Source organism: Amblyomma maculatum, chromosome 11, assembly GCF_055883805.1.
Source record: "Amblyomma maculatum isolate TAMU_Amacu chromosome 11, ASM5588380v1, whole genome shotgun sequence".
Classification (NCBI taxonomy): Eukaryota; Metazoa; Arthropoda; class Arachnida; order Ixodida; family Ixodidae; genus Amblyomma; species Amblyomma maculatum.
Genome location: NC_139354.1, coordinates 66,435,522 through 66,507,610, shown reverse-complemented (window position 1 = coordinate 66,507,610; position 72,089 = coordinate 66,435,522). Strand labels below are relative to the sequence as shown.

Genomic DNA, 72,089 nt, shown 5'->3' with positions numbered 1-72,089 from the left:
CGCGCAGCTGAGAATATAAGCCGCAGTACGTGCGCTCGTTAGATAGATGCGCAATGTATGAAGAGGCGGACGACGAGCGCAGGTACTGTGAATGTTATCAGCGGAGGCTACGCGAACAAGCGCGCCCGGACCCAGGAGCCATCGCATGGCGCGAGACCACCGCCAAAGTGCGAATCAAGCAAGGAAGGCTAAGTGAGCGTCGAAGACGCCTGAAGAGCGCCCAGAAAGTCTCGTTAAGTGGCGGTGCTAAATCTCGGATTTGCAAAGACGCAGAACCGCTGCCGAACTACAAGGAGAACCTCAGCGTTTGTCCAGTTCCTTTGTCCGTGTAAAACTAAGCAGGGCAGCATTTGTGAGAAGATGTTCCAACTAGCTCAATCTCAAGCACTTCTTACAAGGAGAAGACCGTCCGACCGTACAGCAAATAGTCGAAGCTCAGCGAATGTATGAAAGCGAAGTTCGACTTTATTTAAGTATCGCATCTTCATATTCAGATTACACAGCGGGAAAACGTCATTGATATTATGTACCACAGAAAGATCATCACGTCTACACGCCTAGATGCTGTGTACCTATGATTCTGACGGTGGCAAGCTACTTCAAAAACCACCGATCGGTCTTTGTATCTAAAAAAACGTACACTGAATAAACATGCGCTTTACACTCATCGAAAACCGCGACAGTTTCTGGCTTAGCTTAGCTAAGCCACTGCTATGCTTTTCACATGGACTAGAAGGATCGCGGTGTTTCATGCGCTTTTTTTTTCAGTCTCGAGGTCAACATGCCGCTCATTTTGGCTGATCCGCCACTTGCCTTTAACACATATGTCGTAAACCAATTAGCGCTACGCCATGTCAAATGGCCTTGTGACATTATCTTTTTATCAAAAAATGTGCAAATTTTGTGAGTAACCACGCCATTTCAGGGCGGAGCTGTCGGGGACGCAAAAATCTGTTTTCAGCTGTCGCGGCGCCTCGAGCGACCAGAGTGACAGTTTTAACAGCGCAAAAATTTTCGCTCTGCCTCTCGCCGCGGAGTTCGCTCAATCGCTTGCACGAGAACCAGCCTTTTTGCGGGGTACTGCCCGCTTGGAGGTGGCATAGATTGTTATTGAAGATGGAATCTGTCAACATGACAGCTGTAAAATAGGAACATGTGATGGGGAATCAAACTTGGGACTTTTGGATCTGCATTAGGGCATGTCACCCATTGGCAATGCAGGAGCGGTCGCACAGCTTGCCTAAAGCGAGGCTTTATATATGTGTCCTGTAATAGGGAGTTTTACCGCAGCGCGACCCCCGATCTCTCACCGTGACCCACTACTGAATGCCACCGATGCGTACTCGCTTATCGATCTCGACGCTACAGGTCTTACTCAGGTTCACGGGTCATTGGCCATGGTCAAGAAAAAATGACGTTTCCGGAGCGCTACGGCTCTCTTGTTCACAATGAGCAACTGGCTGGACGTCCTTGGCTTTTTGTAGCAGTTAGTATTGTTTTTAGAGATTTCGCATAGATAAGGTTCAATATTCCACCGGTATTCTTTATCTTGCTATGAGTTGTCCGGATAATGAGTGATTCGAGATTTCGGTGATGCTATCTCTGCTTCGTCCCAGTTAATTTCTTGTCCACTTTCCTTCACATGTTCCGCGATTGCGTTGATTGTCAGTTTTTGTTTACGTACGTCGAATGGACGATTCTTCAGGCGTGTCATGAAGAGGTCTGAGCGCCCACTTCCAGAATGTGGCGCCATATCTAGTGGCGTCAATGTGATCTGGGCAGGTGTAGAGGAAGGCACGGTGGCAGGTCATGATATCGAGTCTCTAATTTTGCTAAGCGGAAACTCTTTAATCTTTCAGATATTCTGGTAACTAATGACTCTATTTAAATATGTCTTAGAGAATTGGTGAGATGAGTATGTGTGATAAAACATTTACTACAAAGAGGGCAGAGATGAATTGAGCAGGAAAAGTCAATAACCGGAACGGGGGCGTGATAGGGGACCGATATACAGCAACGAAGGCAGCCACAAACGCGATCGCGTCATGCTGAATGGTAGAGCTTAAGTATCCCGAAAGTTGTTTCGCGGTAAAAATGTGTACTCCGAAACATTTTTCTGTAGTTAAGGGCGTTTCTAGTCTATCTATGGCGCCGTTCGTTCCACTCCTCATCCAGTGCAGTCTTTGGAGTGAAAGTTAACTGTTAGGAAAGGAAACAACACAGTAACTCTCTGCCTTCTATGAGCACACCTGTGCAGTGCTTTGAGAGAACGTCTAAAAGAGAGTGAAAGGTGAAGGAAAGATGGGCCTTGGTAAGATGTTCGGAAAAATTTCGACCATGCAAGCGTGATGTCATGTGACCACCGTATTATCAATTATGTTGTAACGAACTCCTCCACATTAACGTCTTGCTTGACACCATCAGCCTTTAAGCCGATAGCCGCTGCACAAGCGCGCACAACCTGGTTTATTTATAACGAACCCTGCGCCATCAGTATCTTTGGGAGCCGATTTTTGAGCGGGTAAGCCGAACAAGATATACTCAAGTGGCAATGACGGGCTCTAACTCCTCCGAACCAGATTAAGGTTGTTTAAAAAGATAAAGTTCTGCCTGTGTTACCCCGCTCAACGTGCCATTTTGCGAACTTTCTGCCCTAGCGTACCGAAAAAAAAAAAACAAAAAAAAACTTCATTTGCCAGGAACACAACTGAAAACACTTCACAAGTTGCAACGTTCCTATGTTAAAGAATGCTAGAGCACGGACACTAGCGTTGTATGTAAATGTTGTTTCGAAAACAAAAATTCTACATGAAGACAAAAACGACATTTCGAAATGGGAATGATCATATAACCGAATTCTTCAACAATATATACTTTTTGTATGGCTGATGTATGGCTACAGTGCCTAGAATATACCGCCTAGGGCGCCGACCAAGGACGCCGAGGTGCCCGAAGCGATGATTATCAGTGGCGGCTGCAAGGGGGCGCTGCTGGCGGTTAGTGTGTGGAAGGGTTTTACAGTGGCTTTAGGAGTGTATGTGTCTACCAGGAAGTAGGCCTATGAGCTCTCAATACAATCGAAAGGCACGCCTTCGGCATGTATGCGTCTTCTAACTGCCCGCTTAATACATTTACCTAATCTCAGAGTCGCACAGTGTCAGTTGAGGCCGTGAACAAGGACACATTTACACTGCATGAAAGAGATAGACTTCGGCACATTCATATTAAACATGCTCGTTCTTTGGAAGGCCACTTTACCTGGGCACTCCTGCGATGTGGCATTCTTGTGAATAATCACTGTCACAACTTGTAAGCGCACATTACGTAAGACACGGACTAGAAAAATGATATGCATCAACAAAATTACGCACTCATGCACACGACAATTCCAGCTGCGCAAGCGATGTTGTATGCTAAGAGAAAGCGTCTGCTAAACGAGGTCTTCTGCTGAGAGCTGAGGCCGATATGGCTGTTCTATATAGCGAAAAATGATAAATTTCTAAGTTTAAGAAATTGAAAACAAAATGAAAAATGAATAAAAATATCTTTTATACAAAATGTGTGTTGGTTTACAATGATGATGAGGATGACGATGATGCCTCAGCACACTTAATGTGTGCGGCGCCCCCAGTTGATGACTGGTGGCGGTCATTTCAAACGTCTATGGGGAAATGCCGCCGCGCGGCACACAAGCCAGTATATTCTAGACACTGTAGTATGACTTATTTTGTCACCTGGCATCTGAGGCAAAAAAAAAAAATAAATAAATTCTCCTTACGCTGTCATTGCAATCAAAAAATGATCCAGAAGCAGCTCTGAAAAAGTAACGTACAAGATTAGTAAACAGGATGGGAAGATATCCGCGCACATTATGTCTGTATGCAAGAGAACGCAACAGTAATTTTCGAATGACTGAAATTTACAGAACAGAATTTATTTCAAAGCTTCTTCTAAACGAGATGAAAGGGAAAGAAACTGCATACTATCGGATCTACTTTGAGACCTCAGATCCCTCTACGTGACCTCCAATTTCAATGTCCATGCGATTTTCGCGACCAATAGCTAAAACTGAACGTGACCTCTCATTCCAGGCAGGTTTCTTGCTTCTGCTTTGTCAGAACAGACAGCAAACAAGCACTCGGCACTCCTTGTGCCGAGAAGTGCAAAATATGCGGTAGACAATTCTATATTCGCACACAATTCATGTGCTTTTTTCCTAGAAAGCCTTCAAGCCCCAAGGTTTAATTTTGAGCGGTGCAATGGAGCATTAAAAGCACCCCATGAAGCAGAAAACGTATATGCAAGGTTCGAGCCTAATTGGCCTACGCTTCAAGGGTATCTGATATTTGCCCTATCTTGTACGCTTAGAAACATGCTGGCGATGCCCTAATGCTGTTCACAACGTAATGCGCGACAGTAGAATAAATTCATGTCGACTTCCACAGTTAAGAATCTTCTCTTATATGGTAAGGTCTTGGAGTTAGCAAATACTAGCAATCAAAAATTTCACTCACTTGGTGGTGACCATGAGGACCACAACAAGAAGGAGACAAACCGCGGTGGCCCTCATCTGGGTTGGTTGAGTTTTCTTTTCTAGAGGAGGAACTTCGAGTTTAGTGGACGAGGAGCTCTGTCAGTGTCGAATACAATTCAGCTATTTATACACATCAGAAAGGAAGCTATTCGTGTACGCACATTTTTTCTAGAGAATATTATTAGCGGCTGGAGGCATAAAAATAGTGTCGAACGGAATACATTTGCGTTTATTGCTAGACATGTCTTATAACGTCTTTTATCTCACTGTGCAAAGCACTAAAATCGGAACCAAACGTGCATCCTCAAATAGCTACTTGGAAAATTTCGCGACCGATTTGCAATTGCAATGTATATTTTTATTCATCTTGTTGCTCCATTGTGAAAAAAGCCGCCAATTATAAACTAGAACTGTTGTATAACTGTACCAACGCCGAGGAGATTGGAAATCAGCAAAAAGACGAAAATGAACGCGTCGTTCAGTTTCATATGTAGTTTAACAGGTGAAATTGTAATATAACAACGTATTCTTTCAAATTGCAGCCACTAACGTTCAAACATTAAAATAGACGGTTTTTAATGTCATGATGCTAACCATGCGCGTTACTTGTTCTTTCACTGCAGCATTATAATCCTGAAATTGAATATCATTCAAAAGTTTTTATTGAAAATCTTCAGTTATTCGTTGCACAAATCTGCCAAAAACCCAAACCGCCTGTAAGGTTGTGCCACGATTAGCACAACCTTACAGGACACGACTTTAAATCTATTAAACTTTTGAACTCCTTGCATTTGTATTCATGGGCTTATCACTGCGCCTATTTTATCTATACATCTGACAGGTCAGATGTAAGCGACCTCCAGGAAGCACTTTGATGAATGGATTTGAGGAACGCTTTTTGTAGATTTATATAGATTGAAGCTATTGACGAGAACGTGGGTTAAAATGATTAAGTTTCACTTGAAGGGCCTCGATTTCATATTCCATTTCCCTAACAGTACTGCGATAATTTATGCACTACTAAGAGGTTTTCAGAAAATAGCAAGGAGAGATCAGAATGCCTTCCTGAACATACAGTGCCAAGCAGTTCAGGACAACAGAAGAGGTGGCAGGAAGGGATAAAGAAGAGGTGGCAGGAATACACAGAAGAACTGTAATTCCATTTCCCTAACAGTACTGCGATAATTTATGCACTACTAAGAGGTTTTCAGAAAATAGCAAGGAGAGATCAGAATGCCTTCCTGAACATACAGTGCCAAGCAGTTCAGGACAACAGAAGAGGTGGCAGGAAGGGATAAAGAAGAGGTGGCAGGAATACACAGAAGAACTGTACAAGAAGGACCCGAATGTGCAAACACAACATAAGACGGTTGTGATTACTGATCTCGAGCCGGGCATCCTGAAGAGTGAAGTTGAATGGGCCTTAGCCAGCCTTGCTAAGAACAAAGCTAGCGGAATTGATGGCATTCCAGCTGAGTTGCTTCAAAACCTCAACCATGACGCTGTTAACATTCTGCATACATTATGTCAGAAGATTTGGACAACCCTGCAGTGGCCACAGGTTTGGAGGAGGTCAGTTTACATCCCCATTCCAAAGAAAGGCAGTGCCAAAGATAGTTCCAACTACCGCACGATCGCGCTTATTTCGCATGCTAGCAAGGTGATGTTGAAAATCCTCCAAGGAAGGCTGCAGCAGTATGTGGATCGGGAGCTTCCGAACGTGCAAGCTGGGTTTCGCAAGGGCTGAGGAACTAGAGACCAAATTGCCAATCTTCGCTGGATCATGGAAAAAGCAAGAGTTTCAGAAACCCATCTACTTCTGCTTTATTGATTATGCGAAAGCGTTTGACTGCGTAGATCCCAGCAGATTGTGGCAAGCTCTCCAAGAGATGGGAGTTCCAATTCACCTCATATGTCTCCTCAGGAACCTGTATGAATGACAAGAGGGCACAGTCAGAACTGGGCATGGTCTTACTGATTGGTTTCCGATTGAGAAAGGAGTGAGGCAAGGCTGCATACTGTCGCCCTGCCTATTTAACCTATATGCAGAGTGCATCATGAGGAAGGCTGGTCTGGACGAGTCTTCAGCTGGAGTGAAGATTGCTGGAAAACGTACCGACAACCTTAGATATGCGGATGATACCACTTTAATGGCAGAAATTGAAGTGGAACTCAAGAGACTTCTGATGCGCGTACAAGAAGAGAGTGAGAAGTTTGAGCTTAAACTGAACATTAAAGAGACAAAGATCATGGCGTCTTGCCCTATCAAGTCCTGGAGCATCAATGGACAAGAAGTGGAAGCTGTGACAGATTTTCTCTTCTTGGGCTCCAAGATTATCTCGGAAGGAGACTGCAGCCATGAAATTAGGAGACGCCTGCTTCTGGGAAAGAGAGCAATGGTTAGCTTTGACCGCCTAGTAAAGAGCAGAGACATTAGTCTGCCAACCAAGATCCGTATAACTCGTGCTATGGTCTTTCCAGTTGTGATGTATGGATGCGAGAGTTGGACTGTGAAAAAGGCTGACCGCCGAAGAATTGACGCGTTTGAATTGTGGTGCTGGCGAAGACTCTTGAGAGTTTCTTGGACTGCCAGAAGACCAAATCAGTCAATATTGTCGACCATGAACCCTGACTGCTCATTGAAGGGTCAAATTCTAAAGTTAAAGCTCAGCTACTTTGGCCATCTGATGAGAAGAGAGGAGTCGCTGGAGAAAGATTTGATGTTGAGAAAGGTTGAGGGTCGCCGGAGAAGGGGTAGGCAGCGAACGCGATGGTTAGATGGCATCCTCGAGGCACTGCAGATGAAGTTATGTGATGTTAAGAAGATAGTGAGAGACCGGAAAGCGTGGCGTGACATGGTCCATAGGGTCACGAAGAGTCGGACACGACTGAACGCCTGAACTGAACTGAACTGAGTTTAAAGCAGTAAAGATGCAGGGAGATGTAAACGGCTATTCATTAGCTCACCTCCTGATTAACGTCTGCTTGATAGAAATGGTAGAGTAACAATGGGCGACAAGCTGTGTACAAGGCTTTCCTTAAATAAAAAAAAAACGCAATTTGTTTGCATTTTTCATTCATCTCAGATATTATTTCATGATTGAAATCAATAAATTTGTGTTATACAAGACAGTCCCTTGCGGAAAGTGTGCTGATCTTTAAATATCATGCTTTTGTTTTAGAAATGATTCTTTATTTCCTTGTATACAATATTCTTTATATTTAAGAGAAGGGTTTTGAAGGCCGATAATTATTTACGTATTTTTTTAAACACCGTTACGGGGAAGAATAACATCTGCCATTTTCAAGTCATCCGGTAGCACCCCAGCCGACAATGTTTTGAAGCATATCAAATAAAGTTGAGAAGTCACTGGCGAGACTGGCAGAAATATAATTTGGACAGCCTTGGCTTGATCTACATTTTTGAAGAAAGCTTCGATAGCACTTGCACTAAATTCCGCGGGTGGCATCAAGAGCCCAGAATTCATACATAATTCGCCAAGTGTCATTTTCTCTAAAAACGAAAAATTAGATCTTCATTAATATAAGTTGCGTTAGCTGTATCATGGGACAATGATTTAATTTTTTGAAAAAAAAAAGTACATTTATTTGAAATAATTTAGATTCGAATTCTTTTAGTATTTCTAAAGAGTGTTCAGTTGATTTTCCAGTGTAATTTATTTGGCCGAAGTACAGACATTTTGAACTACGTACTTCTATTTTGTATTATTTATTTGCCTCGATTAACTAGCTCTTGAACTGACGATAACTTTGTGTTTTTTTTTAATAGAAGGTATAGTAATCTCTTCTTAAATGTTAGAAATTATTAGGCGTTGCCCATTGTTTTTTTCTCACTTGTTGAGCGTCACTGAATCATTATTCGGATTTTTCCTCCGTTATCTAATTTTTCACAAAGCGGCATCAGACACAATCTATAGAGCGGACAACGAGGCGCGAATAGCCCACCAGTAGTGTCTTTGTGTGTCAATCTCCTTTTTAGAGAAGACGGAGCAATTAGGATTCGAACACTGGCGAGGAAGATTCTCCCTAAAAGTCCGACCGCTTTTCGAACCAACGTCTTCTATCTTTGCACCTTGACCTACAGTTCCGATTTTCACATGCCTATCACGACGTGAAGAAGCTTTGCTGTATCGCTTGGGGCATGATGTTGCATTCACAAACAATTATTCTTTTGTTATCGGCAGGACTGATAAACCTGTGTGGGACATCTCTGATAGCGAGAAAAGAATTTCGCATATTCTTTGTGAGTGCCTGAATAAACTGCCGTAATACGATCTCTAAACCGAACACACCGATTTTAGACCCACGGTCACTGAAAGAGGAAAAGATCCATGGACAGTGCAGTGGCCTAGTGGTTAGAGCGCCCGTCTCGGCTGCGGGAGGTGGTCAGTTCGAAACCCACCGCCGGACACCCACCGGTAAAAATGGGTACAAGCGTCCCCCGGCCTGGTGCTCGGCTTTTACAGGGGTGTGCGTTTGGGAGAAGCTCCGTAAACCCCGCTGCGCGCCCCTCCTCCGCAGTGGGCGTTTTGTTTTTTTAGGACTGCTGCAGCTGAGGCTCTAAGGGAGCACTTCAGGTGAGGGTCAAAGGAAGTACCTTTGCAAGACAAACAGAACCACCTTTGCAGGCTGCGAGGTTCGAAACTGGGTTTGGGCCCACTGCGGAGGAGGGGCGCGCAGCGGGGTTTACGGAGCTTCTCCCAAACGCACACCCCTGTAAAAGCCGAGCACCAGGCCGGGGGACGCTTGTACCCATTTTTACCGGTGGGTGTCCGGCGGTGGGTTTCGAACTGCATTGAAGACCTGCCAGGCACTCCTCTGTCTCCTAACAAGGTCGGGTCTGCACGACAGGCTGTTAGATTACAGTTTATAATGACATCGCATCCCCTTTTACGCTCTTATCCACTTGACTTTTACACCCCTTCATTTCTTTTCCCAGTGCACTGTAGTGAACCGAAATTTTTAGCCAATTAATCTGCTCGCCTGTCCACCTTCTCCTCCTCCTCCTCCTTCCACAATATATCTTAGATTCCTTGAGAGCTCGTATGTTGTCATATGAAAAAGGAAACACTCAAAAACAAAATAGCCAAGATGCCACGCTCGTTTTGCAGAAAGCTGTTTAAGGGGAAGAAACAGAAATTCAGCATTTCGTTATATACTGAAGTTTTTCAGTAGAATAAGCAATTGTTAGAACGTTTCTCAACTGAGCCTAAATTATGAAGCCGAAACGAAATAACAGCCGATAAAACAATAACTTTGTTCAAAGTTCTCAGTTCTGTTTTCTATATCGAAGCAGCCATCTATGAAATAAAATTATTCGCACAAATGTTCATGTTTTTAGTTGCATCAAACTGAATGTTATTTTTTCTAGTTTTCCTTGCCTGATATAAATGCCGCAAAAATTATTACTTTTGCAAAATTTCCAGTCTTAAGCTCTCCCATCTCCAATAGCCTCACCGTCTTTCCTTCTTCTTTACCCGTTCTTCAAAGATAGATGACAGTTGTAGAAAGACATATTTGTTCTGCAAAGGCACTCGAAAACCGACAAATAAGCAAATGGCTCATTACATATAGGGCAATAATTACGTTGGTTTGTTTTATCTTATACCTAATGCTTAATGCTAACAAATCTAAAGTGTCATTCTAGCATGTAGATGCCCTTGGGTATTGAATGGAGCAGTGTGTCAAAGGTGTTTTTTATTCGTATTCTCTACAGTCTGCAATAGCTGTAAAGGTTCCATTAGACCAGTTCATGTCCGGTAGGTAGAAATTACCACTCGGTATTAATATGTCCCGATGTTGTAGATAATCTCAAACAGGCGCTGTAGAAAAGTCGCTTCATAGCTCGGTGGGCAACAAAATGCTCCTGCAATTACTGAAGTATCATCAGCAAGAATGATTACAACCAGTTCAACCCCCGGCCATCACTGCTTTTCAGTAAGAAAAAGCCACTCTCGGCCTATTTTCGAAGCCTTCACATGTTTGCCTCTAGATGTGCGCCTGCGTTGACCATAATATATACCTCCTGGTTTCAGATCCGGTGGGTGGGTTTTCTCGACGTGTTTCAAGATATAATTTGTCACTAAAGCTCAAACAACCGCCATCATGTGCCATAACAAACAAAATCCAATAGTATCGCTCGTCCAATACACTCTGACTGGATGTAGGGGCGATTCGGTTTCGAAAAAAAAAACAAAAAACCCAAAAAGTTTCAGCTTCTAGAGAAATTTGTGCACTTTGCGACGGCTGCGATAAAAAAGGAGGAAACGCAAGAGGAACATTAGATTTCCGCCGCACGGGCCTTCTATCAAGCTCGCCCTGATTTGTACATGTAAATGCAAATATTTCATTTGGAGATAGATCGTAATATATTGGAAGTATATCGTAAAAGTGTAACTACATCGACGAAAACAAATAGGCAGTACTCTAAGAGGCTACTGCGCACAGCTTTAAAGGATGTCTCGTATGTGTGAAGCCAAATAATTTCATTGTATTTCTCTTGTGACGACGCGCTCTCCGCCTCGGCGTCTGGCGAGTTAATTTCACATAGAAACACCGCCAATATTAAGTGCAGCCTGTCGTCCACATTTTGCAGAGTGTGCTATCAATCTCTTCCCGGTGTGCCTTTGCTGAAGAGCCTGCTTCTTCTGAATCCGGGAAAAACTTTTTTCAGTGTGCTGGGTGTTTAATTGCCCATGTTGAATACCAAGTTCGCAAAAGCATTAGACCTACACCGTGGACATGCTTGCCCACCGGGCTAGTCGCAGAAGCAAAGTCTACCAATCACCTTTCCCGAGTAGCCATACATCTACGATGATACCAAGCGAAACCTAAATTCCTAGAGTGACTATAATGACTTGCTGCTTCGAAACTCCCGCGTCTCATGAACGTTTCTGGTTGCACTTATTGAGAAGTGGCATACTTGTAGCCACACTAGGAGTAGTGTGCCGCATTTAAGCAGTGTGATTACTACGTCCTGCTAAGGAACGCCTAGTTTACTCTTGATAAAGGAGCTCGAACACGGTTCAAAAGCCCAAACCCCACTGCCTTCCTGGAGGTAGTTTAAGCACACTCTTGAAACTTACGACGGCCAGGATACTCTCGAGCGGGCAGATGGTGCTCTGCCATCCCTCGTCCAGCTGCCATCCTAGAATGTCTTAGGGTATACATGTGACGGATGAGGTTAAGAAGTTCGCAGGGGTCAAGTGGATGCAGCTAGCACAGAACTGGGTTAATTGGAAAAATATTAGAGAGGCCTTCGCCCTGCGGTGGGTATAGACAGGCTGATGATAATGATGATGATGATGATACATAAGACATGACGCGCCTCATCAGTCTAGTGGACGGCAGAATCTCTGAGAAAAAAGCTGCGGCGCCTCATACATACAGGCATGTCATAGGTGTACAAAGGTACATTAAAGCTGGCAAAAAATGTTTAAAATACATATTATAAAATATCAGTCATATTATTGTATTTACATCAATAGTTGAAAATGAAGCAGGAGATTAAAAAACAAGAGCTTTCCTTTTTTCGTGACAATTTCGATAAATATTACATAATGGTTTTTCTCCTGTCCGAAGAGCTGCGCAGCTCCTATTTTTCGGCAGGCTTTTAAGGAAAATGTTTCGAAATACGTTCTGCATGCTGCGAAATATTTCCGATAGACCATTCCGACTTAAGTCTCACTGGTATAGTGAGTGTCAGCACCACGCGTTGCAATTACAATGACGACGCATCAATAGGCGTTTTGCACGAGCGACAATACTTCAGTTGCCCCATAGAGTCATTTGTGTTCTCCCTGCTACCACCAGAAGGTCAGGCAGCCACAATTTTAAGATTTCCCTACTGACACTACGGTTATGTCGCACTGGGACGCCTCTACCATCGGTAGAATTCTTGATTTTGCTTCTCGCTGGTATCTTTGCTCTCTGATTGTGTGCCTCGGAAAGTGTTGTTGTTCATCCACTTCGAAGCATCTCCTGGCGATAGGCAACGGGCATTCGCTAGGAGCCGCCGCGATCGCCTAGCAAGCCAGCGCCACCCTTAGAGGAGCGTTGAGAGCATTGCAGGATCGCTCCGGCGCGCTTTCTGGGAGGCTGGGATAGCGTAGCGCGAAACCGGAGGCATCGCAAAGGAAGCGGGGGGTGAAATGGCTGTCCCGGCGGCGATTCATGCATTAGATGTTTTAATTGTCATTTCTTTTATTTTGCAGAGGCAATTTAAATGTGAGGCGTGCTGTTTTGAAGCAGGGCGCGCATAAAACGCGAAGGAGGTGACGTTTGGTTCCGCTGGAGATTAACATGGTAAACTGCACGCCTAAGACGATCAGCGCGCGCCCTTCCTCTTAAAAATACCTGTTTAATGGGCAAGGGTTTTTGCATGGCTAGTACGGCCGGCGTCGTAACGCGTGTCAGTTGTTATATCGTATGGCGGGACATAATTTCGATGTCTCATTGATGCGGGACCCGACCTCCCTATGCATGGTTGCCTGTAAACATTTTAAACAGAAATTTCGGCTAACATTTCTCTGAATGCAGCCTAAACTGTGCCCCTGTTCAGTCGGAAACTCTGTGATGGCCCCGTTGAGAAAATGGAATCATGCTGCGCCAGCTATCTGGTCGCAAAGCCGTCATGGCGTAGTTTTCAGCATATTATTAGCACGAGAATTCTAGGACTTTCTGAGGACACCCTAGTATGTTGCTGTCGGCACGCGAGGTAATCGGCTGCGCTGACAACTACCGGACTTGATATCAGCTTCCCACGAGAAATTATATTTTATTCGATTGCGCTCATTTCCGACAGGTTGTGCTCGGCATAGGCTTCACGCAAGATTTGTAATTAGAGTTGACCCGGCTAAGCCTAATATAGTGCACTAAAACTATGCGAATATGATGCAGCTGTCGCGCTACTCATTCAAGATACAAATTTTTGATGACGAACCAGACAAGACTGGTGTGTTTAGGCAGGTAAAGAAAATGTTTATCGAAGAAATTGTTGGTCATATACGGAGAATAGCATGCATATGAAAACAACAGCTGCTGGCTGAGGTGAAATGAAATATTTCAAGTTGGCGCACAGCTGGTCACAGGCTGACATAACGTTTGCCTCAAGATTAGCCACAATCAGATTACTAGTGTAAGCTGTCAAATAGGGTTCATGGAGAAATAATATGTTCATGCCTGTGGAATCGACGACGCAACAATCTATGTTTAAATTCGGCTGTCTCTGCCAAATGAGAATGCACCAACATCCTCGAAGCAAGCGGATTGCAGCCGTTACCCAGACGCTGCCGGCGAGCGTATCCTGCAACACGCGCGCTTCTCGCCGCGAACGGCGCTTCCATCGGCGCCGGAGTAAATGAAATTTGAAAATATTTTACAGAAGTTGATTGACTGGTGTTAAAATATTGCAAACGACGGAGCAACTACAACTTGGCTTCAGTGTTATATAAAGAATTCCCAATGAAATATTTTGCAGTTTATACTACTAAATATATCCAGAACCCAATGAGCTAGATGCCGTTCATACAATAATTGTTATGTTAAAAAAAAAAAGGCAGTGAACATTTAAAAATCAGGATATGCGGTATTTGAAGCTGGCGCTATTTTTAAGCGGCGTTGAGAGCTCCTTCGCTCTAACCACTGCGCTAGTTTGGTTCTCACATTGTGTACAATTGATCGGCACTGAAATACAAAAATGGCGATGTTATCTAGGCTATGCTTAGATTATTCAACTGCAGGAATGCGTGCGTGCTGCCCAATTGTCGGTTGGTATAAACAGTGTACAAACTGTGAGGAAAATTTGTTTTAATCACTTGTGTTGCTGTGCTGTCGCGCAGAACAGCGAGTAGGGGCATGCGATAACTGAACTACACGCAGTTAATCCTGTTACATTGACTTATCGTGCAACGATATATTCAATAGAAGATACACATCTAACGCCTTAGCAAAACAGGTGGCGGTTTTCGAGTGGGATACGCAAAAGGCAGAGTTATTATTCATACACGAGCATACAGCTACTTTTCGTACAAGTGCCACCGCCTTGCGGCATTATAGAGATATAAATGAAATTGCAGTGCGCATTAGCTACGCCAGGTAACGCCAGTTTGGCACCGGACTGGAAGTTTTTCAAGACTAACGGTTGTGTGCCACGTGATGCATTGCTGGATATAGCGAATTATAAAAAGACTGTTCTCAGTTTAAAACTTATTGATGTGCAATTATTTTGAAGTAACACTTTCTACAATACCACAAATGAGTTTCTAAATATACTCTGATAGTAACCGGCAGACGTTGCGAGTATGATTTGCCTGGGTGGATGAAAACGTGACCGACAATGGGAGCTGGATACGTGGCTGAAAAATGCATTCCTGCATTGAAAACGTTTCTGTTTAACATTTAAGCTACGTTTCTTAAAATATATCTTAAAAATAAGCGTTATGCTGTTTTCAAACCTGTCCTCGTGATCGCGATCGTACTCGTCTAGAGTGAAGGACCACACGTCCCGAACAGCGGGTTCGATGAATATAGAGATTGTTTTCACTCCGTGCGCTTCCTTTTGCATATTATTTATTGCGCTGCTGAAGTTTGCTCGTCTGAGTTTCGCGCAAGTTGAGTATTTTGTTCGTTTCAAGGAAAAAGAGCTGCAAGCCGTCCAACGTTTTAAAATAAGGTGCATCTGCATTGAACATCCCTACTGAAATAATTGTGTCGAAGCGCCGACTGGTGCCATGAAACAAATTAGGGCTTATTCTTGAACCTATCTGTGAGCTTATTAGGAAGGAACGCGCACACAATACATCAGGTATTGCCATAAGATATATTATTCTCCTCCTTCTTCTTTTGCCACCTTCGTTAGTAGCGTTAGAGAGTTGTTTCGCAGCGTCAATGTGTCATTACCTAAACGGTACTTTGTTAAAGCTGTTTTTTAAAATGTGATTCTAATCATTGGTTCCTTTGTTTGCTCTGGGAGCACAACCTGACATATCCCGTGCGTTTCGGTAAGATCGTAACATTCTTACTTGAAGCAATGCATAATTTTGTGCTTGGGTTTGAAGTTTGCGTGCTGCAAATAATATATTAGCGATTATGTGCGTCTTGGGGTAAAGTTTGCATGATTGCCAGAATATATTATTGCAAGCTTTGAGCAGTCATAATAATGAGCTGTGAAGTCTCGGCGTTTTATATGATCACTCATCCTAATCGTCATCGAGTGGTTCCGCGTTATATGTTTAATATCCATATAACCTTCACGCATGCCGTTCCAGGTCCTTGAATAAAGTGGGAAATGATGAAACATTAACGCTCAGAAAGGTTTTTTTCGTTTGATTAAGAACCATAGCGTGACATTGTTAGTTTTTTTGTGTATGCGATCGGCATACATCTTTTCCTAGTGCTCAGCTCATTGAATGTTTTTATCGGTTAGACGCAGGTAATACAATTGACGCCCTTCTAGGACCTTTAACGTAACGTACGCATATTTACCGGAACGATAGGAAGCTTGGACCTCTAGTGATACATAGCTAAAAAGCTCAATTATCTTAGGTGATCAGTTATTCAACCTATGTTTTAGATTGTGTGACATACGCACAATACCTTTATAAGCTAATCTTTTAACAAAGGAAGACCTAGCATCTGAAATATACAACATGGGTTTTCTAGTTGAGCATATAAAATATTTTGTGAGCAAAAGCATTATTCATTACAATAGGTTCAAGCCGCTCCAAATATATGCTCTGAAAGTGCATCGTTGTGTGCATATCTGCGTTTAATAGCAGCCACCAGGCTTCTCAGAATGAGTTAGCGATTTCATCCTGTCTTATACCTTGTTTTTTTACAAGATGTGCAAACATCTTTCCGCATTTTCATGGTAAAACCTACACACGTGGTGAGAAACGTTATTTGAGGGCGATTGCAAACTCTAACAAGCCTTACCATACGCACTTGAGAGCTTACGTAGCTTTATTTCCTACACTGTAGCCCTGCCCAAATTTGGCATAGTGAAAAATATTTCCATCACTGAAAGGCTGATTTGAATTACAGTGTGAAGTAAACATATTTCTGGTGCACCATGCTGTATCTCTCGTAGCTGCAGAGATAGACAACGCGCATGTTCGCCTGGATGCGTACTGCCCTACACGCTCTAAATTTAACTACCTTTTTTACTTGTGAATACGCCTGTTTCTGTGAATCTATACGTGGAAAAAGATGGTATGTGAGTTATTGTCATAGCTTTTTTCTTACGCTGAGCGTTGTTGAATTTCACGCGGCTGCTTTTGGTGCCGATAAAAGGCTTAGGTAACTGAGGTTGTCGGAAACTGTGTGGATCACTGAAATGAAGAAAGGAAGCGCAGCTGGGAGTGGCGAAATGTTAGGTGGGCAGATGAAATTAGGAGGTTTTTGGTTAACGAATAGATACAATTTGTACAGGACGTGGGTGATTGGAGGGACACGGATGATTCTTTTCCCTGGGGTAGGTCTAGTCAGGCTGTTGATGATAATCTATTTTTGGGAAACATAAAACACGGTTGGGTTTTGAGCTGATCAGCGGGTTCATAACTGGCCCTCTGTTCCCAGCCGAACATCTGTTCGGCTCTGGAAAACGCTGGCTAGTTTGTTAACTAGTTTCCTAATAATACAGAAAACTGTACCGGCAGCAACACGACTCTCCTGAACAAACGCAATAATTTGATTTCACACGCCTATTTCGCTCTTTTTCTTTGAATCTTCTTAACAATAAGCTTATACTGCTGGTATGTGCTTTTCTGTTTGCATGTTGGAGAAACAAACCGGCTTTATGGCCATGAAACAGAGTTTCTATGAATCATTATGCGAGAGTGAGAATCCGCTTCCTCCACGGAGGCTCATGGGCCTTATTTCGGCCAGCTATTCGCTCCAGGCGCAATGTCATAACAGCTTGCGATGAGGGGTTTGCTAAAAGAGCATCCGCATGTGCATAAAATCATGTGCCTCCCTCACATTTGATTCTCCTTAAACGTTTGTAAGCATGCAATTTGCCTGAATACTTTCTCGCAATCAGCTCAGCTGTCATAATGAGCTGCTCTCATGATGAGCTTTATCGCGTTAAAATGCTTTTAACTTTTCGTTCAACGTGTCACCTCGGTCTTTTACTTTCAAAGTATACGGTACGAAAATGAAAAAAATTACCGACGATTACGTTACTTCCTAATGCGAAATTTGAGCGCAGCAAATAAGCTGTTTCACCTTTTCGATAGATTGAGGCAAAGAAATCGAGCAACACATGTATGCGCTATCACAGAATTTTTTTATTATTTTTCACACGTATTCCTTTAACAAAGACTCCACTAACAGTTCTTGACAGTCATGAAGGAAGCTTTGTGGTCGGAGAAATAGACTGATATATGTTCGACTTGGTACACCAATGCTTGATTCTCAAAGACGAGATCTACACAAGTGCCTCGCGAGGTTGTCACAGCCGTGGTACGCGTTACGAGCGAGAGGAACGGGATGTTCTCCCGCATAAGTGTGAAGAAATTCCTGTTTGTCTTTATGTCAACATTCGTCTCGCTCATGGCTCAGAAAGAACTGGCAGATAATTTCGCAGTGGCGAACGGCAGCGGCAATTTCGGCTCGGGCGATGCACATATACAGATCCGCCGCCACCGATCTGGCTCTCTGATTGCCACCGCACAGGGGTTGCGCATTGGAGGAGAGCGAAGAAAGGAATTAAGTTAGAGCCGGCGCTTTGACAACCGGAAACTCGCAGGAAGAGGGGGAAGGGGGGCGGCGTGTACACCCAGCGGCAAACGATGGGGGCAGAAACGCGCGCAGCAAGCGGACAACGCGATAAAGGGAGGAGGGAAGAGATAGCAGCGACTGACTGATGCTGCTGACGCCGATAGCGAGTCAAACCCAGCTGCGGAGTTGGTTTCAGGGACAACGCCGCCGATGCCGACGCAAACAATATGATACCCTCGCTTCCGCAGCGCCAAGAACCAGGTCTAGCCGTGGGAAGGTGGTCACGTATTCGTCGACGTGCCGGGGCCTACGTGAAATAACCGGCGCGTCGGCAACTGAAGAGCACCCTATCCGCCACACAGGAACAGGGGGGGGGGACCCTCCCCTCCTCTTTCTGCATGGCGGCGACGGTGTTCTATGCAGTCACGTTATCTTGACTCTCTAGCGGCGTCAGCGGCATCAGTCGGTCGCTGCTAGCGCTGGGGGGATGAAAGGGGGGCGGAGCTGGTTACGAGGCCGACGACGATGCCGACGCCGACGCGAAACCCAGGAACGGACGCCAAAGAGCTGCGCTCTAAAACGGTAAGTTAATAGAGCGTTGCTGATGCTTTTTCTAGATCACTTCTTTTCCTATTGGTGTATATTAATCAGAGTAATTTGAACCAAAATAAACATCATCAAAGGCTGGCAGGGTACCAAAAACAAATTGTGCTTCTTACATAGGTTACTCGTAAGTTTACGAGCAAACAGGCCAGAAAAAACTCTAAAGGGTACTTTCTCATTTTAGTCACAGCTTTTGATTTTAGGCACCTGTACGATATACAGCATGACTATATGCATATGTTGAGCATGGTCGAAATGTCCAGTGTGTACCACCAAATTTTCCTAGTTTAATAGAGGCTGTTTCAACTTCTATGCAAGAGCAAGGGGCTTCGTTTTTGAAGTTTTGGCACGTATAGGTAATCTAAGACACTCTTGTTAGCATACTGTTATATACATAGTTAGCTTAGAATGTGGGGAAATTCTTTTCATTTTCCCGGCGCTCACAATCCGGGGTGATGCAGTGGTAAGACGCCCGACTACTCTGCCGGAGTTCCCGGGTTCGAACCCGACCACGGCGGCTGCGTTTCGACGGAGCCGAAACGAAGTGGTGTCCCTGTGCTGTGCGATGTCAGCGCATGTCAAGATCCCCAGGTGGTCGAAATTACTCCGTAGCCCTCCACTACGGCCCCCCTTTCTCTCTCTTTCCACTTTCACTCACACCTCCCTCCCTTCCCTTACGGCGCGGTTCAGGTGTCCACAGAGCAAGTGTGACAGATACAGCGTCTTTCCCAACCAACCAACCACAACCAACCACAACCAACCAACCAACCAACCAACCGACCGACCGACCGACCGACCGACCGACCGACCGACCGACCGACCGACCGACCGACCAAAAGTAATAAGCTGCCATAGAAAGTTAGCCGGGAGCGTGTTCGAAATCAAAACTGATTTTACTGATTTATTGTAGGAAGGGAAAGGCGCAGTAACTGTCTCACTTGTTTTCTGTGGACACCGCAACTGCGCTGTAAGGGAAGGGAGGAAGGTGGGAATGAAAATGGAAAGAGGGAAAAAGGAGCCGTAGTGGAGGGCTACGGAGTATTTCGACCACCTGGGGATCTTTAACGTGCGCTGACATTGCACAGCACACGACGCCTCTTCGTTTCGCCTCCATCGAAACGCAGCCGCCGAGGTCGGGTTCGAACCCGGGAACTCCGGCACAGTAGTCGGGCGTCTTACCACTGCACCACCCCGGCGGGGTTTCGAAATCAAAAACAGAACATCATAAGCCGAAACATCAGAAGCCGAATGAGAGAGTATCTACTGATATAAGATCGTTATCACATAGGTCCGCCATATTTTAGCAAAATTGCTTTCAAAACTCTTTCCAAATAATTGTACGTTTTCAATGCTGCTGAACTGAATATGGAGCGGAAGCGGCTTCGGAACCAGAGTACCCGGCTACGAAACTAAGCGCCGGCAGCTGCGCATCGATGGAGGCGAAATGGAGAGGCGTCCGTGTGTTGTGTGTTGTCAGTGCACGTTTGATTCCCGAGCGGTCGAAATTACTTCGTTGTAGGCAGAATTCACATCCATGCCTTTGAGACGCATTCCGGCTCCACTCGGTCAGCTTTCAGCAGCGGCGCACACGCACAGTGTGGAAACTACCCTTCCTCTCGTCTCGGCGCTGGCGCGTAAACCTGCTCAGATGCCGCTACCCTCCTCTTCTCTGTAGCGAGCTGTTGTTGTTGTTGTCGTGGCTGTAGGAAGAAGGAAAAAAAGAATGCACGGGCCTGCTACTGACTCTTTAGCTGAGCCACCTCCGCTGCCTCGTGCAGATAGAAGATAAAACAGAGAAGAAAAAAAAGGAAGAGGGAGAGAAAGACGCGCGGCGCAACAACAGCCGTCGTCCACCACCAGCGGTGGCGTGTGCAATGACGGCCTACAACAGAAAAATTCGGTGCCAGGCCAGCCCCGCCGCAAGCAGCGGTTACCCACCTGCACCAGCCCCATCAGCGCAGCTGTGCAACGCCTATATAACGGCGCAAATGGTTGCCATGGTTACAGCGCTTGAGCAGTAGCGGTTTGTGCGTACATTTGCGCGCGCGTGTGTGTGTGCGCGTATATGCGTGTGTGAGCTGCTATAAGTGATGAAAATTTATTTGGTGCTCGAATGTCGTGTTTTTGTTTTTTCAAGCATACCACCTTGATTGGTAGAAGAACCACGCAGACTCATTGAGCACTTGGGGAGAGTTTTATATAGTCCATCAAGGAATGTTTCGGCAATATAACTGCGATGAAGAAGCAGGTGGGCGAAGAAACGGCTGTCCCAGTGCTGGCACCGGTGGCGCCTTCTTGTGCTATTTATAGCAACTCTATGGTGGTTGCAAACCAAATGCTATTTCTGTGCAATATTTGAGCAATTTGAGAATAATATACCCGGTATCCCAGCTAGCTTGGACCAAGAGTTTAAAAATTGCTGTGGGTCCCAGCCTAGTGAAAGCTATCCAAATTCAGATCTGCTCAGAGTTGCCTATGGTAACCTGGGATATTTTTTCTTTCACAAAAGTTAATTAGTGAGGAATAAGTGGTATTGTTTTAACTATTGTCTTGAGGGAAAAAGTGTAAATACAAAAGTTGTATATCTGCTTAAAAATCTGCTAGTTGTTTCCATCCCGCTACGACTTACGGCATTCATTTATAGGCTTTGACTTATAGGCATTTATAGGCCAGCCATTCCCTGAAACGAGCTTCATCGTAGAGAGCACGGACCAGATAAGCGGATTTGGTTATCTCGGACGCGTCTCGATGTTTAAAGTGATGCCGCAGTCACGAGCAAGTTTTCTATTTCGTCAGGCGTCGTTTTCGGCATGTAAACTTATCACTTCACATAAACACTATTTTGATAGAAACAGCATAGCTAGCCGTTATTTCAGATGAGCTACAACTTCTGCATCAACACTTTTTCTCTGAAACTAATTATTAAAAATAGCTAATTAGTCCTTACCAATTAACTTTAGTGAGCGAAAAACACTGCATATATGCAATACTGAATATCTCTGAATTTGTTTACTGTGCTAGGGCTAAACGCCGTTTTTAAAATCTTGGACCAAGATTTTAAATAAATAAATAAATATATATATATATATATATATATATATATATATATATATATATATATATATATATATATATATATATATATATAATATATATATATATATATATACTGACGAAGGCCGGGCCCATGCCGAGACATCGGATATAAATCTGTCATCGTTCGTCTGCCCCGATCTCTCATTATATATATATATATATATATATATATATATATATATATATATATATATATATATATATATATATATATATATATATATACACTCTCAAATAGCTAAGATTATCGCCCGAAATGGTATTTGGTCGGCATTTGATTAGCCGGCCACCATAGAGGTACCTGCGCTGGGGAAGACAGTTTACATGCTTCGTAGTGCCGCATACGATTCAAAACACCTGGCTTCTGACCGAGTAAGGCAAGGCAAGTACCCTAAGCAAATGTGGTACAACAATACTGCCAACTAAATGCCAATTCTGCGCGAAACTTGAGCTACGAGGATTGAGCGGTTTAGCTGGAAGACGCATTCTGCGGCGTGCATATAATTGTGCAACACGCTGTAGTCTTGAAGCTTTACCAGCTACATGCAAGGTTGTGATGATTCAGAATGCGGCTGTGCTTTTGTACCAACAAAACGTGTCAGGAAAGCAGTCTGGAGTGTCGCAAGTGGTCCATTTATACGATGGAAAAAAGATACTTGCTACTTATAATCCTATTATGGCATCGTATAATCACTTTTTTTTTGCAGCAGAATAAATACAGAGCTTGAAAAAAGTTCATTTCTGCACCTTATTAGCAACAAGTGCTAATTAAAGCTTGTCCTGGGGAGCCTGCAATTTACCAACTTTTTAAATTATCAAGGTGCCACTGTGCCTTACTGTTTGTTGTCTTTTTAGAAAGCTTCTTTCGACATAGATTACGTAGCTATAAACAGCGAGAACCAGTACCATTCTTTCACGATGTTTGACAAAGATTGAGCTCTAATACTGTCTTTGCGACATATTTGACGTAGCTTCGCCATAATACTTAAAGTGCCTGTTCTGTTTGCGTTTCTGTCTTAGGTTGGTGTCATTAGGAGAATGAACACGCCTTCCTATTAGCTATACAGCTATTTATTCCACGATGGACGGTTGTGTGGGCTTAGGATTGCGCAATGGTTCTGTGGCTTCATGTCCTCCATATAAGTGCGCCCTCATCTGTTAAATAAGTAGTCGGTATGTCCACTGTCCTCTCATTTTTTTCTGTAGATATTTTCATTTGGTTGGTGTTATTTTCATTATTTTAGGCAAATAGCCTTTTTTCATCCTTTTTTCTCATGCACTATAACTCTACCATAGTAGTCAATATATGCACAGAATTTCTTTCGGCATGCTCGTAGATTTTTGAATTAATCTCGAAAAACCCCTTACTGATTCTCACAAACAGTCTTAATTAGTCGTTGCGAGGGCTGGAGAAACTTAAGAAGCTTTAGCTATGCGTTGGAAGCTTATACAGTTCCAACAATGTGTAAGTACCAGATTCCTACAACATCAAAGAGATGGCTTAATGTCACATGTTGGACAAAAAGTGCATTTTGAACACGGAGTAATAAGGGGCTAGCATGGGGCCCAATACTTTGCCACCGTGCCGGACTAACCCAGTTAAACCTTCTCGCAGTTTCGCAGCGCCATCGCTTGATTTCATAGGTGCGAGCGACAGCCTTGTGCAAAAATATGGAGGAAGGAAATGCATTCCCAATGCATTGGGGGAAGTGTGGCAGAAGTGACGTCAAAACTTACGGTTAGCCAAGTCGGGCCATTAGCAACGGCATCGCTATTGCTATGAAAACTCCGGCCATTAGCAAGAGCGTTGCTAACGGCCCGTGGTTCGTGAGCGTTGCGGAGAAAAAGAAGGCGGAGGGTAAAGGAGGAGGAGAGACGTTACAGCGTCCGGGTATAGTGCCTATAGTCCGGGCGCGGCCGTGCCGCGTCCGGACTATAGGCACTAAAAGAAGCGGAATCCACACAGTATGCAGTACTCGTCAGCTTAAATCTCGTACCTTTTCCGGATCTTCATGTTTCGGTGAGTGGATAAAGGAGAATCGTTGCCCCGATGTTCGATCTCGCTGTTAAAAAAACTGACCTCAGGGCCTGTTCTAAGTTCTTTCCTTCCTCCATTTGCAAAACGATGATGCCCATTAATTTTAAGGTGACACTTTCCTTGGCTCATCTGTGGTGCACGCATCATCAGTCCACAAAGTGTTACGCTTAGTCAAATTCAAAGCCAATCCAAAAACATACCTTTCTTGGCTGATGGAGTGTTTAACCTTTCAAAAATTATCCTGTGCCTGAAACCTAACTGCTACCCACCGATCACCAGCCGAGCGCGCTAACAAACTACTCCATGCCGGGGGCGTGATCATGCCGTTTCTATGGCGACAATGTAGAGGGTGCGAAGAGGAGGGCTTCACACCCGTCCCAAGAAGGGGGCGTGATCGCCTTAGCCGCAAGTCGAATAACGTCGACCATCAACACACGCAATCTGCGGCAGCTCAAAACAACAAGCGGCGTAACGAGTGCGCGCCGTCACCGCCGAGTGGACCTATTGATCTCCAGTATGACATCGAAGAAGCAGCTCTCCTGTCCTGTATCATCGGCGGAGTTCCTTCAAATGAGCACTACAGTAGAACTATAGCCCCAAAAGACTTTGGCCTTATCGCTTAAGGGGCCTTAAGTGCTTTCTATTATGTGTTTTATTTACAACTGATTCGACTGCTCCGCATCACCCGCACAATAAAGCAGTTGCCTGTCTGTAACATTGGTTTCTCCTTTTGCCAATATCAACTAATTCTGACCTCTGTGTTGATAAAGGACGAGTAATGATGGTTCCATGCCAACACTGTGGCATAAAGCTGGTCACTAAGTGTTTTATTCTCCTATTCATGTTATTTTGTTTCATGAGAAAATAATGTGTTCTTGACCATGTTTTACTTTGTATTTATTGCAAATTATGTTTTGATTTATGTGATTGAACATGCCGTTAGATTCAATTGCAGTTGACGGCACATGTTCATCGGTCTTGAAAATCAATTTCATGTTCTTTTTTCAGCATTTGCAATGTTTCGAGTGTATTGGCATGGCTCCGAATAAAGGAATAAAGAGTAACTTTATTGCGATTTCTTTTTTATTTCTCCGCAGAGTAAACTCAAGAAACTGTCGAGCGCTTTCTCGAAGCTTGCGCCGCAAGCAGCCATTAGAAGGTGGCAGGTACGGGAAGGCAGAACTTCTCACGTTTATTCTGGCCAATTCTTCCAGGAGTTACTGGAAGTTGCCGAAATTGGCACACGCATCCATTCATACATTTAGCTCCGACGTGGTACCCGTTACACTGCAACATGTTACGAAAACACGAAGCCAATTTATTAGGTACTGTGCAAAAATGAGCTATTTTGTGCGAATCTCTATTTGCAGAAACAAAGAAAACTTCTTTTCACTCTATGTTTACGCTATCAACGGGAAATCACTTCAAGAGGGCTAAAGTTCAGCATATAGCGTTCTAGTGCATAGCTCACTCCACTCTCAGCGGTGCCTCCCAAAGCTCTTGATAAGGTCGCGGCGTCATTGGTCGCTCATATACCCCCCTCGACCTCCCGACCGCCCTTTCACCGGCCTTTCGAATTTACGCGCCTATACTGGCACGTGTGTACGCGTAAATGGAAAGTTGTCCTCGTTTTTTCTTAAAACAAACCAGTGTTGTTACGTAAGGGCATCTGAAGGAAAGAGTCATTATTTTGACGATACAAGCACGCCACAATGCAACTATTTTACCTATCATCCAGCGGCCTCCTTCTGATACATAGAACTCTAGCTTGGCTTTCCGCGCCTCTCAGCAAACAACCACAAGTATGGGGGACTCCTAAGCACCACCTTTAAAAGCATTACGTGGTAACATAAGCAACCACTCGACGTATAAAGCAGAGCTATCCTGGCCCTAGATCATGCCTGCGTGGCCTAGGTGTAGTGTGCTTGACTCTGTATCCACGAGGACTGAAATGCTGAATCTTATTCCATCTTTCACCTCACATGATCGTCCCGATGTGACAGCTGCTCATGACTTTCTGATACTATGTGGTTTCTTTAAGCCGCACAAATTATCTATGAATCTTTGCCATGTGAGCTGCCAGCGCCGTGCCCGTGATTGTTCGCACAGCGGCCGACCCCGCCGACGCCAGATTTTCTGAGTGAAGGGCCTTTAACGGTTATTACAAATGCGCAAATTATGACGATATGACAATATTTGAAAATATTGAAAAATGCGTAAAATCTAGCTATATTAGGATGCGATATCTATTTAAAATCAAAACATAGTTTCTGTGTTTGTGTGTTTTGTTTGTGTGTGCGTAATTTTTTTTCCTCGATTGTGCTTTGTTTCTGAATTTGTAATAATTTATTTCCTCTAAAAAATGCAACACTGGCTCTAAAACTGCAACACAAGCACTGCGTGCTTAGATTGACCAGCATACCTTTATGTGTAGTTCTGTTTGGAAATAAAAGTTGATTGATTGATTGATTGATTGAACCATGGTTTTTCAATCACTCGCCACACTAGCCATAACAATAAATTAGCCTAATATAAAATATTAAGCGTAATACGAATTACTATCTCAACTAAGCGAGAGACAAAGATTGTTGATGGATTCAATTGAGCGCAGCCTGAGCAGTGCAAGCAGTGCAGTGCAAGCTTAAGCAGTCCCAGCCTCTAGTATGTGCTCACATGGCAAATTAGGTTCGAATTTTTTTAGAAACATTTAAAAAGTTGTATTTTAATTAGCCACTCAAAAACACTTTCCTACAAAGAAAATCACGCAGCGGAACTTATTTTTGTTTCTGCGGCCACAAGGATTTTGCATATCTGCGCTAAAACTATTTCGCATGCGAGCGTTTGAACAATACAGCTACAGGCTACGTTACAAAGTGACTCAAACTCAAAAAATGTTTTTCATGTATGCCGCAACAGGCCATGAATTCGCCGGCGCAAATATACAGCATTGAAAGCTTTTCCTACGTGAAGACATGCTCGCGCTATAAAAAAAGCAATGGAAATGCGCGAGTGTTGGCAAGTGAAGAATCTACAGTTTTTGTCAAAGGTTTCGATCTAAGGAGCCTGCTTCTGAGCCGCACTTTGTGGCTCATAATGCATACCCAGTGTTTCAAATCTTGAAAACGACCTACAGGAAAGTTAAAGTAGCGCAACTACATAACTTAGGAGCAGCTCCTTTGGGCTCTAAACGTTCGGCAAATATTGCACATGAACACCAGTGGCTCAATAAATGCTGAAGTAAAACCTAAATTTTTTCTGGTTTGTACATTTTAATACAAAATGAAGAAATTGAATATTTACTCTTTCACTGCAGTCCCTGGGGATAGTGGCAATGACAGGCCAGTGAGCTCTGAAACGTTATTGGCAAAAATTAGGAAACAGCCCCCTTAAAAGGTCGCACATGTTATGTCCACTGCGGGAAATTCAGGTAAAGGGTTGGACGTGAATAAATCTTGCGGATGCAGAAATGCACTTTTGTTCCTTTTGAAGCTTCGTTACAACCCGGAGAAAACTAACGAAAATGTGTAAAATTGTATTAACGGACTACTAAAGCTATTTCTATTAGGAAATAAATTTTGTTCGCAATTTTGAAAATTTCTAAATCTACATAGGAGAGCTTCACTAACATACGGGCATGTATAAATCGAAATATGTAATCTTCTAACAGACATCTCTTTGTTTCTCGCGAATCGCAATACCGCAGTATGCTTACTGCTGGTTTGATCGCACAGATACTGTATTCGAAAATACGCAGTCCCGTAGTCTCATGTAGCTGACATGACAGTTACATGGCAGTAAAGTCCCATTTCGTAAACCCTCAATTCGCACAGTTTATTTTTCAGTAGTGCACTCAACACCCACTAACCTGAAACCTGGATTTGCACCGCCGCGGTGGTGCAGTGGTGAGACGCTTGACGGCGGTGCTCAAGGATGTGGGATCGAATTCCGGCCGTGGCAGCCACTTTTCAATGAAGGCGAAAAGCAAGGTGCTTGTGTGTTGTGCGATGTCTGTCAGTGCACGTTAAAGAACTCCAGGGGTTTGAAATTTCCAGATACCTCCAGTTCAGTGTCTCTCGTAGCTCGAATCGCTTTGGAACGATAAACATCTGACTCAAAACAAACCAAACTCGGGTTCTTCATCATCATCATCATCATCATCATCATCATCATCATCACCACCAGCCTGATTATACACACTGCAGGGTGAAGGCCTCTCCCATATTTCTCCACTTAACCCGGTTCTGTGCTAGCTGCATCCACTTGACCCCTGCGAACTTCTTAATCTCATCCGCCCACCTAACGTTCTGCCGCCCCCTGCTACGCTTTCCATCCCTTGGAATCCAGTTTGTTACCCTCAGCGACCATCGGTTATCCTCTCTTCGCACTACATGTCCTGCCCATGTCCGTTTCTTCTTCTTAATTTCCACTAGAATGTCGGTAACTTGAGTTTTTTCTCTGACCCACTCTGCACGCTTTCTATCTCTTAATGTTACCCCTACCATTTTTCGTTCCATAGCCCTCTGGGTTGTCCTCAACTTAAGTAGAACTCTCTTGGTTAGCCTCCACGTTTCAGCCCCATTTGGCTGAAACCCCCCCAATCTCGGGTTATGTGCCCTGAAAATTGCAACCCCTCTGACTCTCTTCGACGCCACCACGAAGCCGTAGCATACATTTTGCCTCTACTCAACCCCTGCCCCGTTCCATCGAATAATGGATACCATGCTCTCTCGCCTGAAGTGGCAGTCATGCCTTCTATAACTCGAAGACGTTGTGATTATCTCCTACATGTTTGGTGAGCATCTGAAATGTATGCGCTGTTTTCGAGGCAATGTCACTTCGCGTTCAGTGACGGAGTTTCTTGCCCACATTGTCAGCATTGGAGCCGTTGTGCAGGACCCTGAAAGATTATCGCCACAGCTCCATTCTTCGAGCAGACAAATAAACAGTACCTGCATTGTTTTCTCGGCTTCTGTTGGTGTTATTGGCGGTTTCTTCAAAACTTCTGCAAGTTGGTTAGGCCCATGACCAGACTGGCGACAGACGCCGAACCTTTCTTTTGAAACTACGACCAGGAAGAGCCTTCCTGGAAGTCCCGTCTCTAGTGCATGCCTATACTTGGTCTCTTCGACGAGGACGCCGACACAGAACAGTTGACAGATGGCAGTAGCGTATGCCTCAGCGCGCTCCTTTTACAGTGACGGGATGGCATACAAAGCTGAGGTGGTTTAGGATAGTCACACTATGTCCCAGTGCGAAGTCAATTATTGCGCCCCGGAAACTCGGTGCCGCCTTCTTCGAAGACATCGAGTGAACCACTCCATCTTTCCCTCGACTCCTCAGGCGCGTGCTGTCGCCATTTGGTGTGCGAGGCGGTGGGCTCCGCAAGAAGAACTACGGCCCAACGGAAACTGTCTATCTGCATGAAGTACCCACAGCATTCATAACGAAGTTATTCGTGCGTGCCTTGAAGTCCTTTCTTCCAACCACGTATAGTTTTCCCGTATGTTGGCGTGGATGTGCAAAACGTTTTTCTAGCCAAGGCTAGCTGTAGTTTTTCACCTCTACATTCGGTCCTGTCTAGAGAGCCAGAGGGGGAAAATGCCGCCCATAAACCAGCCGGGCTCACGCAGCCTACCGATACCCCGCAACTCCAATTGTAACATGTTTGCATGTACTTAGTCAGACTTTTTCCGGTGTCCCGAATAGATAAATTAGTATATTGTGGTTTCCGTTGACCATGTGAGCCTCCATTGTGCGATTACATTTATTCCCGTGGTACCCTAGTCGAAGATGAGCATTTACTCCTTTACAACATTGCGCTTCGTCACGGTACCTCCACAGCCGTGTTAATTGATACGGAAACCTCGTTTACATCTACGCTTATGAGCCTAGTACTTATACACGATGGCATCAGTCATACGTAATTCATTCATATCAAAGGTTTATATATCCCTACTTGCTCTGTGGACACCTGACACGCGCCCTAAGGAAGGGAGGAAGGTGGGTGTGAAAGTTTATATAGAGAAAGAAGTGCTGTAGTAGGGGACTGCATAGTATTTGCGACTACCTGGGGATCTTTCACGTGCCCATTGGCGCGACTCCGTATAGTCTCCATCGAAACGCAGCAGCCTGCGGTCGGGATCGCACCCAGGTACTCTGGTGCAGTAGTCTGGCATCTTAACCACTGCACCAGCACGGCAGGGATGGAAATCTACTTACGGAGCGGCTTAAAAAAGCCACTTTCTAATATGACATTGATCTATATACGATAACCATGGAAAAGTGGCCACAATACAGCCTTACATTATGTCCGCGTACAAACATGCACCTTACGAAAGACACGCTTCACTCTATTTCACTGGGTTCATGGTCGGAATGGCTTAACCATAAATGGATGTTGTGCTTCTTCCGGATCCTGCTCCCTCCTCTGTCGTGAGCGCTGACCATTTTTTCCTTCACATAGAAGTCGCTCGTCAACTTCGCCAGCGAATCAGGCATCAACAAAAATACGACGCTCAGCACTAAAACCTCCACCATAGAAGGTACTGTGGATGTCGGATGACAATATCTCTGTGTGAAACCCGATCCGTTGCAAGAGCGCTCTGAAAAGCTTCTACGCCGTCAATTTCGACCCTGGAGGCATTACGCCGCAGCGGGTGAACTAGGTGGTGCTCCTAAGAATACCTGTTCGCTCCTCTAGACAGCCGAAGTCCGTAGTAGTCCCTGTCGCTAGAATAATGCCGTATTACACCGGTTAAAACCTTTCTTGATTCCGCGTCTACACCCAAGACATTCGCGCCGTATAATTTACCCTGATTGCCCATTCTTTTTCTGCAATTGTGGCATCGAGTTGACGTCTCTTCAAAGAGAGGGCTGCAATGCCACACTGCGGACACTCTTCTGATGCCAGGGGAGTAGCCAGAGGATGTCCCCCCCCCCCCCCCCCCCACACACACACACATGTGAGCGCTGCATCTCCTCCTCTACATTACCCCCTCTCTATAACACCCTTTAACACCCCAGAAAAATATTTCTTGCAAGTCTACAGTCCGGCGCCACCATGCGGCCGAGGCTAGGGTACCTCGATGCAAGCGCGCCGCCGTCATCGAAGCACCCTAGCTGAACCATATATCTTGGAGCAAGACTGTTTTCTTCCTCAGTCGAATAAGCGCGGTGGTTTCGTGAGCTTCTTCCCATTAAGCACCGGTGCTGTTCTGATTCTTGCTACATTTACCACTGAAATATTTATAACCAAGCCCTCAGTCAGAACAGGTTTTTTTAAGACCCGACCCACCTCAATAACTGCCTGCAAATAATGTTGAACAACAAAACGCTTCACTTACTCGGTGATCACCACAATTACTGTAAGGAGGAGGAGGAGGCAAATCACCGCTTTCCTCATTTCACTTGGTCAAGCTCGTTTTTTACCGCAGAGATCTCGCTTTGAGAACGTGTGCGCGTCAGTTATCTTTTCTTTATGTTCGAGTATTTATACATATCAGAAGAAAAAGAAAGATTTTGTGCATGTATGATTTTTGAACCAATGTGCGCGGTGCATAAAGCAGTGGAGTCTGATGGCAGGCGGAATCCATTTACGTTAATTTTAACGCAAAAATGTGCAGAACAAATCAGTGCGCCGGAATATGACACTGCAGAGATTAGGCTGCGATATGTTTTTCTTTCATTTTGATGACACTTAATGGTTTACTGATTACTTACCGCCTGTGAATCGTCCTCCTGTTCGTCGAATGTGGTGAAAAATTCACTTAATCTATCGCAAAGTTCTATTCATCTACTCAGAAGTGATGAGTCGTTTTATATTTCGTTTGGAGGAAAGAGCTTTGGAAAAAGCAGGCATAATGCTTAGGTAATCAAGACTTGAGATTCCCATTATTACATTCCTTCTGCTATGACGCCATCATCTTGACTTCATTATTAAAAGCCAAATTGTCGACGTTGCAAAGCCCTGTTCAACTAGTGGATGTTTCTCTTCGAATATAAATGCGACATATAAAAGCATTATGAACCTAAAACAATTAGCTGACGTACCTCTGAGCAGCTTTGAGGACTAACGTTATACCAGCGAGGAGCGTATGTGCGAATTTTTAAATCGACAAGTATATGCTTGTGTCGAGTATCAAAAGGGTCTGATTGGCGGAGTAACCTTTATGAAGGCCGGTAGGGTCTTATTCATCATGTATGAAATTCACATCTGCAGGTTCATTAATCGTGTTCTTTAAGCTGCCGGTTACGGTATCTTCATACTCAATGGTGCGAAAAATATCAGGTATTTTTGAGCGCGCACATTCGACCCGTTTTGTCATCTTGCATACCCCGCAGCCTGCAGCAATCAGACGTATTTTATATTGACGATTGCACAAACGCAGGTTTCTCATAATTGGCGAAGTTGTCCGATGGCTGCTTGTTATTTAAGTCGACTAAGCTGAATTGACGACAGATCTAACGGCGACCTTAGCAGAACTTGAAGCAAGCTTAATATCCTGCGTTTCGACGCGAAGACGCCTCTTCGCCTGACACATAAATAAAGCAATCAGAATAAAGATCTAACCTAAATATTTGAGTGATGTTGAATGCATTTTCCTTTTAAAGGCTGACTATGAAACATTGAATTGATCGAAGGTCAGAAAATATTACATGGCTGATTATAGCTTACCGAAGGACGAATATCATGCACACCCACACTGAAAAGTTTGTGGAACAAAGCTTTAGTCAATGAAGAAAGTTTCTTCACAGCGGTTACACAAAGCCTCTGATAGATGTACACTGCCTACCTCTCATTGTGGGAATGAGACAAGACTAATGCAACATCAAGAAGTAACCTTTACGCGAAGCAGTCTAATTTTGGAAAATGCCGCCGCATGAACTGAAGCTGCAAGAGTATACATTTAGCTACCAGGGCCTCATGGAAGATGTTAGCTATATAAATATTCTGAAGATACACAAAATCTTGGAACGGATGCCTATGGTTTGCTGAACATGCTGCTGGGTTTGTGTGTGTGCGTGTGTGTGTGTGCGTGTGTGTGTGCGTGTTTGCCTGTGCGTGTGTGTGTGTTAGTGCGCGCGAGCGCGGGTATGTCGACTGCTTGTATCACAGCCAGTTTAGTAATAGTGCAAGACTGCGGACCGGATTGTGGAACCCTGACAGCCCTGGCAACGGCAACCACGGGGAAGGGTATTTACCAGCCGAGTGTCATAAATAGCCAGGTTAGAGTGCCGGCCTCAAAGCAAGCGAAGGCTGCTGATGGCGGGTTTGTTTGACCCAACGAAGAAAAAGGCTTCGTTGGTAATTCGGTTATCATGACGCGGGGTCTGCTAACAAATATTGTTTTCATGCGTCAAACGCCGACCGACAACATCAGCCATTACAGCAGGCAAGCCATAATTGTGCTGCTTGAGACTCGAATCCCGGCAAGGTTGGTAGACAGAGGGATGAACAAGCGAAGGAACCTCTTTGCTGCTAACGTTACGGCATTGAGCGATCTTAAAAATGAAAACTCTATCCAAAAGTTCACATCAACCAGCACGGTGCACCCGCTGCAGCCATCGCCAATGTGGACCTACAGCTGCAATGGGGCCGTCGATTTACGTCACAAGCTGGTTTTGTTCGCATAAACAGCAGCATAATATTGGCTCTCGAATGTGCTAGATTCGCGTTTTTTTCTTCGCATTTCGTGGTCTTTCTTTGGTGCTTGGCGAAAAAGGTACACGTGAAGTTTTAGTCGTCTCGAATAGAGGAATATGTGTTTCTGAAGGTGCCGTCCAACTTTGCATTTCAGATTTAAAGTCTAAACAGGTATTTATTAGTTTGAAAAAAAATCATAGTAAGATCATTAATTGCGCAGCAAAAAATTAGCCGCGGTTTAGCTTGTGGTTAAACCTGGACGTACGTGAAAACAGTCTGCATGGCTACGCTTAGGTTCGGCTTGAAAGTAGAGACATGGCTTTTGCACGCACTAATTTGCTCTATGGTTCCAGCTTTATTCATGCCATAAGGGAATCACTTCGCGTATGAGCACCCCTTGCCTCTCGTCGTTGATAATTCTCATTCGGGTGTGGAATACTTATAGTATATGACGTCGTCTCTACGTCGAACTCCGGGGCACTGCACCGTCACAATGTTCGAACGAACCTTCTGTCCTAAAAATTCGCTGTTGTCATTCACCTCTACGAACTACCGAGTTATCTGTCTTGTTCTTCTTTTACTTCTTATTTTTCTTCCTCTTCTTTTCCTTCTTCTTTTTCTTCATCGTCTTTCACTATGCCAAGGTGCCACGCCGACGGCTTGATAACGTACCGCAGTGTAGATTTCGCTACAAAAGGCCTATGGTGTGCTAGACGGTTAAGAAGCAGTATTCAACTGACTTCCTTCGCCTGCCTTAAATATTTAGTTTTTGAACTGTTGGGAAAATTTAACTCGAACTTTCGGTACATGCAATAGGCCCACTTATATATGTATATCCCGGGTGCTCTCCCAAATAATTCGGTAGCCTAGTATTGTATTTTAGTTAGTACACGACCTATTATAGAGAAAATTACTTGTTTAGTCATTACTAGAGCAGGAAACTACAAGTACGACACGGGAGACACCAATGGGAGCCGCAAACGGAAGCCATTACCCTTGTCGCGTCATGAACTCTGTCCGCTCAGTTTTTCAGTGTCATTATTTTGAACATTTAAACCGAAGTAATTATCTCACGGCGCCAACTGGAGGCCGCGAAACAAGTTTGTGCCAATTTTGAGCAGTTTTTGAGCTTATTGTATGAGGAAACTTTATCGGCTTTATTTCCAAATTACCATGCAAATGCACGCTTTACAACTCTACTTTTGCTTTAGTTTCAGGTGACATGGTGTCCTTACACTGCATGAAGTAGTTTTCGACAAAGCACATACATGTATTTTTGAAATGCAGTTTGTATCGCTAAGGATAACTTTGTGGGTTACTCCATAATCTAGGTTATTAGCTTTCCCGATGCTTCAGTGAATGTATTGAACATCCTATGTGCCTAAACATTCTTAATTAGCCGCACATCGTACAAAGTTACACAGACCTAATAAAATATCGTTATATGCGTTTTGACACGACGTCAGATAAACGAATGGAAGAATGGTATCCCATGCTGTGACCTTTCGAGATGGTGAGCTTCCAAGTTTCGGCACCTAAATCATCAGCATTCGAACTTCATTTTTGACAGTTTGATTTTGAGAAATGTCATGTTAAATGAGGACTCCAAAAATTTCGCCATCTAAATTTTAAATAAGGAAGAATAGTAAGGAAAAGCCATACATTATTTCTTTGAACAGTTTTCTCGTTTTCATCTTGAAGCATATCATGGCTTCTTTAGTGCATATGTGTACATGATAGAATGCTAGGTTTGATATATTTTTGGTTAGTTGCTTTGTTCAGTGAAGATTGAGTAAAGCTGCGAGAACTGCTGTAAATAAATATGCTTCAGCTCAAAGTGCGCAAAATAACAAGAACAATATTATCACAAACTGTGTGTGCTTGTGCGAAGCTCCCAAAGGCGACATTTTGAAATGTTCTCTCTGCACCTATATTGTCGACACTTTGGCCAGCGCACATAAAATGTTTTGAGAATTATTGCATTAAACGGTTCGTGCTTAGCGCATTAAGCGTACGATATCGCTATTTGTGCAATACTATTAAATAAGTTTAAGGGGAAAGTCTTAGGCTCACAGTGAAAGTCTTGCATTCGCAAGATGTTTTCGTGTAGTTCTGAGATGTGTCCGAGAGACGTTACAATAGGTTGTGACGTCGACCTAAGTTCTAGCAGAACCCCGCAATCGGGTCCGTCGTATATATAATTTCCCCTCACGGGTAGCTAGGCCTTCATTCTCTCATGTCAAGGAGAGGAGCCCTGAGATGCCGATATTGCCGGCGACGAAGCCAACGAAAGGAAAGAAGTTATAGCAAATAGACGAATACGCAAGATACAGGTTAAAGGGAAGATATATAGGCAGAAGAGGTAGAAAGGAAGATGGAGGACAGCCTTTCGCCGTTAGGCTATTAAGAAAAGCTGAGTGCAATCTTGTATTTTGTTTTCGCAAAACTTTTCGCTCACTGCGTTAATTTCTGAAAGCTCTAAACACTTTCCCTGCAAGCGTATTATTAGAGTTTCAGTACTACGTACGTAAGCATACGTAGAATCCTTGCGTACGTAGGCGGCCTGCGTGCTTACGGCGCACGCGTCATACGCAGCTCGAGTCTTGCGTATTGCATACACCTAGTGTCCGTACGCAGATATGCCGACCTCTGCGTTGGTTTTTTAAAACGTCTGCATCTTGCTCTCGTTGGAAATGAGAAAGCGGGAGACAGGTTTGGCTACGGCCGCAGGCTAAACACCAAATATAAGAGCTGTTTGCCTCGTTTAATAGGAATACGCGACGCTCAGATCATTAAATCATTTTTTTTTTCAGTCCAACAGTTGCTTCTTCGCGTTCAATTTTGCACAGAGGCTGTATTAATTGTTAATTTCCGTTTTAGACAAACGAGAGAGGGCATCAGCGGCAGTGTTTGTGGCGCCTTACACATAGCGAATGTCGGTAGTAAACTCCGAGATGTAAGCGAGTTGGCAGAGTTCGCGTGAGACATACTTCGAGAAGTTGGCCCGGAATACAGCACGTGAAACTGGCATCTTTTTACAAAATGCTGAAAGTGCTGTATCGCAGAGTAAATGGCCAGGAGCTCTCGGCCAAAGACGCTCAAGTGGGTCTCAGCAGGAAGCAGCTTCCGAGAGTAAAAATGCAATGGTCTCTACTCGGAGTTAATGTATTGCTGTAAGACGGCTCTGACGGCCACGCTGGAGGCATCCACCATCAATCTCGTAGGCTCGTTGCTGCGCGGATGGACTATAAGCACGGCCTTTTCGACTGCTTGTTTTGTGGCAGTAAAGGCGTCCAGGGCTTCTGGTTACCAAGAAATGGCACAGGACGGGCCAGGGTTGACCGCATGAGATGAGGGAGCAGGCGAAGCAGCTCTGCACAGTTTGGGATGAAGCCCCTTGAAAAATTTACCAGCGGCAAGAATTGCCGTAAGTGGCGCAGTGTTGTACGATGGGGATAATTCTTGATGGCCTGGACGTTGGAGGCGACAGGGCGGATACCTCCCGAGGATATGTGATAACCCAAGAACCCGAGCTCAGAGGCAACAAAAACACACCTGGAGGCGTTCACAACCAGGCTGTACTGCTGTTCCTTTGATCTTCAGGCGTCGGGCTGGCGATGAGGACATCATCCATGCGTAGACAGGCGGCAGGCCCCCCGTGACCTCAGCCATGAACCGCTAGAAGGTTTGGGCCAAATTGCGTGGTCCAAAAGGCAACCGCACGTATTCAAACAAACAAAAGGGCGTCGTAATGGCGGTCTTATGTATGTCAGTGGGTTCGATAGCAATTTGGGGATACGCCTTCCCCTGGTCAACTTTGCTAAAATGGTGCCGCTGGCGAGGCGCGACGTAAAGTCTTGGATGTGGGGTAGCGAATAGCTGTCGCGGAAATTCTTAGCATTCAATGTCGGATATTCGCCACAGGGAAGCCAGTCACCGGGATACCGCTTGAGCACTAGATGCAGCGGAGACACCCACGCGCTGGATGACGGGCGTATAATGCCGAGCTGCAGCATGTGGTTGAACTCCCGTTTGGCGATAGCGAGACGGTCTCCAAAGAGACGGCGGGGTCGAGCAGCTCCAGGTTGACCTCGGGTGGCGATGTGGTGTGTCACTATATGTTTCGGCACCTGAGTGATGTTGCATGGCTTGGCCAGCTCCGGGAAATCCGCCAGCACTTTTTCGAACCTGAAGGAAGGTATCAGCGTGCGGATGCCCATAGAAGCCAGGTCCGAAATGGAGAGATGAGTCCGGTGGTCAGTAAGGTGACGACGCCGCACGCTGACGTCGAAGTCGAAGTATGAGAGGAAGTCCAAGCCTATGATCAGGTGAGACCACGTCCTCGATGACGAATACCCATGGATAAGTGCGGCGAAGTCAGTCCATACGTGGCTATAGACCAGGCGTTGGCAGCACGGTGCGACTGCCCTGACGACTTGGATCCATCAGCCTTAATCGGTGGATTAACGCTGATTTCCGTGCCCGTTTCTATAAGCCCGAGGGCTGGGAATCCGAGCTTAACGTGTGCGCGAAAGAGTGCGATGATCGAGACCAGGTGGCCGGGTCTCCTAGGGTAGGCTGTGGAGTGCGGCGATCACGCCGGCAACCTCATTGAGACGGGTCCCCAGGCACGCAATCATCGGGTCTGTAAGCGGCAAAACAGCAGTGACGGATGGTGAGGTCGCCTCATTAATGTTATTGGCGAGCTCAGCCAGCCAGTCGAGGATGACGTCAACCAGCCGCCACAAGGGCGATGCGGATAGGCTGGGGAAGGCGTTGGAGCAAATTGTATCGAAGTAACGCTGAGTGGTAGGCGGTATCGCTCTTACCGAGAAGCTGACGCATCTGGCGCAGAAGCTGGGAAGGGCGGCGATCGCCAAGGTCTTACTCGGTACGGAGCTGCTGAAGGCAGGAACGCTCCGACCGCATAACTCTCCCAGCACCTTGGTTTTCAGGTGCTGGTATAGTGTATCACCCTTGGGGGCGGAAAGAACCTCTGAGAGCTTGCCGGCAACGTAGGGAGGAAGACTCGAGGCGACATAGTAGTATCGCGTCGTCTCCGAGCTGATGCGGGCAAGGCAAAATTGCGCCTCTATTGGAACCAAACTTGCGAGTTCTGGGACCAGAAAGGTGGGAGAAGTTTTAATTTTCTTCGCCGACGGCGAGCAATATCCGGGTTCCCGACGCCCCCCAAGAGGGCGCTACAAGATTATTGCAGTAATTAGGCGCGTTGAAAATTCTTCGTAGGCGATCTAGAACCCACAAGACAAGCGGCCGACGGGAGGAGTAACGGCTTTCCCCTCGTACATAAAGATGCAGGTACTAACGTTCAAAATTAACACTATAGTGTAAAAGGCCCCATTGTGCAGAAATTCTCATTGGCCTGCGGCGTGTGCGACGTAATGAGACAAGATGATATGGCAGGCGCTACCAACTCGGTCTTCTCGATTGAGGTGGGACTTCGAGATAGGAATCGAACTGTCAAAGGACTCTTGGGCAGGATTAAGACAAGCTATTCCTATGCCGCGTCTGCACACCCGTACAATTAAGTTAAGGAGAAGCTTTCTAAGCATCTAGATCGGAAGGTATTTGCATAATTGGGCAGCCTTCCATCGCATGGTAGGCTGAAATGAATAAATGTTGTCAATGCATATGTGAAAGATAATAAATGCACAAATTAAGGTGTTAGGTATTAATCAAATAGTAACCTGCATGAATGCGAACAAGGATTCATAAGGCGACCCGCTGCGAAGAAACCATTAAGGATTCATAACCTTAAGGGTGAGGCCTAATGGTCCCTTAATTGTTTTTTTTTTTCTGCTGTTTGATCAGTAACTTTCAGTTAGAAACTGAATTCTTTATTAGGCGTCTCTCATAGCCTCAGTCGCTTTGGGACGTTAAACCCCCAAAACGAAAACAATTCTTTATTATTTTGCCATGAGTATTCTAAATAACAAATATTCTCCATAAATTTATTAGTTCCATATGAGTTGGGTTCGTTCACATGTAATAGTCTTGCAGTTATTACAGCCTCAGCTCAGTCTATTAGATGGCAGATAGGATGTACAGTTGCCCTTAGTTGTCAAGTTAGTCTCGCTGATACACAAAGAAATATGAAACGAGCTATGCTCATAGTAAATTCAAAGACAGGACATAAGATACCGATTTTACAGTACGTGCCGCTCGGAATGCGGTGCACGGTCCGCAGTCAAATCACCGATTTTCTTTTTACTCTGACAAAAGAAAGGATGATTCACGGGGCTCCAGGAAATCTTATCAGGAAGACCTACGGCAGCAGTGCTCGATTATCTGTGTTATCACATTTACAACCAGACTGGCGCACATTGTCTTGGAGGGCTGAGCTTTGGCTTGGCGGGTATTAATAAAGAGGCGTGAACGTTTAATTTCCGCTACATAATAATTTTGCACCTATATACAAATAGCGCTGACGCTAACAAAATTCGCAGCTGGGCTGAGAGCGCTTTGAACGAGATGCGCACTGCTCACTTTCTGCGCGTGCAGCAGCTGGACACCTAGGTGAAAAGCTTTTCTAAAGGCTAGTGCACCTTCTGTGAGTTGTCTGCAGTTGTGCTACTGTAGGTTATCTCATAAGGAGACTCAATCCGAGCATTCAGTTCAGTTTGCCTACGGGATTCATCGTCTCACATCAGCTGAACAGGTAAAAATGAATATTCTGTTGGCGACTTTGTTAGCGCTGTTTTCTCAGGCCCAATTATCAAAGGCTCGGATTCTGGCTAGTGGAGAGGTAGGCCACGTTTCACTCATGAATGAGGCGATGTGGTTTGAAGCTCTGAACAAAAGTGCGTGAATGCGAAGTTACCCATTCCCTTCTCTTGTATCTTCACATCAATGCCAAAGACCAAGGAGAACAGTCATCTCAATGTCAGCCTCAACGGGCAAGGTAAGCCAAAACATTAGTTGCGTGGTATCGTTTGATGTCATTGCTGTTAAAGTTAATTAAACGTTCAAGACCAATTGTAGACATTATAGATGCTAACGGCTCCCTTTCACGGAGTAATGAAACGCAAATAATCTAATAGACCGGCCGCTGACTGGTGAAAGGCGAAAAAATGCAGAAACAAATTTCTAGCAGCACTTTTAGTAGTAATAGCAGAAATTGAAATTGCTGCTATAGTGCATGTATTATTTCCGATGAGGCTTACAATAACAAAAGTGGTTTTCATTGGCTTACCTGTGTTCAAACTTTTGCAGGTGTTCCAACAAGTGGAACCTTTCCATATGCACCTTTAGCCACATGCATTTCCTCTTAGAACAAAAAAAAATCAAAGGTTTCCCAGCGTCCGGATTGCCTCCATCTCAATCACTTAATCTCGAAATACACTATCCTTCCCCAGTACATCTTAGCTTCATTCGGAATCGTTAGCTCTCATGTACAACCTTTGTTAAAAATATACAACAGCTCAGTTTTCGGCAGAGAAGGTTACTCATTTTTCATCGTCCACATTCTGGATCTTTAGAATTTAGGCATGACTGTCGTCCTCATGGTTCCTAAGCTCGGGAATTCTATCGCTGCTAGTGAATCCTACTACATAGTCAAGTGCTTGTTCATTAGGCTTTATGCTTTTAGAGAGGTTGTATATAACACGGACATGCGTACGGCATCGATTATTGGTAACTGGTGTGCAGTGGCAAGTTAGTGTTAAACAGTGTACGGTTGCTCGCGGGGGGCATACGACACGCGAAGAAACCATTAAAGTGAAACTGGTCCTGTTCTGATGCACGCAGACTGCGGTGAGGCCCTGGCGGCTCGATTCACCGACTTCGCTGCCCCGGATAATGTTGTGGTGGCACAGAACCCATGGGTGGTAAGCTCATGTACATATATTTGGAGTTTGAGAGAAAGCAATGAAAGTTGCTAGGAGGCTCAATTAACCCCACATGCTTTCTTATTTTCGGGGGTGAAAGTAGTTTTGATGATCCTCTTCTGGCCTTCTGGTATTCGCTGAGAGGTAAAAGTAAACTGGCTGCATGCAAGTTTCTAAAGTCAGGAGTGAAGAGACAACAGTTGCCATGGACGTAGCTGCAGAACTCTGAGAAGGGTTATTATAAACACTCCATTGCTTGTTAGGCATTGTTGGAATATTTTCCTCCCTCATCATGCTAGGCTCCGCGCCACCGGTTGTGCCTTTCTGATAAACTTGACACACAACATTGAAACAATAAGGGGAAGAGGGACACTTAGGTTTCGTCGTTAAGCGTATATAAAGCAGTGCCAAACACTTTTATTTGACGGCTTTCTTACGGTTTGTATTTCGCTTGCATTCACTTTGCTACTGGCAAATTGAATGTATATTAATTTATGCTCAACTATCTCCACATACTCTTCAGCTGAGTCTAAAGCTGCCACATTATATGAAATACTATCTGAAATAGATATGAAGCTCTGCTTCAAACACGCACTACGTATGTATAAATACAGATCGATGGGTCCGGCAAGGTTGCATTCATATTTCACCTCCTCAGGTCAAAGGCGATGACTGAGATGGTGGCGCCTGCCAATAAGGCAATGCCTTATATGGCCTTATTACATCACGCAGCGAAGCGACCAGTCAGCGCAAAGCTATGTACCTTGCCAGTAACCAATTTCCAGAAGCATGCCCGTGACTTCAATACTAACGCCTGAATGTTTTGGGAATGAATCGTTGTACGCTTTCCTGTGAAAAGGGAACTTAAAAAAATTGAGGGTCATTAGTACGCCAAGCATTATAAGTCTAATGTGTGTTGGCGTGCAATTAAATATACTAGACATGTTTGTATCTTCGTTCCGTTTTTCTGAATCCTATGTTTTTATTCCCGCGTTTTTTTGTTTTTTACAATTAACCAAGAATAACTCGCCTACATGCGATATTTACCGAGTCTTTCGGCAGCTACTTGAAGGAGAGATAAGCGTAATGTACGCACTCATCTAAAACGCTGGTCATCAAAAGAACCATGGCTAAGACAACGCCGATGAAGTAAAACGAATTCTAAGCGCTCATGAACATCGAAGGTGTTGCAAGAATTGCCGTTTCGTAGCAGCATTTCGTAAAACCACTAAAAGGGTAAAAAAAAATATAGTTCCCCTCAAAGGGTTATCATATATAATGGCCAAAATGTACCTAAAGGAAACTCTTGAAGCAATGGCATGAAACACTTCGTAACACCATTGATTAGAGAACTTCCCTTGAGATGAATCTATAACTATATCTTCGCGTCATCACCATATATATATATATATATATATATATATATATATATATATATATATATATATATATATATATATATATATATATATATATATATATATATATAGCCTGCAGGCATGTGAGGATCGCTGACTGTCACACAAAGCAACAGATAAAGAAATGCACAATTTGGTCTAAAATTTGTCCGCGAAAAGACGCAATTTCACCTAACTATATACCGTTGCTAGGCACAGGCTGGAAGGAGGTTTAGCTATAAACCCATTTCAAGCCAGCTAATGTGAGCCACTGGTATTGTTCAAGCGTCCATGCAGCACAAAGCATAGGCCTCAACATTGCTACTGTGTTGGCAATTTTCGGCCCTACATAGGATCACTGCATTGCCAACGAGTACCAATACCATGCCTATGGTTTGCGCTATAAATGTGCTTGCAGTCGATTTTCTGATATTAACAAGCTGACAACCAGCCATCATCAAGATGGATTTTCATTTCCTGGAGCAAAATACCATCCAAGAAGTCCTTAACTGAGCAACTAAACACAGATCAATGGCGAGATTATGGAAGAAATCTGTTCTAATTCTTCTAAAATCTACGCACCCTATTGCCCATTTGCACGGGTTGTTAGCCTGGAACTGTTTAAAAAAACAATAAAAAAAAAACAAAGCCAGACAGAAAGGCTCAGTACACTGAAGGTATATACCAAAGAGCTGGGTAAAGGACCGGAATCAGCAGACCAGGAAATAAAAATCAGCAATTTTTGAATTAGCCATAATTCTCACGCTCGCAAGCTCTAGTTAACACGCCTAATATCGTTTACAGTGCCGAGAAAATGGCTCATATGCACACATATCTTGTCAGCAGAAAAAAAGCTTTGGATTCTAAAGTCATAAAGGCTTTAGAACACTGTGAAACGTCAATGAGCATCCACTGCCATTTAAACACATGGCCTACTTGTTTTGATGTGTTTTAGTGCATTTTATATAAGCCCCACAGTGCTCGCGTAACTTAGTTTGTTTGGAATAAAATTGGGATAGCAAAGAAAAACGATCGCACGGGAATATGCACAGAGAACTGGAGACACGCCTGACATCACTGTTAAGTTCAAAAGTACCACGAGACAAGCTAAGAAAGGAAAATAGTAAAAACAAAACTACTAACCGTCAATGAACACTTGTCCAGAGTAATATCGTCACTGCTCTTATAACGATGGAATTAGCATTAAAGACAAAATATAGATTGAGACCGAAATTCAGGAGTTGCGGCTTGCCGCTTTTTACAAAAGCAGAGCAAAAAGAATCTGGGGATGTTGCGAAGAAGATGAATATGGCACGAATAAGGTTAAGCTCAGTGGACTCGTGTAAGTTATTGAAGACAAGCAGTAACCTGAAGAAAGTAATATAAGCTTTGAGGGTTCTTGGTTAGTCACATGAAACTTCTGTTATGCACAACTCTAATATCATCATGTGGTCGGCAGTGGTGACCAACACACACACCTCAAAAGAAAATCATATTTATCCCTGACGAAAAACTTGAGTGCTGTGAAGCGGTACGATAGTGCTATTGGTGAAGATGCTGATACGGATGCCCTACTGTCATTACTGGGCTAGGAAGCTGGTTTATAAATGCCTAATAAGATCGCAATATCAGTACTATTTGGAGGTCATGCAAAATAATTTTCTGTACCAAACCATTGCGATTCCTGGTGTAGCTTTTGATACTCGCCGCCATAGAGCACATCATTGCATTTGAAGATCTATGATTAACGTTAGATGACCTGAGAATCAATGGCATCAAGTCCAATTTCTGGCACAGGTCTGCGCATAGTGTTGGTTCTGAGTTACGAGTGGTTTAGGGACATACATTTTGATACTAGATAAGAGTTGAAGTCGACAAGGAGATGAATTTGAAACAGGAGGAACTTTTTTTTTGGAATTTGGATTTCTGTATCGATACATAGAAATAAAGAGAAATAGTAACGCGAGCAAGACAAACGGATGTAAATACAGGCGCTGTAAAAAAATAAAGGTAAATCCTGAGAGCATCAAGGAGCCCGACTTCTTCACCAAACTTCGCCGGTGTCTTGTAAACTTCAAAACGAATGTCTTGTTCATTCTCCTGCCACATGGCTACACCTAACCGCCGAACAGGAAGGCATCGAAACTCAAGGCTACTTGAACACGGACAAAATGCAAAAGATGTCAACTCGGATGAGCTAAGCAAACGCTCCAGCACACTTGCTGGAGTGTACAACAGCCTTTGAAAAAAAAAAAAGCTATTCTGTGCAAGTGCCGTGAGACCTCCACATGAGGGAAAGTTTCACAACCCATTTCAAACTCCTTTGACAAGTCCTGTCAGGGTAAGTTTTGAAGCACCCATGAATATGTTGAATATTCGAAGGAAGTTGCTGCAGCAACGAGATAATCGTGCTACGGTTGCCTGAGTTGCTGGTTGCTGTTACGTTTCCTTATATAATACTGGAACTGATGGTTATATATATGACAGTTTAAGTGAATAAACAGCGTTGTTATTGTCAATTGTATAGAACCGAATTATTCGGTTTGTGCAATACCTCTGAGGGACTACTGTTCTGCAATAGGTAGTAGATATGCCATGCGGGATAGTTTCTGTCGATGCTTTGTATAATGTACATATTGTTTGGCTATATTAAAAGGCCGCAGAAAGAGAGCGGCAGTATAAGGCGACTGATAAACATGTTTTGTTAACGAGTGCCCTGGAGTAATTCCCCATAGTATAGTTCCCTGGAACAAAGCCTGCTATTTGTTAATGTTGTTTAAAACCAGCTTTTATTGAAATTCGTGGGAAGATAGGGTGGTGTCTGGTGATGAACTTTGCAACCTTTCTTGATACCACCCACGTCACTTGTGTCAAGCTGCCATTTGCGGCAGCCATGACGGCTGGGACGTCAAGAACACACTTTCGGTAGCTGAGAAAGTCGCCTGCTCATGCCTTATGTGGACACCCGAGGCGTTCGCGAGTGAAGTAAATGCATGCTTTAGCGCGCATTGTTCCGGCAGTATCGCACTGCAAAAAAGATGAACTATTCGGAAACAGGTCGTTATCGCCCGCCAACTTGTTCTCTGACAGTTGAGCAAAATGTTTCATATCGCGGAAACTAGTTGCTCATTGGCATGTCCTTATTTTGTCAGGCGGAACCGCTCGCTTCGATAGAACTCGCCCGAATTTCCGCGTTATACGCGGGTCTTCGAAATATTAATTAGTAGAAGAGGCGCTGCTTTAGTGTCATCTTGCTTTGACAATGAAGGATCGCACGTAAATGCTCGCGGGAATCGTATTGATGAAGCATCGCTTTCGTGCAGCTTTCTGAGCGTCGTTTTCTTGCGTCCAGATCTGCTGATTGTGGAGAAAATCCGCAAATTTTAGCAAGAGAAAATGACAATAGAGTATAGTTTTGGCTACAGTGACATAAAATCGATGCTTGCTTACATCGCAAAAGCCGCGTAGAATCACCTCGAAGCGCTGCTGGGACCTGGTTGGCTGTGCGATACAGCAAGCGCTGTCGGCCAAACTTGTGGCGAGTAAATATGACCGGTTGTTGATGACCGCCACGCGCAAGTCTTATCGAGCTGAGTTTATTATGACATGGGCTTCCCTGCAATGTTATTACGAAAGATGAACTTTTGTTACAAAGGTGAGGCCAATGACCCGTTTCGAATGGCCCCCCGCGGGAGGCGCCGGGAGGCGCAGGGAGGCGTGGGCATATGTTTCTGCTGCCCAAGTATAAGAGCTAGGCAGTCCTTATCATTTGCTTTTCTGATGCGAACATCTACTGTAGCAAACCAAGCAGTTCTTCACTGTTTTAGTGAATAAAAAATGCGATCGAGTATACTTTTGTATATAGTGAGTTATAATCGATAATTTATTAACTCGGAGCACTCGCGTAACATATTAGCGAAGCGCCGGTATAATGCCTAAAAGCGCAGGTCTAACCGGGTCCGCCGGGCATGCAGGAGGCAGGGATAGTCATTGGGCTGTTTATGCCAGCTTAAGGAGTCATCGTGCGCACGTGTGGATAAATCAGCTCATAGCCAATTATCCGATTACCGCTGCCGAATATTTCCATCGATGGCTGCCGAGCCACTCGCCCTGCTTTGCGCATCCGCTGCTTCAGTTCGGTTTCATGTCGGAAAGAAGCTGACGCCGGAAAACAGACGAAGCGAACAGAGCGAGCATTCCATTTCGAAGTAAACAAACCAACTGCTCGATATGACGTGTTTGGGGTCAAAGCATTGTCCTGGCCTGTAATTTCTTTTTTCGCTTTTGTTGCAGCGCGCTCCGGCGTATAAATGAAGTAGAAACTTTCAGTAGCCATTTTCAATCACCGCTTGCTCTGGTTCTGCTCAAGCTAGACAAAAAAAAAAATATAGCGTAAGGGTGATCGATCATTCAACATCTATTCATTTTTCTACTCCCCTTAGCCTCCGTAACCTCCCCCCCCCCCCTTCTTCAGTGGGCCTTTCGGTGATGCAACCAAAGAACATTGTTTTTTTACTATTGCTACCGGCTGTACGAAAACGTTCTCAAGCGATGGACTGATCATGAGCATTTGCTTCAGCGAACAAGCATTTTTGGTACTAATCCTTATTGCCTTTAGTTATATACACGCTTCTGTTTTCAATATTTTTCATTTACTAATCTTCCCTTCAAAATTTCTACTTACGAACTGGCCGAACATTCTATTTTGGTCCAGTGGTTTAACTGTTCACAGTAAATAGATAACGAAAGCATCGTTTTAGGCGCCGACGGCGCAAAAGCTGAATTCAGTGCTCGTATATATTTGCAGGTGTTGCTTTCAATTCGGATGGGAGACGCCATGGCCACCTGTTCCGGAACCATAATAACACAGATGCATGTCGTCACGAATGCGCAGTGCATGACCAGGTATCGCCTTCTGCACATTCAGAGAACTCTGTTTTAGCAACGTTTCTCTAATCAGGCATAAACTGTCGTATGCGTAATTTCCCGTTTGGAAACATTACTATTATGGTGCCCTGGTGCAGCCCAGAGAGCGAATATTAATAAAAATATGTTGTAATAGGCCCATACCTTGGAATACTGCTCTACTTGATAGACCGAGAGAAGTGAAAGACAAGTAGCGCAGTATTCCCCAGTATGATCAACCAACTGGCCCCCGTGTTTGCATTGTAGGCCCATACCGTAAAAATGAAATGAAATTCATGGAAGGAACTTCATAAGACAGGGTGTCATTACGTGAAATAATGAGATCTCTGGCGCGCAATCTTATGACTTCCCGAAGGGCCGGCAAGTTGTACGATGGTTCAAAATATATTACGCGTGTGTGGTGCAACAAGCTTTACCGAGATTACAGCAAGTTCACGACTGGCACAGGGCGGCGTACTGCGTGTGACGGCTTAGATATCTGGGAGAACTAGTGCCACTTGAGTGATTTGCGCGGCAAAGTTTGCTAGTGAAAAAGAAAAAGGCCTGCTTTTCAATCTCCCTGACGCGTCCCAGTCGAAAAAAACTACAGAACTGTGTCAAAAATACCACAAAATACCCTGTAGTTCTGTCGTAACCATCAAATTTTTCTGTAGTTTTGCAGTACTTTTCTGTAGTTCTGTAGTTTTTCTGTAGTATATTTCTGTTGTCTGTAGTTCTGTAGCACTTTTCTGTCGTAACTACAGAAATTTATGATGTTACGACAGAATTTTCTGTTGTCACAACAGGGTTCCCGCCAAAAACCGCATAGAAATTCTGTCTTAACATCAGAACATTTTCTGTAGTTTTTTCCGACTGGGGTTCATTACAGTTGTTGCGGGGCTTTACAGTTACAGTGAAGGAAGCGTTCTACTGAGCTAGCCATAGTTTTGGGCTTTCTCTGAGTACGCTGACGCTTGTCCGGCAGACATACCGGCGCCCCTGTCTTTGCACATTCAGAAGAAATATCTTCCCGACACTTCAGACTCGTGACTTCTGCACAAGAAAAGGACGGTATACTAACTTTCTGCAGTGAAAAGCGCCTTGGTGCTGCCTCTGAAAGCTGCCACTGAAGTCGAAGTTGACTTCCGCGTTTTACTGACGAAGGTAAAATGTCTTTTATTGTTCTTCGTGCTCTACTCCCTTTTAGCGATTGAAAAATCTATCCTTGGAAATGTCTGCTTTTCATTCGAAAACAGTAAGCTGCAACTCATTCCATCTCCATAAGGCGCAATCACGCTTTTGATCATTAGCACCGAAATACAATATTTTTTATTGAAAGCTGTGGGCTGAGGTACTGCTGAACGCAACGGCCCGAAAAAATTCTCTGGGTGTCGTTTGCTTTCGAAAGCGGGCTTCTATGACTTACCTAGTTCGAGTGAGGAACGGCTCATAGCGTGCGAATGCTTAGGTGTGCACGGAAAGGTATGATGCAATTACAAATAGCACATCTAAACAGTAAATACCACTGCCCCCTACTATTAATATTGATCACTCTTATCTCTGAAACATCGCTTGAGATAGGCATCGCTTGCAATGCTAAATGCGGCTAAAAAGTGCACATTATATCTTATATATACATGTAGATGAAGTCTGCGAGGTCAAGAAAAAAATATGGATCTTTTTTCAATTTTTGATTTTGGCATGTCATGGTACCGTGTCCTTTTCAGCGAAATATTGACACGGCGCAGTCTTTGTCTTCCTCTGCGCTGATCGCGAGCTTGCGCATCCTCTAGGCGAAGAAACCGAAGTTCTACCGTTGAGGCGTGTCCTGCCCACTTTGCTGCCGCTCTGTGCACTTTGACGTCTGCGTCCCGTGACTTCACTCCGTGACGTCTGGTGGCAGGCGCTGGGTAACGCAACCCATGCTCCGAACACCTCCAACCAGCCGAGACTCCAGCCCTCAGGGATCTTCTACCATCGAAATTACGCCTACCCATCAGTGTAGCCGACGGCGTCGAGATCTTGACCCCCAATTCGAGCCTCGGCAATTTCTCCCTACTGCGATGCCGCAACCAGCTTCTCCAGCACCACCTTTGGCCACAACACACCACCCACAATGATGCAGGTCGATACCATTTCGCCATCCTTCCTGTTGCAGCAGCCGCGGGAGATACCCACCTTCTAGGCCTCTCCAGGCGACGACCCGGGAGACTTTCTAGATGCATTTGAGCAGGTAGCCCGTACAATCGCTAGGGCGACGACCAGAAACTGCAGCATGTATTTTTTCGCTGGGCGGTGCAGCACGCACATGGCTTGAAAATAATGAGACTACTATCACAACGCGGAATATCTTCAAGGACCAGCTCCTGCGATCTTTTACCACCGTTCTCCACAAAGAACGCGCCGAGCTTTTCCTACAGGCGAGAGCTCAGCTCCCTAACGAGTGCGTCCTCGTTTAATTTGAGGACATGAGGATGCTATTCCGTCGGGCTGATCCAAACATGTCTGAAGAGAAAAAACTTCGCTATCTCATGAAGAAAATTAAGGAACCGATCTTCGTCGGCTTAGTGCGATGTCCCCCCAAGACCATCTGGGAATTTTTGTCCGAGGTCACTACCATTTAGAAGACGCTAGAGATGCGATCCAAGCACTACGTGCGGCCGTCCATCACTACTGCTACCGCCATCGTCCACACTAGTGGCACTAACATGCTCCGCGAGATCATAAGGAGCTGCAAAAATATTTTCCACGGAAGTACCGCCACTAGTATCCTGGCTCTCGCAGATGGTTTGGGAAGAGATCAACCAGTCCCTCACTCCCCCCAGCCACTCCTGACAACACCAACACAGGCCATGACCTACACCAAAGTCGCTCGTCGTGCCTCTCCAGCTCCCAGTCAGCATCAAGAAGCCCCTGCATACATTTGTACAGCACCTCCCGCTCGACCTCCTCAGGTGCGTCCACGCAAAAGCGACGTCTGGGTCACTCGCGATCATCGTCCCTTGTGCTACCACTGTGGCGAAGCTGGTAACCTTTACCGCGATAGCTATCCCAGACGAGTGGGTCTCCTGGAATTTTGTGCCGATGCACGAAAGCCGCAGCGTGATGAATGTCCCCCTGCCATTGACGAGTACTTGGCTGAAACATCCCAAATGCCCTAGGACTATTCCCGGTTGCCGTCACCACGCCATTACTCCTCGCAGACACGTTCAAATGCCGGCCTGACGCGAGTTCACTCCCCTAGCCCCGTCGGTAGAACTGGAAGCGGCAGCCTTTGGGGGCAAGGTTGCTCATCGACGAAATTCTCGACCTTCTCCATCATTGAAGCCGAATGTTGACACCGTTTCACGACCACATGACGCGCCCCAACTTGATCCGCTGCCTTGGCGCTTCAGTTCTCCCACGACACGAAACCGGCTAGTGCCACACCGCAGCCGTGATCGGATCCCGCCACGTTCCGATAATACCCAGCTGTAACCGCCGTCCTACAAATTTCAGTGGACGGAACCGATGTGACAGCGCTCGTGGATACAGGCGCTGAATATTCTTTAATGAGTCGGCCATTCGCCGCCACTTTGAAAAAGGCGACTACACCCTGAACAGACCCGCAAATTTGTACTGCCGAAGGCCATTTGATCAAGCCGACCAGTACCTGCACTTCTAGGGTAACAATGCAGGAAGAAATGTACTTAGCACCCTTCGTCGTACTCCCAGTGTTCACGCCATGTCATCCTTGGCATGGATTTTAGAAATTTAACAGTTATAGGCCTGCAGACTCAGTCAGTGACCTTATCGACTCAGAACGCAATACACAGTGCTTCAGAGCGACCGGCAGCACTGTACATTCTTGATGATCACGTCACTATTCCGCCACATTCCAGCGTGATGACGTCTTTCGCGGCGAAGAGACTGCGAACCTTTGAAGGTGTCGTGGAGAGCAAAAAGATCTTGGTTTTCGAAAGCAGTCTTGTTGTAGCCAGAGGAGTCGTTCTCCTCAAAGACAGAAAATAAGATATCCCACTCACGAATATGGCACTGAGCACCAGCATTTAAGCATTGGGACTGTCGTGGCTCACATCTGCGGTATCACGGACTTTCGAAACGCCTCCGGACTTTCGACGCTGTCATCTACCAAGCTCGAGAGGCCTACCACCAATTTACAGTTCGATATTAACTCTGCACTTTCTCAACTACAGCATCGACAAGTGAACGAGTTCCTTCAGCGCTATCTGGCGATCATGTTCAATTTTTCACGCGTTGGCAGAAGTGACCTCGCCAAGCACCGCATTATTACGGATAACACCGTAGTGTCTCCGACTGAATGCGCCGCTACACTCGCCAAGTAAAAGATGCTTCGCGACGATGTCATATATTCAGCCCTCGTGGAATACGTGGGCTACAGCAGTCGTTCTTGAAAAGAAAAAGGATGGTACACTGAGATTTTGTGTGGATTACCACCGGCTAACCGAACTTACGAAGACGTTTATCCACTGCCACGAATCGACGGTGCTCTGGATCGTCTCTGCTCCGCGAAATATTTCTCTTCAATTGACCTGAAATCCGGATGCTGGCAAATAAAGGTGGATAAGAGGGACCTAGAGAAAACGGCGTTTATTACTCTGGATGGGCTCTACGAATTTAAGGCTATGCTCTTTTGTCTGTGCTCTGCGCCAGCTTCTTTCAAATTTCTTATGAATACCGTTCTTGCAGATCTCAAGTGGCAGACATGTCTCGTTTACCTTGACGACTTTGCGGTCTTCGCCTCAATTTTCGAAGAGTACCTTTGGTGCCTTGAAACAGTTTTACAAGCCACAACATCATCTGGCCTAACTTTAGAGAACGAGAAGTGTCATTTTGCTTGCACCGAGAACAAACCCTGAGGCACGTTATAAACCACGCTGGTGTCCTGCCGGATCCCAAGAAAACGACAGCTATTCTCACCTTGCCTCCGCCCCAAGACCAGAAAGCTGTTAGACGATTTCTTGGCGTACGTACTTACTACTGGCGCTTCGTCAAAGATTTTGCTCGACTCGCTGAGCCCCTAACGCGTCTGACGAAGACAGACACGCCTTGCACTTGGGACACACCACAGGTGAAAGCATTGCAAGGGCTTCACCTCCGCCTACAAGCACCTCCTATATTGGCTCACTTCGAAGAAAACGCCGACACGGCGATTCACACCGATTGAAGCAAGGTAGGCCTGGGCGACGTTCTAGTTGAAAACCAGGGCGGCCAAGAACGTGCGATCACTTACGTCAGTCACGGTCTGTCTAAAGCGGAATCGAACTATTCTGCCAGAGAGGAAGAATGTCTAGCCATTGTTTAGGCGACGTCGAAATTCCAGCCGTATCTATATGGGAAACCGTTCAAAGCGGCTACTGACTACCATGCTCTATGTTGGCTCGCAACCCTCATGGACTCGTCAGCCCGTCTCGTAAGATGGAGTCTCCGATTACGGAATTCGACATAACTGTCACGTGCAAATCTAATCGCCAGCACTCGGACGCCGACTGCCTCTTGCGTGCCCCTGTAGATTCACCCTCCGACGAAATTCCTGGTGATGTCACACTGGTAAAAGCTATCAGCGCAAAGTGCGTCGCAAAAAGACAATCTGCAGATCCCGAAGTTTGTCACATCATGAACTATCTAAATGTTGCATGTACAACTACTCCGAGAGATTTCAAGCGTGTTCTCTCATCGTTATGCGTGAACGATGGTGTTCTCATGAAGAAAAACCTTTCCGCCAGCCAATTACCGTACCTGATTCCTGCACCTATGTGTCTGCGCTATGAAATTTTATAAGCTTGCGTGATGAACCACCTTCAGACGGTTGGGAGTCACCCGCACCCTTGCGAGGTTCCAGGAAAAGTACTACTGGCTCTGACTTAACGCAGACGTTTTACACTCTGTCAAAGCGTGTCGCAGCTGTCAGCATCATAAGGTGCCGCCAACCAAACTCACTGGATTCTTGAAGACAATTGACACGCCATCGAGGCCCTTTCAACAGATTAGCATGCACATGCTCGGACCATTTCCTCTTTCACATTCCAGTAACCGATGGGTCATTGTTGTACGGATTACCTTAACGGGTAAGCGAAAACCTCCGCTCTACCCAATGGTACTGCCCCAGAGGTTGCAAAGTGTTTGATCCATTGCATTGTCCTGCATCATAGCGCACCGCAGATTCTGCTCAATGACAGAGGTGCTACATTAACAGCCGAATTGCTGCCGCAGAGCTTGGTTCACAGTCGTACCGAGTACAGGATGGCGACACCATACCATTTTTAAACGAACGGCTTGACCGAACTCTTGAACCAAACACTCGCTGACATGCTCCCAATGTGCGTCGACTTAGAGCTCAAAACGTGGGATGAAGTGCTACTGTAGATTACCTTCGCAGTCGAAGCAACAACGAACATGTTAGCTTTCCGTCTGGTTCATGGTCTTGAAGTGACCACGATGCTTTATTCCATGTTATCACATCTAGATGGCGACAACCAACAAGCTGATGTTCACACCTTCCTGCACCTCGCCGAATAGGCCCGTTTGCTTGCCCGGCTGCGAATTCAGAATGAGCAACGCTGCGATGTCCAACGACACAACCTCCGACGCCGTGAAGCTTGGTACACAGAGACCATGTTTGGGTCTGTCTTCGTGTACGTCGACGAGGTCTCATCGAGAAACTTCTCGGTCGGTACTGTGGCCCATACAAAGTGGTATGACCAGTTGGGGACCTAACCAATGAGGTCGTTCTTGATGGATTTGAAAGGTCCCAATGCTCCGTGCTCCCTGATGTGGTCCACGGGGTCCGCCTGAAACCGTATTACGACCTATTGTGTGGACTCTTTCTGTGCGCCGAGTAACTGCCCTCCCTGCAATGTTTTTTTTTCTTCTTTTCTTATCTCTAGCACACACTTCCAGCATAGGGGCGATGCTTCTTGTACCCGGAATTGGCAATGCCACGGTGCAGCCTTTGTCTTCCTCTGCGCTTATAATCAGGGCGTTCCTCCTCGAGTCGAAGAAACCGAAGTTTTACTGTTGAGGCGTGCCCTGCCAGTTTGCTGCCTCCCTGTGCACTGTGACTTCTGTGACTACTGTGTCCCGCGGTGACTTCTGACCAGACCTTACTCCGTGACAATATCACGTTCTACATGACACCAGCGGTAGTAAAGGGTGTGCAACGTCCATCGCTTTGGGTGAGGGTGGCGCGGCGAACACTCTGAAGTTTTGGTTACAAGCAGGGTTATGAGCCCCCAAAAGTGGATTGTGCGATTGACCCTATATCAGTTATCAAGAGTGCCCGGCGCAGTATTCGGATGTCGTGTTTGCCTATCCGAGCAGCACCGCGCTTTTTGTCGTTTTCTTTGGTTCAATACATTTTACCCATAGAATGAATGTGTCAGCAGAAGAAATAATATAAAAGAAACAATCATATTGCTTTCTTAGGCCCCTCTGGCTGTTGGCTTCTTTCACTCTGGTATTTTAATGAGCCCCTAAACTTACCTACATTAATCTGGTATATGTATGTATGTATGTATGTATGTATGTATGTATGTATGTATGTATGTATGTATGTATGTATGTATGTATGTATGTATGTATGTATGTATGTATGTATGTATGTATGTATGTATGTATGTATGTATGTATGTATGTATGTATGTATGTATGTGTGTGTGTGTATGTATGTATGTATGTATGTATGTATGTATGTATGTATGTATGTATGTATGTATGTATGTATGTATGTATGTATGTATGTATGTATGTATGTATGTATGTATGTATGTATGTATGTATGTATGATGTATGTATGTATGTATGTATGTATGTATGTATGTATGTATGTATGTATGTATGTATGTATGTATGTATGTATGTATGTATGTATGTATGTATGTATGTATGTATGTATGTATGTATGTATGTATGTATGTATGTATGTATGTATGTATGTATGTATGTATGTATGTATGTACTGTGTATAAATAGGATGTGCCAGTTGAATATAACCAAGGTTTTTGAAATACGGTAAGCCCTAGCCTAGTCCAACCAATTAAGACCTGTTCATTGTCACCTATGCTAATCTGTTATATTTTGGTTCACCAAAGTTATTAATTTCCAAAGCCTAAGTAGCTTTGTTAGCTATTTTGCTCACAGAAAAATTGTGAATGCGAATACTGCAAACCTGTACGAAAGACGCCTACGTATATGGTTTTCATCAAGACAGAACTTACGAAGGGTGATTTTTTTAACTTTTGATAAAGATACCTGGCGAAATAAAAAAATAATTTCTTGTGATAGCAGCCCAACTTTAGAGACACGTTTTTATCTACAGTGCCCTCTCCGAAGAAGTTAGGTGTTACGAATGTGGCGAATGATTTAAAATGACAGCCGGCCACGTGATAGCAATTTTTGAAGGCCTATAAATACAGAAGCGTAAGTCGTAGCGTGACCGAAACAACATAGCTGGCCGTTTTCGAGCAGGATTAAAACATTTGCATTTACACTTTTGCTAGCAACTAAATACTTATTATTGAATCCTTACCAAAGCGAAAAGTCGCTTGCCGACTCGCCCCGTCCCGCTATGGCAGTTGGAATTGGGAACAGGAATTTAAGGAATTTTTCGTTGTTGTGCGCCCTGAAGACGTAGTGAAGGGTTTGTAATATTACTAGCGAGAAAGAAGGCACTTTATTCAGGAAATAGGGTTTAGTTCTCGAGATGGTAACTGATTTATGTAATGAGGCCAGTTCCTCCTTTATTAAGGCCGGGTCTTGCAGAAACGTTATGATGCTGGAAGCCGGTTGAGTGAGCTGGTATTAAGTGTAGAAGTCTGAATGCCGAGTACTGCCTGTCCAGGTTGTACAATGACAACAAAGGTGGCGCCGCTGCCCAGAAGTCTTGTTCACTTTGCTTTCGGTTGGCAAAATTTATATACTCCTACCCTCTTTAGCTGGTAGTAACTGCAAATCTAAAGTGTCGCTGTGGAGGGGTGCGGTCGTTGACCTCATTGCTATAATGGCCAGCAGGTGCCTAATCGGTGTCTTGCTATGCTTTCCAGGGAAGGCGTTATGCCGAGGTCGGTGACGGTGTTCTACTCAAGTTCAGAGAAATATGAAGGATATCGGGTGAGGGCAAGTCACATCCTCATCCACCCAGACTTTTCGGAGACTACGCTGAGCAGTGATATCGCCCTGGTCATGGTAATCACCTAATTCAGTTTCCTTTATTTATCCTCAGTAGTTGAATTTGTTTGCTGACCAAATATTAGAATCGCTTTCTAGCGTGTGTTAGTATCAAGAGGTACCAAGCACCTCAACTTTCTCAACTTACTATGTCGATGCATGCCTGCAAATGGAGTGTTTTGTTCAATAAACAGATCACACTTTTTCACTCGGCAATTGCTTTGCATTTATAATCAGGAGTCGGCATTTTAATTTGCGTGATGCGATCCCGAAATGACCACAAATGACAATTTTAGGCGTTAACTAAAGCAATGTGGCAGCCCCTTGTTAAGGAATTTATTAGAAAAAAATAAAAAAAAACAAGCGCCACAACCGAGACTGAAAACAAATGCACAATATGAACATATCTCCAGGGCTGTGCTGTCACTTGTAATATTCTTCGTACCCTTTTGTTGTATTAGTCTATTCCTTAAGTCATTAGTTTCCCACCTGATATTCAAGAAATTAGGCTAAATATTCACGCAGACGCAATGGCTAGGTTTAAACTGACATTGAAATGCCTAAAATAAGATAAAACAAAGCTGCGGAGAGATACGTACTCCCTCACTAGTTACTCCATCTGAAGAATGTTTGAGCTAGCTTCATTAAAACCACAGATATTGGTGTTTGAAAATGACACTCCTTCGCTCCCCATTGAACATAGCACTCCGAGAGACCAGAAAAAAAAACACAAAATAACACCTCGGGGACTTCACCTCTCCCATGAAAACGTCATCGGCTGACACGGCTCGCAGAGTGCCGGTCGTCGCGCCCGTTTTCCCGAGCGTAGCATTTATCCTTCCCATAACGCCCATACATTCATCGGCGTCTGCTTTTCACTTCTTGTCTGCGCTTGCATAGCTATTGCCTCGTGTCTTTCTCGGCCGCCTATTTAGTCACTATCAATGGGCGAAAGATCACACAGCACTTCGTACACCTTTCGTGCGTTTCCTGCCCAGTGATATTGTGCCGTAACTTCATAGCCAAGGCGGGAATAATCACAATCTTTATAACAGAATTTACCAGCATGGCACGAAACAACAGTTACTTTAAGCCCGCAGCCCAGCCACAAAAGCCTTTAGGCCACCGCCACTGGAAGTGGTATTGTTGCCATTTTGAAGTCCTTCAGGGGGTCTTCAGCTGAAAGATTCAGTATCGAGAGGACACTGAGGCCCTTCGCTACAATTTTCACGGAGGCTTTTGGAAAGGCCATCGTTCTGACTCACAGCATCGACACTGGCGGTGCCCGTCCGATACGATAAAGTCCCTGAGTGTCCACAAGGGGGCACTGTTGGATAGTGCCCTGGACAAAATTCTAGCCACTGGTTCCCTGAAACCCTCAAAAAGCCCTTCGGCATTCCTGTTGTTCTCGCACCTAAGAAAGGTGACATATCACGATTGTACGCGGCAACAGTTCGAGACTCCTACCCGTTTCCATCAGTCGACTCGGTCGTGCATTCACTTGGATCAGCAAAGTTTTTCACTACTCTTGACTGTAGCAGAGGTTTTGTGCTTCTCCCGAATGACCGTAATGACATTGAGAAAACTGCCTTTACTTGCCATCGAGGATTGTTCGAGTTTGTACGGCTGGCCTTCGGTTTACGTAATGTATCTGCGACTTTTCAGTGGGTAATTGACATTGTAATTGCAGACACTAAGTTTACGTTCGCTATGGCCTACATGGATGATGAAGTAGTGTTATCGGAGAGTCTAGATGAACCTCTCGTTCACCTAACCGATTTTCTTCAGCGAATGCGAAGGCACCGCCCCACAGTGCGGACAGCTGCCACTAAAGGAGGGCTCAAAATGCTTTAGAGATGCCGGACACAGCAATGTATTGGTGAAAAGGCGGAGAAGGAGCCGCTCATTCGCCTTTTGAGGCCTGCACATGGGCTGGGGTAAAGACGATGGCAAATTTGATAGTACGTCGTGATATCTTTGAAGGTGTAGACTGGATTAAAATCGGGTTCCTGATCGGGTGGGGAGTGAGGAGAAAACAGCCCGCTGAAAGAGCGTGCGGGCGGCTGCGTCTGCTGCCTCGCCTCCTGCCAAAACCCTGATGAGCAGGGGCCCATATAAGGTAACGGTGTGCGAGGTCCGTATCCCGTATGCAATTTAAGTAGATTCTTTAGGGTAGGAAGGGAGTCCAGGCTTGTTTGACGTTCCGACAGGCTCCTCGCAAGTCGGTAATTATGTATTTTGAATCTGAGTGTCAGGCCGCGAGAGCAATAGCCACCTCTTTTGAGTGTCCTGTACTGTGGGTTCTGAAGGTGAGACCGTTAATCGTTTTGCTGTTGTAAACTACAGCGGCCTATACCATCCCCCCTGGTGAGGGCCGGAGGCGTCCACGGAGTATACACCTGTTTTGTTGCGATAATGTCGGGCGCAGCCGTGGTACAGTGGTTTGATCGCCCGTTTCGGCTGCGGGTGGTGTGGGATTCCAGGTTGGATCCCCACTGCCGGCCACCCAACCGGTAAAAAATAGGTACGGGCTTCCCCCGACCTGACGACCGGTTTTTATCAGGGGGAGCGCCGGGAGGAGGCTCTATATATCTTGTGGCCTACGTGCCACCAACCCGTTTTCAAAAAGCCGGTTTCATGAGTTCAGTAGCGGTATACGTCTTAAAAAGCCGGTTTAAGGAGTGCAATGCCGGTGTATCTATTAAAAAGGGCCACATAATGGGCTTCCGCTCGCGCCAGGCGCCGACCATTATGATCTTCGTGTGACATATTGGCTGGAAGAGGTCGTACACCGAGGGCGCGCCGCATACCCCTATTCACACCCTAGTTTGTTTTGCCTTGCCGCGCCGTGTAAAAGCACAGTCCCTCTTTTTTTTGTAATCATGGCATAGCGCTGTCACAAGCCTGGAATGTATGCCTCTTCCTGGAACGTCTTCCGATGTATAGTTACAAAGTGCTTTTTTGTTGGCTCAGCATAAACCGACATTTTTTTTATACAAACTGTGGATTTGTGGCTATTCGGACGAGTCCATTTCTTGCGGACCCGTTTTTTAAAAGGCGGAGCCTTCAAAGTGTCCACGAAACAAGTGTGACAGATACTGCGCCTTGAGATGATGATCTTAGCCCCACCGCGATTCTCAAGACGTTAACGGGCTGGACATATGAAACAAATCGACAGCTGGCTTTCGATAGGGGACAAATGCATGGCGCAGCGTAATAAACTGTGTCAGTGTTTGTTAAACATGACAGTTGTTTTAAATATATGGAGCCCTCCGCTAAAGGGCCCTTCCATGACGTAGGCATTTCGGGAAAGTCAACTGTAACCCAAACCAAACCCATCACGCGACGTTTCGGAATAAATGGTTTCTGTGTCGGTAACCTCCAGGGGAGCGAAAAACATTTTTCTTCCTCTAACGTGGCACCGTGGCGTTGGCGCAGTGGTTAAGATGCCCGATTACAGCGCCAGAGTACCCGGGTTCGAAACCAAACCACCGGCAGCTAGCTGCGTTTGGATGGAGACGAAACAGAGAGGCGCCAGTATGGTACGCGATGTCAGGGGGCATTAAAGATCCACAGGTGGTCGAAACTACTCCATGGCTTCCCAAGATAACACATTTTTCTCCCTTTTCACTTTCATACCCATTTCATTCATTCCCCTACGCCGCGGATTAGGTGTCCATAGTAAAGGTGTGACAGATACTGTGCCTTTCATTTCCCGACAACCAATTACTAGACTCTAGCCCGAAAAGAAATTTTAAGACGAAAGCCTTTAATGGCTCATACTGTCGTCGTTAGGTCCTTCGTGGTGACAGCCACTCCAGGCAGTTGAGAACCGTATCTTAGTACTCCTTGTCTAGCATCATTCCAGCGCGGTAGCCATGGAGACCACCGCCACTAGTTAGCGTTAGATAGTGACCAATGATGAAAAGAAAATGCATGGGCCTGCAACTGGCTCTGAAGCTGAGCCACCTCCGATACCTCGTGCGGACAGAAGAGAAAACTGAGACGAAAAATTAGCTGGGGTTTAGCTTTAGTCAAACCCGGTAGGTTGCCTAAGCAAAGCCGACGTAGCTTCTCTTTCTGGTCTTTATTCTTCTTCTGCGGCGCGGCGGGGCTACCGACCGATGTTACCCGACGGCTTGTAGAGGGGCCCCATCTGCGGTCGCTCTAAGGGTCAAACGTGGCTACTGCCCTGGTTTACGCTACGGGATGAAACCTGGCACTGTTGTGGCTGTAGGAAGAAAGAAAAGAAAATGCACGGGCCTGCTACTGGCTCTGTAGCTGAGCCACCTCCTCTGCCGTAGGGCCAGGAACAGCGAGCCTTCACCACCTCCCCTATCTGGCGCTGTATTGCTTATTGTTTACGCGATAAAAAGAAGAGAAAGAAAGACACCCGTCGCAACAGCCACTAAATTAAAGGTGAACAATGACGGCCTACAGCGGATAAACTGCGGTGGCAGACTAGCCCCCGTCGCAAGCGGCAGTGACCTACCAGTCCCAGCCCCGCAGGGCCAGGAGCAGCCACCCTGCATACAAACCACCCAGCGTGGATACATACGACGGGCTCAGCATCGACTCCGCTATGTTCCACATGTGTGTGCTGGATTGTAGAACTTTATAATTCATGCTAGCCAGAGTAAGAACGCGGAAAGGTGTGCGTTGTTCGCTTCCCTCAACACGACAGGAGCCCCTCGCCGTATGCATCGGAACACTTTCTACCCGTGTGGAAATCCTACATATAGATGGAAGGCTTCACGACTTCTTACAAAACTCCTACAGTACTTGGATGTTGATTCCAGATAGTGAAAGCTATGTCCTAATATGAGTGATTGTATGCATAGATCGTTATATCTGGAGTCATAGTTCTGTGCAGAGCGAGGTAGATCCGCCATGTGTTAAGCGCCGGAAGTGTGAATTTTATTACCATTTAAGTATCGTTTCGTTGGAGCAATTGCCTGCAGAATAAGCAAGGCTAGTCCCACCACTAGCATAAAACCTCAACCTAAACTCAACTCGCTCAACTCAAGAAAGCGGCTAGACCTGCGATCAAAACAGCGCTCGGTCCAACAAAAGCCGTCCCGTTGTCTCCTCTCGAACGGAGCACTAACGCCATTAGAGCGGGAACAGAGGGACAGCCCTCAGCATCACTCGTTGCTTAGAAGTAAGAATGCCAGAATACGGCCGCTATAATGTCTAAAAATCGGCAGTGTCATTTGTCAGCTGCATTTCAGCTACAAAGAACAGCGCTTGTGCTTTTTCACGCGTAAGGACTCTCAAGTGCGTATGCCATTGTTAGCTTTTTCTTTTTTACATGCATAGAACCCTCCTTTTAAAGTTTTTGCAAACAAGACGCCATTCATCATATGACCTCTTTCCACCGCCTCTTCTCAGGTCGAGAGCCACTTCATTCAGAGCATGTACGCGCAGCCCGTGTGCATTCCAGTCAAGCAATTTAACATTGTGGGACGCTACATCATCGTCGCGGGATGGGGCCAAGAAGACGGGTGTAAGAAAAACCAAAATTCGAATTTTTCAGCCATATCTACTCAAGGGATGCTTTTTTGAATTCGTCGTTGGAGCCGAAAGACGACGACCTACTTTTTTCCTAGACTTTTTGTTCAATAATTAAAATTGCGCTGATGGCGCACAGCTCGCATGCTCTGGTGCGTGCGATGATCTCGCATTCTCCTAAGGCATATAATTATAGTGATAACCCCTGTAAACAAACCTTGATGTTTGGTAATATTTTGCCGAGATTGAAGGACACGAGATATTTAAAGATTCTTTTGAAAGCATAAATTACCCATCTGTGACCCTGTGCTCAGGGCCCGCTTTCAGCGGCTATATAGCTAAGTCTACTTGGGCGGACGTTCCCTAGAATATTAAGCCTAGTCATTTTAAGCACATTGGACTTCACTTATAATCCCGTCTTAATATACATATTGATGTTTTTCAAGCCGCCAAATGCGCAGTCATGTGTTCTTTTATTCTACTGAAGGCCTATGTGATTGCACATTGGTTACTAATCATTAGTTGAGAAGGCGTAAGCTATAAAAACACGCGCTGTGCGAAATAAATCGCCCTGGCGCGGCTGGCCTATACGCTTCGTTGGATTGTTGATAAGAAGGGAAGTCATTGGCATTCGAATGGCGTTTTACGAATGGCTGTACAGGTTTATATTATTGTGTAATCTCGAAGGAAGATATTCTGATATGGTTTTACTGTAGTGCGTTCTGGTCCTTTTCGGCGCATAATCACAGAGATTTGTCCCCGGGTAGGGTTGTTTACATGGGCTGGGCATTCACAGTACAGTACTGTCAAGCGATTTTTTGTTCGCATGTTCTCGAAGAGAGGTATTACTGCCGGCCTTACACGTACGTTTGGGGTCATTCTATTGCCTTTTAAGAAATGTTATTTTTTGATATCTTAACAACTGAACCAGCTTTGAACTGCGCCTTCACAAGAATAATATGAAATAAAAAAAAGTTGAAAAGAAAAAGGTTCTAAAATTCAGACAGGATGCGACAAAACTTAAACAAGGCGGCCGAGCTTGCCACACTGTCATTTAATGTATTCGTAGGTTCTTTCATCGTAAATGTTTTTTAGCGCTTTGACAAAATGTCATACTTGCACAAAACAGCCCGATTCATTACTTTTATGAATTGTTTTGTGGAAGGGTTATTTGTTGGGTGGGCATTGCGAGTGTTATCTTTGAAGGTTATCAAAAATTTATTTTCATTCAGTGTTCGGCTCGCACGATTGGACCTAGTGATGTAAACCTAATCACAAATTGCTTTCCCATCACGCACGTTATGTACATTTCTAGAGCACTGCCTAATAGTGCTGACACTCTCGCGCATTTGCAGCCAGACGCCCCCAGAAGACGATGTACACCACCGTGGTGAAGGTATCACCAGAGAATGAATGCTGGGTTCAGTACAAGAAATTCGGCTTCAATGGCACAGGGATGCTTTGCGCAAAGAGGGTGGACCAGAACTACTGCGAGGTTTGTAGTTTATGAGCGTTTTATTTTGAGCATTTCTATTGAAAGCCCAACTCGGTTGGTACCCAAGCCAGGCTTTATATAGCGCAAGAGGGGGACGCAAATTTGACAAGGGCCCTTAGAACTGACAAAAAAAAAAAAAAAAAAAAAACCAAGGCAAGGAAATTTGGCAGATCATTCTTATGACTAAAAACCGAACGCATTTTGATATCCACGTGACATGCGACATTTGAGTTTAGATATTCACGTAGTGTGTGGGTGATAATGTTGAGTGCAAGTTGCAACGCTCCTGGGCGGTTGCCTTACGCCGAATTTAACCTGAAGGCAAATAAATGCGCTGTGATGAAAACGACTGTTCATGAGGACACACGGCAGAGAAGTGAAAACAAAAAATGTTGTTTAAAAACAGAATCGCACGTTTTTGGAATGTAAGCTCCTACCATGTTCAGCATGGCAAGTGCAATAGTAGATGCATACTAAGTGCAATAGTAGATGCCCTAAACTGATTAGCTCTTGAGGCAATCTAAATTCTTAGCGAAGTTTGTAATCTGTGAGCCATATGTGGGTTTCTATCTCACAAACGTACTGTTCCCCTGTGAGGTCATTAGAAATAACATAAGAGGCGAACAAGGAGGAGGCAGGCGCCAAGATATTCAGAACCGATCGGTTTGGTAGCGGTAAGAGCGTTGATCACTTCTTGGGAGGACAAACTTCTGAGGTTAAGCAGTAGTTACGTTCCTTGGAACCCTATGCACGGGCATTCCCTCTCACCGCTACCAGCCACCTGCACTCAATCTATAGGTCACCATCTATCGCTATCTGCGCAAAAATTCTGGGAACGGACAAACTCGCCTTTTCCGCGTACTAATTTTTAAAGCGAAAGCCTTTCATGGCTATTGCTGTCGCAGACAAAATGTATCCAACTTTTGCGGCGTTCTGATTAGCCGAAGCGAGATGATGTTATAGAGGTCTCGACAAATCACAGAACACCACCACAGTATGCGCGAATACGTGCCTTATATAGTCATATGTCAATCAATGATCAATTACTAATGAATTAATGAATTAATTATTAACCAATTGATGGTTAATAAACAATTTCTTATATAACTAATTCATGAATAATTATTTGCCTAAGTAAATAATTACCTACTGAATACATATATTACTTGGTTGATTGATTAATCAATTATTTATTAAATCCTAATTAGTGCCAATTGCGTAGCAAAATGCGGCACTAAGTTTTTCTCCTTTCACTACTTTAGTCCGTAAAGTCCCTCGTAATTTTTTAGGCTTCCCCTTCTGCGGATTCTGATTTCACTCATGTTGACTCATTGACGCAACATCTGGGCCGGCTTGCACAATAAAGTCCGAGCTAAGTCCAGACGTAAATGGTGTCTTTAGAAAGACCAAGCTTATTTAAGACGGCTCATGTTCCGAACGTCGAACGCTTCGGGTTCATTTTCACCAGAGTGGCTTCCCAGAACGGCCTCAGCAACCACTTGGGGCATTTTTCCTCGTAACACAATCTTAAGCCGCAAAAAGCAATGGCACGGATTTTACACAACTCAAAATTGACGGAATGTGTACCTCTTACAGCAGGGACAGTGCCAGCGCATCCCTGTATTTCCCTAATTTCTCTACTTAGACACCTGGCGTCCTTGTGTTTTAACCAAGACAGCACTAGAGTCGTAATCATACAAGCGACTTATTCAAGTCAGCACTAAAGCCCAGTCTTGACTCCAGTCTTAAGCGGCCATGCTAGTGGCCTATTCTTTAGACTCCAGTTAAGTCTGGACTTAGCTAAGACAGTCTTAAGATTGTTTTGTGCAAGCGGGCCCTGGTTTGCCTTTAAGTTTGGAGACGTTTACACGTAGCCTCATTAAAATCCGCTTTCACTAACCTTCTTTTGTACCACAATAAAATGCCAAATAAAGAGGAGACACCTTTTTTTCATTATCATAGTAATACACTAGAAACTTTGTACTAGGTAAACAGAGTAACTGAGAGTTGTTCGGAAGCATAATGACTTTTCAACTACCTGTGCCGCCATGGGGATGAAATCTTGGCACTATTTGCATATTCAATTTTTGAGCTAAACGTGTTAGCGCGCATTTTCCTAATTGCTAAGGCAAATTGACCGAAGAGTATTTATCACGGTTGAGGTGTCAGTATGCGGCACTGAGCGCGGAAAACAGTTCGCTTGTGCTGCGGCGACGAAAGAAGGATGGGATTAGACTGAACAAAAAAGTAAGGACGTAAATTTGAAGCAGGCAAAACCTAATAGGAATCATAGTTTGCCAAATAAGGAACACTTTTAATTCTGCACCCATGGAGAGCCCACAATTAAGAAAACATTCATAGTCACGCACATATCATTTATTTGCTGTAAACAGAAAACATCTGTAAGTGCTTTGTTGTATAATAGAACAGGGCGTTGCGATATAACTCCCACAGTACCTTTGATCAAACAGTAAGTAACCTTTGTCAAAAGAGTGGTGACAGCTTAAAAAACTTTTCAGGCTATTACAGAGCTTTGTTTTCGCAAAGAAGACTGGTAAATGTTATTCTTTTAGACACGGCATTCCAGTTGTTATACTTTATAAACAGGAAACACGCTGCCCCCTTTACGGCGCTGAAAATGGGCGGTCTCGGATGGAGAGTACTGAAAGCTTCTTGTCTACGTATGGGAAGGATGATGAGAGTCAGATACTCATTTCGTGCCATTTTCACTGCCCTGGAGGAACAGTAAGAAAAAAATAAGATCAGAAAAATAAAAAGGTGCAGCAATTAAAATGGGTGCACGTTTACCGCTGGCGATCAAGGGACAAGAGATCTTGACTGCATAATCCCAAGGAACATTTGTGAGCTTCGCCTTTTTGCCTTTGCATGTTTACATTTTTATTTAATCCTTTGGCTAACATGCACCATCGCTCTTGTGTCTTTTATTACTATGTGCTTCGTTGCTTCCCGCACTCCTAAATATTCACTGCCTCTAGAATACCAATTATATGTCTTAAATCCGCTCAGCCATCACAGATACCAGACATCAGAGTTAAAATAAAGTCAGTTCTGCATATATTTCACGCCATGTGCGGACCTTATTTCTCACAGTATCTGGCAAGTGAGACCTCCATATATGTCATGGTCGTTCAAGCACTATTGAAATCGACAGGCTACGTTACGCGTTTCCTACTGCTAATGCTGGCCTTGAATATATCTGACTTATGCTCTTCAGCATGCTCGAAGATTTGAGGGCGTGTGTTGCCAGCTTGCATCGATGTCGGTCATTATGATTACGAAGTTGTTTAAAGGCAATTTACAGTATCCTTCAGGTCGGCGACTTTAAGGTTAGTCTATTCCTGAACGGTCTACGTAGGCTGTAATTTAGGTGTTAACGTTAAGAGAAACGCATTGCACTTAATAGGCAATATTTTTTATTTAGATTTCTCGCAGTCTAAATGATATGCATTATTGTTTCATACGACGGCTTCGCGATCTTGATTGAATATCCAAAATTAATATGTGTCTTCTGAGGGAGTTCCCAATTCCGCACGTCTAGAAAAATCGGCAAAAGGAGTGCAGATGTTTTGAGTGTATTGCGTTTTTTGTGTGTGCTGCTTCCCAGCAGCGTGGTAGTGTCATTCGCGTACTGTACTTCTTTCGAAGTAAATGGTCAAAGTTGAGCACTTTTCCATAAGGTGCACTTTGGTGTCTTTCATGCACAGTAAGCAAAACAAGAGGTCAGAGGCATTAGCAAAATTTGGCCCGCCTTCGTTGGAAGAGTGCAGTAAGCTGTCCATTGTTGAGAAATTGTTCATACGCTTCGCCTTCATTGCAGGCTAGTTATGCAAAGGCGCCTGACCCTGTGACTAGAGGCGCTGTCACTAATAAATCAGTGCTTACATCATTGAGCGTTCAGTCTCCGACACCGAGGATTTGAAATGTGCTATGGTGCTCTGGCTATTGCCTCCTAGCTTGCTGTGTTCGGTGGAGCCCCATCCTTTATTGTGAAAAGTTATGTCACTCATTTTACTCCACAGCCCCGAATTTGCGCAACCTTTAGCGAGCCAGGCAGGCATGCGTCTAAGTTTCTTGGGCAAGTGGCAGTCTACTGCCCGCTTTTATCGACTAATGCATTCGCAATGTTGAACTAAAGGCGTGTCTTATAGGTAATAGCTTGAAATGGCCCTTTTTGGTTTCTTTAAAATAAACCGCGGTAGTGACACTAATATCAGATGTCGAATGCGCCTTCTGCAGAAAGGCGCGCTGCTTAAAGGAATGATAGCAGTAGCACGTTATGGTGGTTCTTTCGACTGCGGGTCATATATTGCGTAGCTTTACGCTATATATCCGCTAGAGTACCAGAATCCGGTGACCCTGTCTTAGGCTAGTGGTGAAGAAATGTAGACTGAAGTTCATTGTAAAGGTTCCAGAACAATTCTGTTTTGGATTTAAATGTTAATGCAAGACGCTACAATCTTGTGGTCTATTCGAATGACATACTAGACCTTAAAGGAACTATACTTAGCACGGGCAGGGCTGAGTGAACAGGACGGACATGATAAAGATTAATCTGGATAGCATGGCAATGGTATTGCCAATACAGGTTAGACAAAACGAATTTGGGTGGGTTTTAACTTTCTAGACTTTCACCTCGGATGAAAATCACAACGACCAATGACTGATTTCGTGAGTGGCAGTTTTTGATAACTGCAGCTGACACCTAATGGCGCTTCGTAATTGTTTACCCTAAGAGCTCGAGCTAATAACGGGATGGAATAAACTTTAGGAGGAGAACAATAATTTAGGCGGAGATGTTGTTGTGACCACCGTAGTCGCCCAAAGATCTGTTCTCCCCATTTTATACCGTGGTGGCTGTTCCAGTCTACAGCTGAGCTCAAGGTCGCAGGCTCGAATAGCGGCAGCTACGGCAGCATTCTGATGGCAGCATACCGGCTGTGTGACGTCAGTATGCGGAGCACACTCTCTAATACGCCGCACATTGCACGCGCGTGCAGATGCGGTACGCTAAACATGGTATACCGCAGAATATGTAATTGAAGCATATTATGCCACCCCGTACACCAAGCCGTACCATACGACCTTCCCACGCGCGCTTTCAGGGCGACACGGGAGGTCCCGCAGTGACTGCAGGTCAGAACGGCCGCTTCTACCTGGTCGGCCTGCTGTCTTACAAGACCTCTTGTGACATGCAAGGAGAGCGTATCTATCCGAGCATCTTCACTAAGGTGGCTTTTTTCGCACCGTGGATCGCTCGGTCTGTGGCCGCCCCACTCGTAAACTACACGATCCTGGTGGAGTGAAAACCCTGAAAAAAAAAAAAAAAAAGGAATCGATTTCTTCGCTTCCGCGACGAAGAATAAATTCAAGTACATAAAAATTGACTATCTTTTTTGCTGAAATTATTATATTTTCATGACAGCGCGGTTTTATCTGTTTCTATAGAGCTGTGTAGAAATGCCTAATTTTTATGGAGTCATATCTGCAGTATTATCAATGAAACAGCTGCTGTACAAAGAACGTCAGAAAATTTCGGCTAGGATGTTGTTGCATGTGCGAGACTGCCTTTCTGCTCCACTCCAATTTTTGTTATCGCCGTTTTGTAGTAATTAGTACCAAACCGATTATAGTGAAAGGCAGTATAAAATCCAACCCCGCTGTTGATATCCACTGTTACAATAAGTGTTCGCTTGCTATGAATACACATTTGGACCCCGTCATCGTCTTCCTACAAGGTGAGCACAAGCCCAATGAGAAGATAGCGTCGCAGATTTTACTTTAAATAAAACCAACTTTACGGCCAAGTTAGCCACAATTTGTTCCCATGACATATTTTACCACAAACTGCTAATTGCATAGCTGAACGTATTAGCAATATTTTCGGTTTCATGGGCATACAAAGGTAAGTTTTAAAAATTACCTCTTTCAGTACTTCACGAGCAAGCATCATTTTGTTTTTGCCAATCCCTGCTTTACAAAGCAGAGGCATGGAGTCCAGCAAGCTGTCACTTGCCGCCTAATCTATGTTGCCTTAGTCTTATAGCAGCGGGTCGACGTTCCCTCTGCTCTGTTCGTTTTTTTTTATCAGACGACGCACGAAGCCCGTGCAAACATATTTAATTCGAATACTGGCTTGGCGACTTTATAAGTTCAACAGTCTTCTTCCAGTTCTGAGTTTCCCATAAACATAAAAGAGTTCTTCGGGTAAAAAGTCCTTATTATCGCAGTCTTATACTGTTTTCTACTGAAGGTTTTGACCGTTACACCTTGACACTATACTCAACTATACTCAAGGAGAATAAGTTCTACGACGCAAAATTCCGGCCTCTGTGGTTAAATACAAAACGTTGGTAACGAGATTAAAGTACCTGTAACTTCTGTTTGGGACAAAGTACAAAATGAGTTTTGTCGTTTCCAGATGCAAGCACTTCAATCCATGTAACCAAATTGGAATTTTCTCTCACCAACTATTGAAACCAGGTGTTTAATTGCCTACGTCTTTCCATAATCTATATTATTTTCGTAGATGCGGAGAAGTTGAGCTGCGCTGCATTATTTTGCTCAGCACATGGCACTTCCCATTTCAGAGTCCATAGGACCACTTTAGATAATGTCACCAAAGTAAACATTTCGGGAATGTGGATAACAGGGTCATGAATTATCTCGGCTTGAAAAACGTCCTTTTTGACAGCTTTGTTGATCTGTCTGTACCGGTGAAGATTTAAAAACGAAATCTCCCCTCGGGTTGCATTCCGTCAAAGGCTGCAAATTCTCTAATTGATACTTTCAAAACAACATAATGTTGATGGGAGTGTTTCATCAAGATTTGTGGCCGAACTAATTAACTGACATCTGAGATGTCATGGTGACTCATGGTCGTGCTCGATGCTTATAAAAATATGCATTCCTACAGCTAGCCGAAAAACATAGTCCTGTAACACCAACATGACGGAAAGTTAACAATCAGAAGTAGCAGAAAATAGTTTTTATGGGTGGAGGGGGTGGGGCCGTCCAAAAGGAAAAAGAGAAAAATCTAACAGAAATGTGACAATCATGGCCTAGAAAACACATTCAAGACTTAAATGGCATTACTTCAATTAAATATGATCACATATAGCACAATGGCAACTTTTGTCTAGGAATACTTTGAATTAGGCACGGAAATATTCAGAATATATCTATTTCTTCACTATTGTAGCCAAGGCGATAGAAATATTTTATGCAGCTAGGAATAATGAATGGCAGAAAGATGAGCAGTAAAAACCAGAAGTATTTCATTCTATTGGTACCACACCATACCTTTTTAGTACAGTACTGGCATGGTTGCAGGGGAATGCATGGTATGCAATACCGGTTAAAGATTTGGCAGAGCCTTTCTCAATATGCATTAGCGTATATAGTAGGCAACTCGGCGCTATATGTGGACAGACCTTTTGAATTCTCCGCTTCTCCGTAGTGCAATGCAAGTGTACAACTGTGAATCTTAGAAAACTGAGGACAGAATAGGGGAATAAATAAGGCACTTACCAAAATGTGTAAAATGAGACTTTCTTTACCTATTATGAGTGAAAGGTGCTTCTATCGGTGCCTTTAGGACAGAACAAAGGATAAACTGATTGATGTTTCTCCTTTATATTTTTCAAGCGTAAAACAAAAACACTAAATTAAAAAAACCGACAGTAAAGGTACAAGAATTTGTTTCTAATATTTCTAAACTTTTGAGTCTTCCAAGCCAAATTCTAAGCCCAAGATACTGGTAGATGTCTTGGAGCTGACTCCCTTAGCATGGAAAGAGTGAAAAAAAAAATTCGCAGAGCTGCCTTTCAGCAAAGTAGCGGAGATTTCTGTAGGGACGAAAAGACTATGTAAGTATAACACTTTGCGGGCATAGGACAATGAACCTCTGATTCCTTTTTTCATGGCCCCTCCGTTCAGCTTACCGATTCGTTATTACTTACCATCTGGAGTAGCACCTGCAGTTTAAGCTCCACATCCTGGCTTGCAAAATATGTTTCTTCACAGATTACTTCTATAGCGCTTATACTATAGTGTTCGTAATGTGAAAGCATTGCT

General features: G+C 44.6%; 1 protein-coding gene and 1 long non-coding RNA gene across 6 annotated transcripts; one reads left to right on the top strand and one right to left on the bottom strand.

The window, feature by feature from the left end:
• Nucleotides 1–25,076: 25,076 nt before the first annotated feature.
• LOC146174015 (uncharacterized) lies at nt 25,077–31,512 on the bottom strand. Its single transcript, XR_014701699.1, has 3 exons — nt 31,355–31,512; nt 27,312–27,360; nt 25,077–25,298 (listed from the first exon to the last, which is right to left on the bottom strand). It is a non-coding gene; the product is annotated as an uncharacterized LOC146174015 (long non-coding RNA).
• A 3,597-nt stretch (nt 31,513–35,109) lies between these two features.
• Nucleotides 35,110–69,322, top strand: LOC146174014 (vitamin K-dependent protein C-like). 5 transcript variants are annotated; one of them, XM_084583293.1, is made up of 8 exons: nt 35,110–35,167; nt 40,534–40,576; nt 41,422–41,501; nt 47,706–47,803; nt 56,866–57,007; nt 62,381–62,495; nt 63,856–63,995; nt 69,119–69,322. In XM_084583293.1, exons 1-8 carry the CDS (start codon nt 35,165–35,167, stop codon nt 69,317–69,319), a joined length of 822 nt encoding a protein of 273 aa, XP_084439419.1. In that variant the 5' UTR covers nt 35,110–35,164; the 3' UTR covers nt 69,320–69,322. The 5 variants fall into 5 exon arrangements, with proteins under 5 accessions (XP_084439419.1, XP_084439421.1, XP_084439418.1 ...); XM_084583292.1 differs by lacking the exons at nt 35,110–35,167; nt 69,119–69,322 and adding exons at nt 38,390–38,784; nt 66,603–66,773; XM_084583291.1 differs by lacking the exon at nt 35,110–35,167 and adding an exon at nt 38,392–38,784.
• Nucleotides 69,323–72,089: the final 2,767 nt, after the last annotated feature.

Bases quoted from the DNA above. Each gene is read 5' to 3' on its own strand.
- LOC146174014 (XM_084583291.1), top strand. From the start codon at position 38,722: ATGCGGGCAAGGCAAAATTGCGCCTCTATTGGAACCAAACTTGCGAGT. The intron at 62,496-63,855 runs GTAAGAAAAACC...GCGCATTTGCAG, and splicing joins ATGGGGCCAAGAAGACGGGT to CCAGACGCCCCCAGAAGACG. The intron at 63,996-69,118 runs GTTTGTAGTTTA...GCGCGCTTTCAG, and splicing joins TGGACCAGAACTACTGCGAG to GGCGACACGGGAGGTCCCGC.